The 72,089-nt window shown below is 32.2% G+C and overlaps 2 pseudogenes across 2 annotated transcripts; one reads left to right on the forward strand and one right to left on the reverse strand.

Annotated features, from left to right (window-relative positions):
- Window positions 1-30,263: 30,263 nt before the first annotated feature.
- LOC306644966 (RWD domain-containing protein 2B-like) lies at window positions 30,264-31,145 on the forward strand (annotated as a pseudogene). The gene has a single exon. The product of its transcript is annotated as an RWD domain-containing protein 2B-like (transcript).
- Window positions 31,146-48,707: 17,562 nt separating this feature from the next.
- LOC306644967 (all-trans retinoic acid-induced differentiation factor-like) lies at window positions 48,708-49,227 on the reverse strand (annotated as a pseudogene). The gene has a single exon. The product of its transcript is annotated as an all-trans retinoic acid-induced differentiation factor-like (transcript).
- Between the last annotated feature and the right edge of the window lie 22,862 nt (window positions 49,228-72,089).

The following is a 72,089-nucleotide window of genomic DNA, read 5'->3' on the forward strand; positions in this document are numbered from 1 at the left end:
AAAAAAATACATTTAACAAAATTTAATTACCATTTAGCATAGGAAGTCTTGATCCCGGAAGTATAATAAATATTCCACATCTTAAAAACTGGCTCAAGCTTAGGCACTAATAGGTTATTATGCCTTATTATTGGGACAACACTTCATGATTCTCCATTTGTGGCTCTTCTGACATTAGATGTTAAGCAGCACCTTCTTTGATTGTCCTTTTCTTTCTCCTCCTCTTCCTCTTCTTTGTGCCTCTTGGATAAACACTATTAACCATTTCTAGAACTTTGTACCACAACCCTATGTCATGCCCACCAACATGCCACTTGCCATTTTAATGGTAGTACCATGGCTTCTGAGAGGTAAGTGCTGCCACCCACTCACTGTGACTTTAAAGATCTGTCATACTTGGTACTATTAACAACCCAAGCTCTATGACCTTTTGTCCTACCATCAGCTCTGCTCTAAGAAGAAGAGCCAACACTGCAGTTCATGATGTTGGCAACCTTTAATTAATTCATTCTTGTTTATCTTTGATGGACAGTTTGTCCTTTGGGCTCTACTCAGGGTATTAAGGTTTTGCTGTAGAGTACTTTTTTAAAGGAGACGAACAGATGAACCTCTACATAGCACATAATCTTCTAACCTTACATAAATACATGCATTCCAGAATGCCCATTTCTCTGAAACTTTCTATTCCATCCTTGAACATACATATACCATAGACACTCTGGCATTTCTACTTTGTCACCATGGGTCATCAATTTTAAGCTATTAAATCTTTTACAGATGTAAGTTTTCCACATCACTTGAGGTGATAGCTAAGATATTAAGTCCATAATCTATAAAGGTGACTCCATGTCAATTAATTCTTATTTGTTATAACCAATGTACCATAATAATGCAAGTTGTTAACTATAGAGAAAAACTGGGTCATGATATGGGAATCGTATGAATGATCCTTGCAAAATTTCTATAAATATAAAAATTTTCTAAACTAAAACAGTAATACTAAAAAAATCCATAAGGTAGAGTTACAGGAGAGAAGGGTTTTATTTTAAAATTTATATATTTATATAATCTCTGAAAATATAACACATGAGATAAAAAAAATCACCCTCAGAAAGGAAAATGTATAATAGGGTTATGTGATTTTAATCAAGCATTAGTAATAGCAATAAGAAGATACTACATTTCTAAGTCAGAATCCTTTTGTCAAATGAAAAATATATGATCAAAATTCTCTTCTGTTAAATTGATGCTGATTTGTTCCTTTATTTTTGTTATCATTTTTTATTAGAAAACAGTATGTTAATTAGCTGTTGAACCTGTTGAAATTTTAAAAGCCCAGAAGTAAGGACATTCTAAGTTAAATTGTCTAATCAACAAATTAAATGTTACTGAATTTCCTATAATTTCATTTTCAGGACATTAGGGCTGGCTATAGCCTTGAAATAGCTTAGAATAATTGATCCTTTGTGGAATCATTTGCCAAAATACAATAAAATGAAATTTCTTCAGTCTCTATGATGTGGATAATTGGTAACATGTGTTTTCTGAAAATTACATTAGAAAAATTTATAATTTGGTTTTATGTTTAAAATGTTATTAAACATAGTAAGGATTTTCACAATACTTAATTATTTTGAAGAAAATATTTTGAGAAATTAGTATTGCCTAAGAAATGTTTTGCATGGTTTTTCAATACTTAGTGACCTGGTAAATCATTAAGATAATCTGAAAATTACTACCATTTCAATTCAATGTCTTATAAAGTAGTAATTCACTAATGCATTGGTAAATTTACTTTGGAAATTTTATCTAGTTCCAATTATGCTTTATGTGCTTTTTATATTAAAAATTGAGTGAAAACAAGTTTAAAACATGTGCTATAAATATAGTTTAAACATATTATTTCTATATCTCCACATATACATACATATTCACTAATTACTTAGTTGAAAACCTGTCACTGAGTACTTACTATAGAGTGTTCATAAACACATTTTGGGTTAAAATTATCTAAATAGTTTATTAATTTTGAATAACTTTGAAATAAGTGGTGAAATAAATTTAGAAAAGACCCTCAGTTTGCTCTAGTTTTCACACTTGCCTGAAAAGTGCCCCTTGAGGGATAAATCAACACATAATAAGAAATCCAGAAATACTACAGAAGAAGGATGAAGTAAGTAAAATGCATGGAAATACAATAGAACGGCAGACTGAAATAACATTTGCTGTACCTCCTTCGTCTGACCCAGAACTCATTTATAAAGAATGTAAGACTATACAACAGAATAAAATAAATTTTAAGAAGCCAACTCTGGCAGTTGTGTAATTAATGAGTGATGCAAACAGAGGCAAAAAAGTAAAGGTAATTGGAGCTTCTTGCAATAATTCAGGCAGTCTGTTTAGCAATTCTAAAGGTAGATAATCACAAAAAACAATAGCACAAAAAGGAACAAAGAAACAAACAAAAAGCCGAAGAGACTGTCACTGTGAAAAGAAGACACAGTGCCTAAAACAAACACCTTTCATGTTGATTCAACTGCATCAGTAAATGCACCCTATCAACCTGATCTCCTAGTTTTTTGGTGTTTTTTAGTCATTTCTGCAACAATATATATATGACCACTGTCAACTATGATTATATAATTTGTTTAAAGGCAGCTAATATAAAATTTACACATTTAGTTGTCTATTTTTCTTTTCTTAAAGAGTATAAACATATATATATACACATATATACTATATATGTAAACATTTAAATTTATTTATTATTGAAAATAAAAATTCTACTTATTAAAATACACCAAACTATAGCACTTGTAAGAATTTTCTGAACAAAGTTTACATGTATACATTTTAGTTTTGAAAATTAATTTACTATATGTCAAATTTGCCTAATGAATAAGAAAAACTTTCAGCTTATAATTTGAAGATAGTATCAGCAATAGTTTATTTCTTATATTTTAAAAAGTAACATGTAAAACATCAAACAATTTTTACTCATTCAATGATGGAACATACACATTTATAAGACAAGTTGAGAAGAAAGTTAGAAGTGTGTCTTCTATAAGACATGTTATTAGGATAAAGTTTCAGCTAGCACATTTATATGTCTAATTTTTATTAGATATTTTAATGAATATTGACCATGAATATTAACATATTTAAACACACCTGGAGAAGAAGTATTTTTTCAAGGTTTACAATTAGCATATAATTTTTCTTTTCTAAGAAAAATCTTATATTTAAATGAAATATCTTCTTAAAATAGTTTCTTCCTATCTCAACTCACAGATATATGTATATATAATATAAATAAAAATTTGTCCAATCACATGATGCTCTTTTTAAAAAAGTTTCAAAAGATGAAAACACGTTTTCTCCAATTCTCTTGTTTAAAGAAAAGATCAAGTCTAATATCAGCTAATCCATTTTGATCCAACATAGTTTCCTACTTTGTATTTGATATTATATTTTGATTATTTTTCTATAACTAAAGTCCACTGGAACTGATGGATTTATTCATTTAGTTTGCCTATTTCTTTTATTTCACAAATATATTAATCATAATTATTTTTAAGCAATTTTTGTCTTCCATATGAACTCTGAGTTATGTGTAATTTACTTTTCTCCCTTCTTTTCGGTAATAGATTCTTACCTCTTCCCATGTCTAGTTATATTAGATTGTGTATAATAAAAATCCTAAACATATTACCATTCTCTAAGCAGGTTTCATTTGTTCATGTTAAGGTAGGAAGAAAAAGAAAATCTCACAACAGTCAAATAGTGACTTGTATTGGGTTTTGTTTGCAATTTTATGGTCAAAATTCAAAATATGGAGTCTCTACTGAGGGTATATTGCTCTAGCACCATTAAAGTATTAAGCAGTAAATTAAAACATTTTCAGTTGTAAACCAATCTGTATTCAATACATACACACACAAGCACATGCATAAGCATGTACAATACCATTATGATCTAAATATTGTGTTTTCTTAGCTAAGCCTTAGGAGACTGTAGAAGATTTCATTCTGCCTTTTCTTTACCTTTGGTCAAGATTTGCATCCTTTCATACTGATGCACAACTCAGCAAATGATCCTGAATGAATACAGTTACTTTTAAGTTGATCTACTTTTATAATTAGCATTCCAGTTCCTTGAAACCATTAAAAGATTACTAGTTTCTTCCCCAGCAGAGGTCTTTCCAAATAAGCCCAAAGTTCAGATGATACCTAAAATTAGCAAATGTCCACGGGAAAGATTTTTTAAAATTATCAGATCATTTTAGAAAATATTTTCCTTTCTCAAATTTTAAAATGATTCAGTTCTTATTGCATCCATAGTGTTTTGTAATATGATATTCATAAATTGATCTTGCTTTTTTTAATTGTTGCAGTAGAGACATTGAAACACCATGATATTCTATGTTCTACTTAGGATCAGAAATTTGTTATATTTTTAAATTACAATAATTCTATTTTTCATACTAAGAATCTTGAATTGTTCCTTACTCTCAAATCTGATTGTTCTTTTTTAACTTTTTGATGATTAAAATTTTTACTCATAAATAAAACCATAAAAATCACACATATTAATGCTGTACTGTGATATCTTGACACAGTCATATATTGTGTAATCTTTTATTTTGTTTTACTTTTTATTTTTCAATGCTGATGATTGAGCCTGGGGTCATAAACATGAGGTAAATATTCTACCACTGAGATACCTCTACCAAACTGTTTAATGTTCAAATCAGGTTAAATATGACTATTTCATCACTTATCTTTTCCTGGTGAAAAGCATTCAAATTCTCTCTTCTTGCTTCTTTTTTTTTTTTTTTTTTTCTAATTAGTTGTACATGACAGCAGAATGTATTTTTTTCACTGTACAGAAATGAAGCACAACTTTTCATTCTTCTGGTTATACATGATGTAGAGTCTTACCACTTGTGTGATCATACATGTACCTAGGGCAATGATGTCCATCTCATTTCGCTGTCTTTCCAATCCCCATCCCCACCCCTCCCCTCACTCTCATTTGCCCAATCCAAAGTTCCTCCATTCTTCCCTTGCCCCCCCCCCCCCATTATGGATTAGGATCCACAAACCAGAGAAAACATTTGGCATTTGTTGGGATTGACTTATTTAACTTAGCATGATATTCTCCAACTCCATCCATTTATCTGCAAATGCTATGGTTTTATTATCCATTAATGCTGAGTAATATTCCATTGTGTATATAAACCACGGTTTCTTTATGCATTCATCTATTGCAGGAGATCTAGGTTGGTTCAATAGTTTAGCTATTGTGAGTTGAGCTGCTATAAACATTGATGTGGCTGCATCACTGTGATATGCTGATTTTAAGTTCTTTGGGTAGTAACTGAGGACTGGGATAACTGGGTCAAAATGGTGGATCCATTACAAGTTTCCTAAGGAATCTTCAGACCACTTTCCAGAGTGGTTGCACTGATTTCCAGTTGAACAGCAATGTATGAGTGTACTTTTTTTTCCACATCCTCGCCAATGTATGTTTTTCCTTGTATTGTTGATAATTGCCATTCTGACCAGAGTGAGATGAAATCTTAAGAGTAGTTTTGATTTGCATTTCTCTAATTACTAGAGATATTGAACATTTTCTCATATACTTGTTGATTGATTGTATATCTTCTTCTGTGAAGTGTTTTTTCAGTTCCTTAGCCCATTTATTGATTGGGTTATTTGTTTTTTTGGTGTTAAGTTTTTTGAGTTCTTTATATATCCTGGAGTTTAGTGCTCTATCTGAGATGCATGTGGTTAAGATTTTCGTCCACTCTCTAGGCTGTCTCTTCACATTGTTGATTGTTTCTTTTGTGGATAAGAAGCTTTTTAGTTTGAATCCATCCCATTTATTGATTTTTGATTTTACTTCTTGAGATTTAGGAGTTTTGTTAAGGAAGTCAGGTCCTATGCCAACATGATGAAGATATGGGCCCATTTCTTCTATTAGGTACAGGGTCTCTGGTCTAATGCCTAGGTACTTGATCTACTTTGAGTTGAATTTTGTGTAGGGTGAGAGTTAAGGGTTTAATTTCATTTTGCTGCATATGGATTTCCAGTTTTCCCAGCACGATTTGTTGAAGAGGCTATCTTTTCTCCATCTTATATTTTGACAACTTTGTCTACTATAAGATAAACATATTATATGTGTGTTTGTCTCTGTGTCCTCTATTCTGTACCATTGGTTTACCTGTCTGTTTTGGTACCAATTCCATGCCCTTTTTGTTACTATAGCTATGTAGTATAGCTTATGGTCTGGTATTGTCATGCCTCCTGCTTCACTCTTCTTACTAAGGATCACTTTGTCTATACTGGGTTTCCTGTTTCCCAGTGAATTTCATGATTGCTTTTTCTATTTCTATGAGGAAAGACATTGAGATTTTAATTGGAATTGTGTTGAATCTGTATGCTATTTTGACAATATTAATTCTGCCTATCCAGGAGCATGGGAGATCTTTCCATCTTCTTAGGTCTTCTTTATTTCTTCAGTGTTCTGTAGTTTTCATTGTAGAATTCTTTCACCTCTTTTGTTAGATTGATTCCCAAGTATTTTTTTCTTTAGGCTATTGTGAATGGGGTACTTTTTCTAATTTCTCTTTCAGATGATTCATCACTGATGTATACAAATACATTAGATTTATGAGTGTTGATTTTTTATACTGCTACTTTTCTGAATTCATTTATTAATTCTAGTAGTTTTCTGATGGAATTTTTCAGCTCCTCGAAATATAGAATCATGTCATTGACAAATAGTGATAGTTCGATTTCTTCTTTTCCTATTTGTGTCCCTTGAATTCATTTGGTCTGGCTAATTGCTGTGGCTAGAGTTTCAATCTTCTTTCTTCTTCTTACCCTACTGTACATTTTCACACCAGAGTTTCTTACTCTGATCTCACTAAAACTTAACTCTCATTGTCCAGTCTCTCTCCATTCCTTCCTCATTATCCTGCCCAACCTCTGGTCACCATCATTCTATACCTGCCGTCCATGAGATGCCTTTTTTAGATTCCATATAATATGATATGAGTGTGATCTACTTGTCTTTCTGTGCCTTTCTTATTTTATTCAATGTACTGATCTAATTCTCCCATGTTGTCACAAATGACAGGATTTTATTCTCTTTTCTGAATGAAGAGTATTGCATTGTATATATGTACCTGATTTTCTTTAAACATTCATTCATCAGTCAGTGGACGCTTTTTTCATGTTTATTATGAATAGTGCTACAGTAAACATTGTTCATTTTAAATTACTTTTTGAACTTATTATATTTTCAAGGTTCTCTGTTAATTTTTTGAAGATACAAATGGTTTTTAAAATTGTCTGACATATTTACTCTTTCAAAGTCTTTGTGAATCTCTTCTTGAGAACTCTTGCTATTGCTTGAGCTATGATTATTTAATGTTGTCAATTTTGTTTTTATTATTATTTCAACTTGTGAACTTCTATTTTTCTTTACAACTTTACCCATGGGAATTCTCTAAGACATATTTGAAAGTTAAATTCCTCCACATAGGACTCTATATTTGCTGCTACTATCCTTTGGAAACCACTACCAAATTATAATCTGTAGATTTTACTTGACATTTTAAGACAAGGTAGCATGAAACTGCACCCAAAATCCTGCATGCAGTACATTATATGGTTAGAAATTTCAGAAATAATTTTTTCCCCTACTCAGTTCTAAGGTGGAGAAATACTTTTTTGCCATCTCTTTCCGTGATTTGCATAAATTTCTCATTTACCTTGACTGTGAAGATATATCCCTTTGGAATTTTCAGCTTTCTGTGTTTTGAATGACATATTTGGGGAGAAACCTTTTACATATTCTGTTCTCAGATCTCTAAGCAACCAGCAAAGTAGATCAAGATCTCTTCAAAAACAGAAATCTATATAGATAACTTCTTCCCTATAAGGATTTCTGTGACTTTGGAATGGAGTTTCTGCATATTGTTTAATTTGAAACAGACTTCACAATGTGTTATTTTACACACACACATGAAATGTATTTATTTTAATCAGATTAGATGACAGAAGAACAACTATTACAAAATCACCATAAATTGAATAATTTACACACATAAGAATTTTATTTCTTACAGTTCGGGATGCTCAGAAGTCCAAGGTCAGGGCACAGGGACATTTCAGAATCTGACTGAGGACACACTTTCTCAGAGATGGACCCATATGGCATGAGCTTACATTGTGAAAGGGGCAAATAAACTCCCTGGGACCTCTACAATAAGGTCATTAATCCCATTTACCCAAAGGACTCATCTTTTACTATCGCCACATTAAAGATTACACATTAACAGGTGAATTTGGGCAGACACAAACATTCAGACTATTTCAATACTGTACATTTGTAAATGTGTATTTGTATGTATATGTGTACATGCATGTCTATGCATATAAACATACTTCATTCAATCCTCAATTTGCAATAGTTTGATTACTTTTTTTTCTTTAAGATGGTATGAATGCAATATGCATTCACTACAAGCTCTACTCCAAATTTTAAATTTTGATCTTATACTCCACTAGTAATATAACAGTATGATATTCTCTATGATGCTAGGTAATGGCAGCAAGCCACAGTTTCCAGTCAGAAATTAATGGCCCTGCTGCAGTAGTATCCCCATAATTCAACAATTAATTTTGATTCAACAGTTCACAATGTGCTTTCAGCTGTGTATGTTCATGACTAATAACCATAAAGCCTTTTTGTTTTTCCCTTTTAGTATAGTATTTAATAAATTACATTAAATATTCAAAATTTAAAGTAAAATGGGCTTTGTATTAGGTGATTTTTTGAACTGTGGTCCAAGATAACTATTCTGAGAATGTTCAGAGTAGGTGAAGCTATATTATGATTCTCTGTATTTAGGTGAATTAAATGCATTTTTGACTTATGACATTTTCAACTTGCAGTAGGTTTAGTGGGATATAATACCATCATAAGTTGAAGAGCGTGTGTTTCATTTGATTCTACATTGTTTTCAAATAATAGTCAAACAGAAAAAAAGACTTTCTTATTGAATTTACATAATTTATCTGACAAGTATCATTATTATAACTATAAACATTTAAATACTGAGATTGAATAAATTGAAAACTACTTTGTAGTTATTAAATACTTGAGTATATTCACTCTTCCTATATAACTAATGCTCTTAGCTACTATATTACAGTGGCAGGAATGAATAAATTCTGAATAAATATAAAAAGTGCTCTGGTGAAGGAGAAAAATGTTGTTTTATCCATCTTGTGACATGTGAGAGTAGTTTAATTTAATTTGACTCCTGCCTTTGAGTAGTAAATGCAGAAAGCTAAATGTCCCTATTAAAATATGGGAAGGTGCAGTTTACTTGTATTTTAAACAATCCATCTAAAGAAAAATAGTATTTACCTTAAAAGCTCCAACGATTTTGTATGGTATTGTAGTTCAAGTCATAGCAGAAAATGCTGAGGAAGCTGGAAATTTTAGTGAATGCTATTGCCTTGCAATTTGGCAGTACCAGAATAATATAAATATATTGCATTTATCATGCTAATCAAAATTGTGACAAAGTGATGAAACCATGCAGATAGGAATGTTTTTTACCATGTTTTAAAGTGACGTACTCACTTTTAAAGCAGAAAATTTTCCTAGAATTAGATGTTTTACACAGAAAAAATCCAGTGTGGGACCAAAGCCCCAGCTAATTTTTTAACACTTTTTACCAGTTCTGTTTTTCCTTTCTTATCTTTTTTTTAAACTGTTATTAAAGTAATTCATTCTGTATCAGCTTCCCTTCATCAGGTAAAGTTTTAAATATATGCAAGTAGTCATATCATAGTTGAGACACTAAAAAATATAAAATTTCAGGTGTTATTTGATTTGTTTATGAATAATTTCTAAAAGGTAAAATTCGGACTTCAGTACAAATATAAATAAACACATAACAGATTTATTCAGCTCCTTAAGTAATGAGGTTTCCAGTAACATGCTAAAATCATTCCTAGAAACTTTTAAGAAGCTGAATGTTTATAGCTAATATTAAGATGAGATTATTAAATTAGTTATTAGACTGGTCAATGTCCAACATGATCAGAATCTGTATTATTTGGGAGTTATCTGTTCCATGGACAGGAATTATTTATTTATAATTAATATAATAAAATTAATATTTATTTATAATATTTATTATGTATCTTTTCACTCTTTCAGAACACAAAAGTGCCCCTCAATAGTAATACAAGATCATCTTTGCAGTGAAAAAATTCCAGTAACATTTCTTGTCTGTATTCATAATATGAAATATATCTTTCCATTGTGTTTTATATGTGAAGGTTTATATTTATGCACAGTTAAATATATAAAACTTCTTAAGAGTATATCTGGATAACATTTTGACTACTGTGTTTTTTATATTATCAATATACAATACACTGAATATATTTGAAGAGTCAAGTTATAAGAAATTTGACTTAGGTATATACTAATTGATCAATTCTTATGAAGAGATAATAAAAATGTCCATCATCCCAAAACTTTGTTCTCCTTTGAATTTCTCCTCATTTCTCTCAGGTATAAAGTATTGGAATACACACATGCATGAGTATGTGCAAACACACCACAGATATCTAGTTTTTACACAATAATTTGTTCAAAATATCCTTCTGCCCATGAAATGTCTTATACATTTCTAAAAAATTAGTTAGCCATAAATGTATGTATTTGTTTTCAGTCTTTATGTGCTTTCTCCTGATCTATTGTCTGTCCTTATACTAATAATATATTGCTTCAATTATTGTAACTTTATATTATCTCAAAATCAGGTGCTGTTACTCCTCCAAATTTAATTTCTTTTAACATTATTTGCTATCCTAGGTCTACCACACTTCAAACTGAGTTTTAGAATCAGATTGCCAATTTCTTAAAGAAGAAACCCAGCTAAGATTTTGATTGGGATTGCCTCAGATTGATTTGTAAACAGCAGATGTCTTAATATTGACACTTATGAGCTCCAATTATTTTTGTCTTTAATTTCTCTCTGCAAGACTTTATAGTTTTCCATGTACAGACAAGTTCCATCTTTTTCAGATATAATTCTGCGTATTATAAACACACCGTAAATATAATTGTTTTAAATTTTTCTCTGATAATTTAGTTGGATGATACAACTTGGTCTCAAAAGCAAGTATATATATATATATTTTTTCCCCTAAATTTGACAGACTAACTCTGCTACCATGTATTAATTTATAGTTGCACTCAGTACACTCAGGCTCTTCTCAAGGACAATATATGCAAATACATGGCATATTTCATTTCATTTCCAGAGCCCTAATTTCAAATAAGGTAGTGTAGGACTTCCCAATATAGATTTAAGAAATCCTTGAATAGTCTCCATTTATAATCAGATTTGTTAGAAAGATATTACAAAATCGGTCAATTTTGTTTATCAATATTATTATAATCTTATTCCTACTAATGAAAGTGTGAAAAACACAAGTAGACTAAAAGTCCCTACAAAAATGATTTTGAAAACAGCAGATTTTATACATTTCCCATATAAGTAAAATATTTTTTAAAACTTAAAATTTTTAATACTATGCCATTTAAATAATGCTAAACTGATTTTCTTATCTTGTAGTGTTTTTTTAATAGAAATTCCGTGTTTTGAATAAATCACCTAACCTTCTGTTTACATTTAATAAGATGCTACAGAAAATATTCAACAACTCAGAATTTTACATGATCAAGAAACTGCTTCTGCACCCATTTCTTTTTAAGTTCTTTCTAAGCAGCCCAAGAGGCAGCTGGTGTTCCATAAATCATATCATCTACCTTTGCAGGATTACAAAAGGAAATGTGTTCAGCATGAATGGGTGCTATAAAATTATCTAAATAAATTAAACATGAAACAAAGTTCTGCTGTTAAAAATATCAAGCAGAGGAGCTTGGTATCTGTTTTTCTTAAGTCAAACATTCTTATAAAAATGTAATAATTTTGGAGGGAAAACTCTGGGGAAAATGGAGAAACATTAAGTATTCAGAGTCTTCCCTGAAGCTACAATCTTCCATGACCTGTGTATAGTAAAACTCCCACAATTTCTATGAAAATTAAAGGCTGAGAGTCCTGATTGTACAGCAGAGTTCCTCACTGAAACCCCTCCCCTTCTATTGCCCCTGTAGTTAGTATAAAGTATGACATACCATGTTTAACTATTTCAACCCCGAATCATAATAACAACGTATCTCATCCTAGGTTGGTTAGTTCCTCTGTGTGTTTAGTTTATTTCTAATGATTGAAGCATTTTCTAAGCTCCAAAACTATTCTGTACCTATGGGATTCTACATAGAGAAGAGAAAGAAGAGGGAGGGATAGTAAAGAAAAATTAAGAGGGAGCAGAGAAAGAAGAGGAGGAAGATACAAAAAGGATAAGGACAAGAAAGGCGAGAAAAGTTGACCCAGGACAAGAATGAGGAGAAACAACAGTTTCACCATTATCATAATCCACTTTCCTGTTTTTACAAAAACATTAGCAAATATATTTATTGACAAATTCCTGTTTGACATTATGTATTTAATGCATATTATACTATAGGAACTAAATAGTTATATTCTTAATTCTGTTATATTACTAAAACCAAGAATACCTTTTGGTTAATCAAATTGAAACGAGTGACACGATTCAACATTTGTATCTTCAACATGACTTTGCAATCATGAATAAAAAACTTAATTTTCTGGTAAACATTTGAGTTTAATTGAAATGCTAATTTTTGACCTCAAATAAAGGATGCAAGTTGAATTACATAAGGAAACTGTATCCTACATTAGCCAAAATCTCATAGTTCTATTGAACTCGAACATAAAAATGTTTTGAAGTCAAAAAGCCTTGGGACATTAGATCTGAAATTTTGTTTTAACAAAATCGATTTAACTAAGCAGTAGCATCACTGTTTCACTAATGTTAGGCAACTGTTAGCAAATGTTAGGCAAAAGTATGTGGATCGAAGCAGAATTTCAGAATTCCAATTTCCCCTGTGCTATTTTAAGCAAATTACTTAATATCTCTAAAACTCAATATTTTACTTTTAAAACAGTAATGCCTAGTTCAGTTCCTGTGATGTAATGTGCATTAAACACACTATAGTGTCAGTCATACAGGAATTTGTCAGTAAATATATTTCCTAATACTTTTAGTACAAACAGGAAAATGGATTATGATAATGATGATATTCTCATTTCTCCTCATTGTAGTCCTTGGGTGAAAAAAAACTATATGTCAAATGTTTAATTATTTCCAGAAGAACTGGTTTGCAAGTTAGGGCACTATTTTATGTTCAGGCTGAAAATACTGTGTACCTGATGGAAAGCAAACAAGTTATGCATGGATGTTGTAATACCAAAATTCATCAGTGAACTTGAGCAAGGAGAGGGAAGATAAAACAAGGCTTTGTGATATTGGAGAAATTTCTTGGAGATCTTTCAGCTCAACTAGGATTTGCAATGAATGGAAATTCTTATGAAAAATTTAAAGGGAGAACTGAACCTGATGAGTCAATTTAGTCTAACTTGGTCTGAAACAGAGTAATAGTCAACTTGGTTTTCAAGGAAATGTTTTGAAGAGAGAATATAAAGTGAAAACCATGTATGAAATTTTTATAATAATCTTAACATGAAAAGCATCAAGAGTTGTGTTTTGTTAAAGGGGGACAACTGTTACATGAGCCAATTTTGTTAAGCATAAGCGGGATGTTACATTTTGAATCAGTACCAGATGGTGCTAAAAAGGTTAATATCCCAAATTGTGCATACATCAACACTTCTGTTCTCTATCCAAACACTTTATTCACATAACGGATGACTATCTACACTTGATTTAGTGCTGAAATGCCAAATAAGGACTTATAAAAAATAACTTATTGAAGTTGTTCAAGAGACTCAAATTGAAAATAATGATCCAATTCAACTGATCAGTATTGCAATAAAGAAACTGAAAGGCAAAAAGTGCAACTAATATGAACAGTTTCTTCTGTCCTAGAATCAAATATCTCAATTTGCTGAGGCAAGGGCAGAAAGTTATCTGGTTCCACCAACACAGACAAAACTCCACTGGTTAAGAGGGATCAGGGGAAACAAAGCACATCAGCTTTTAAACTAAACTTAAGAACTTCTCACACCTCACCTTATCCAACCTAGGACCAGGCAAGGATCACTGCTTCTAGAGGAGGTGTGGAGGAAAATTATTTCTGCATAAAAAGAGGGGACAGGGGATATTGTTTGAATCCAGGATTCTGCATTAATAAATGCAGAGATGTGCTGCTGTGGTGGAGGGCAGAAAAACCTCCCTGCAGTGACCACAGACAAAGGTACATTGCTGTTATGAAAAAAAAGAGTACTGTTTGCCCCTTCTGAGGGTCAGGAAACTTGCAGTGGTCTAAAGCAGAGGCTTCTAATACTATGTGGGAAGGGAGGCAAGACACTAATTCGACATCAAACTCAGTGAAGAAAAATTATAATTTGGCTCCCACTTAGAAGTACTGAGAATGTTCCTTTTTTTTTTTTTTTTTTTTTTTTTTTTTTTGGTCCAGGTAATTGAACCCAGGAATGTTTTACCACTGAGACACATGCCAGTTCATTTTTTAATTTTTTTTTTATTTTTATAGACTGCATTTTGATTCATTGTAAACATATGGGGCACAACTTTTAATTTCTATGGTTGTACACAATGTTGATACTGGTTCTTTTATTAGTATTTTTTTTTTTAAGTTTGAGAAATGGTCTTATTAAATTGCTTCAATCTTGAGATCCTCCTGTCTCAGCCTCCTGATTGACTGGGATTACAGGCTAGGGCCACTGTCCCTGGCAGAATGCTACATTTCTGAGTGCATAATGTTGGTTTTCTCAAAAATACTGTGTGTTGTTCCCCTGCCTCAAATAATAATTGTGTGCCTAGTCATAGGAAATGGCATGCTACAACTATAGGAAGAAGAAAAGGAGAAGAGGCTCTCTCTCTGACTGTGGGATACAGGGGTGGCTGAAAGCTTTTAGTGTAACAGGAGCATTGACAAGTTATACTGTACAGAGTCTCAAGTCTTGTACTAGACACTGGATAATAGCAACCTACTGCTGGAGGAATCTGAATTATGTGGGTCACTGAATGTTGTAACAATTGCAACGAACTCATCACAGGTCAACCAGTGAATGTATTGACTTAGACCTTTCCTCTGCCCACACTAACAGCATGGCAGGTAAAGCAAAATGAATGAACAAGCAAAGAGTATGTATGGAATGATCCGGACATACAATAATTTACAACATCTAATATTTTACATCGGATGATTTGCATTCCTTCCAAAATTAGGAGATTCACATACAAACAAATCAAAACATTGTCAAGAGATAAAGAGATTAACTGAACCAGACTCAGAAATAATCCAAATGTTGGAACTCATGAAAATCTTTAAAATGATAATGATTAAAAGCGTCAAAGTTTCTAGTTAAAAAAAAAAAATGGCACCATGCATGGACAGAAAGAGAATTTCAGTAGAGTTGAGAACTATAAAAGAGTCAAAGACAAATACTACAAATAAGTGAAAACACGAGAACAGAAACAAAAATTATATCTGTAAACTGATTAGCAGACTGGTCAGAGCTAAAAAAAGATTCAACAAATTTTATAGGAGGCTAATATAAATTATTTAAGTGGAACCAAGAATGGGAAAAAAGGAAATTAAAAAAAATAAAATACTGCAGAGAACCCAAGAAATTTTGTGATAATAGACAATGGAATAAAATACAACTAATTAGAACTTCAGAAGGCAGAGACAAACAGAATGGGAACCAAGAAATATTGAAAGATGACTGAAAATTTTCAATGTTTTTGATACTATAGACTATAATCTAGTAAATTCAAAGAACTCCAAGAAATATTAATATAAAAATTAAGTTAAATACACCTAGCAAAATCATACTGGTTAAACTGCTAAAAATCAGAGATGATGAAAAAAAAAAAAAAAAAAAAAAACAATGTCAAATTCAGCCCCAGGAAATAGGAATATAACCTAGAGAGAAACAACCACAAACCACAAAGCACAAGCAAGTGAATTGTTGTTCGTGACTACAAAAGCCAGAAGGCAATTGATATAAATTCTTAAAAGAAATGAAGGAAAAAGTCAGCTTGAATTCTACACCCACGGAGTATGTAGTTTAAAAATAAAAACTAAATGAAGACATTTTCAGAGAAATAAACACTGAGAAAACCCACTGCCAACAGGTCTGCACTAAAATAAATGTTAAGGGATTTCTTAAGGCAAAAGGAATATCAAAACAGATGGAAATTGAAACTACCCAAAGAAATCAAGGCACCAGAAAGGATCAAAATAAGAATTGAAAGTCCAATTATTCTATATTGTTCTAATGATGATTGTTTATATAAAAGGAACTCTACTGTGATGATGATCATATGTGAGTTTATAATGAATTATAAAAATAGTACAGAATAAGGTGTCAGGCCTTTATACTATTTACAAATTGTATGTCATCATAATAATTAAAAAAAAAATGCATTGCTATCCCTAGAGAAAGCCAGATACTTTTAAAAACTGATAGATATGTGGCATATACATACAATGGAATATTACTCCGCCATGAAGAATGATAAAATTATGGCATTTGCAGGCAAATGGATGAAATTGGAGAATATCATGCTAAGTGAGATAAGATAATCTCAAAAAACTAAAGGACAAATGATCTCGCTGATAAGTGGATGAGGACATATAATGGGGGTAGGAGGGGTTAGCGTTAGGGTTAGGGTTAGGTTTAGGGTTAGGGATAAGGACAGTGGTAAGAATGGAGGAAGGAAGGACTGAATAGAGGGAAAAGAGGGGTGGAAGGGGTGGGGAGAAGGGAAAAAAATAACAGAATGAATCAAACAACATTGCCCTATGTAAATTTATGATTACACAAATGGTATGTCTTGACTCCATGTACAAATAGAGAAACAACATGTATCCCGTTTGTTTAAATAATAAAAAAACCTGATAGATAAATAGTAATATCTTCACAGAATTTTTTTAAGTAGTTGCTTTGCTTTTAAATACATAGCGAAATTATTTAAGTAACAATATTTTGAGAATTACTGATAATAGCAAATTAAATTTTAGAGTTAATAATTTTTAGTACAAATATCAAAATTATTATTGAATAATCCCATCTAAACATCAGGATGATTTTAGTGAAAGTGATACTTTCAAGGTATGAACTGAATTAACAGTTGCTATTATTCCCTGAAATCATTTCAAAATTGCACATAACATAGATTTGGGACTATATAAAGGATTTTCAATAAGGAAGGACACTATATGAGCCCTAAAACTGAAGAGTTCTTGAGAATATGTGCAGTTAATGTAAATCCATAATCTTCAAAAAAAGTAACACATCATTGTTTCCTATAAGATAACATGCATAAATCTTGGAGGAAAAAAAATTTACATTTGGATTTTTTTTCTTTATTTCATAGTGTTCATAAATTTTTAAAACAAAGGCAGTAATTTTAGAAGATTCAACATATAGAAAAATTTTCTGGGTCTCTGTTTTCTTCTAATTGTAGTATTTTTACTACTGTATTTTATTTTTATTTTAAATTCACCCTAATACTTTTTACTTCTAAATTCCTGCTACATTTACTTTCCTTGAATTTTCATTATGCTACATCTTTCAGTTCTCTCATCCTTTAAAATTCCTCTTGAATTTTTAGCCCTTAAAAAGCAAGTGTGGCAGATATAAACAAGTCTAAAAAACAAAGTTTGGGGTAAAATACTAGTACATTGAATAGAATAGTTTCCGTTACAGGTCATACTTACAAGAATAATAAAATCAAATAATGTGAGGCATCTGCTTCAAACCAAAACAAAATAACAGAGACCTGATTTATTCCATAAGAAAAACTAAAATTATAGAAAAATTAAACAACCATTTGTAAAACACTGGACATAGGACAACAAGATCAAGTGAGGTGAAAGGTATGAGCAACAAATTAGTTGAACTCTACAAATACCTGCCTAGTTCCTGCAGTTTCCAGACTATCCCCTGCAATATTCAACTGACAAATGATCAGCATGTGCATGTGTATTAACTACCAGTACCTGGAGAAGCAGCCACCCAAAGGATTACAGGAATCAGTTGATCAGAGAGAGCAGTATCTGGGGCTCACATAGTGTGGGGAAAAGTGCTTATTTTTACCAGTCAGAATGCAAATGTGCCTAAGCCATAATACAGTAGTATAGAACTCAAAATAATCTTTTCTTAGTAGTGGGACATTATTAGCCCTAGACAAAACACTACTTTGTTCATACCTAATAAATCTTAAAAGAAGATCTAAAAAGGTCAAACTATCTTTTTTTTCTAAACTGTTTCACAGAATAAAGTTCAAGGATATTTTTAGTGATATAAAAATAGCTAATGCTCCAAAAGGTGAACTCCACAGTATCTAAATCCAATCAAAGAGTACCAGAAATGCAAGGGAAAGGAAGGAGGATGGGAAAAGGAAAGACATCAGGATGAAGCAGACATGACTTTCCAGTGTTAATACATGAATACACAACCAGTGTAACTTTACATCATGTACAACCACAAGAATGGGAAGTCATATTCCATGTATGTATGAAATGTCAAAATACATTCTACTGTCATGTATAACTAAAAAGAACAAATGTAAAATTAAAAAAAATGTTTCTGTTAATAGTTCTAATTTAATTCTATAATATCTAATAAAGTGATATTATGTGGAAAAAATAGTACCAGACTTGCAATGAATACTGCCTATGAGAAAAGAATTCAAACCAACTCAGAAAGAATACAAGTTTTAGAAACACCAGAGGAGGTCTACTTTGTTATTAAAATGGATGTTACAATTTTATTTCATTCATTCTAAAAGCTAAACATCATACATGTTAGGTAGAAACTTGAAATTGTCTATCCATATTTGAAACACCAAAATCTAATTTCTAGAGAAAACTTACAATGCCTGGGATTGAACTTTTAATGACAAGAAATAGATTAAATATTGAAGAAGAAAATATCAAGGAACTTGAAGGAATTCGAAGAAAAACCATTCAAAATGAAAAAGTACAGAAAACCTCACCACCCTACCAATCCACTCAAAAAAATTAGGGAAGACTTTGGTATCTATAATAAAATTTCCAAGGGGAAAATACACGTTTGGAGTTTCTTATGAGAGCAGAAGAGGGAAGGAAGTAAAAGTATGTGGAATATTTCCAAATTTGTTTTAGGAACTTGTGAGAACTATCAACCCACAAGTCAAAAAGTTCAAAGAACACTAGTCATATTAGACAGAAGTGATACTTCACTAAGACTCATCAAAGTCAAATCACTCAGAACCAGTATAAATAGAAAATCACAAAGGCAGTTAAAAAGAAAAGCACAGTGGTTACAGAGAAACCAGGAAAAAAGGAGACCAGATTTTCTGTCAGGAACACTACACTGTAAAGAATGAAGCAATATCTTTAAAATATTGAATGAAAGTCTGTCAATTTAATGTTCTATACACAGTGAAAATATCTTTTTATAATGAAAGCAAAATAATGGTTTTACCCCTACAAAAACTGAAAATGTTAAATCACTAAAAATAAAGAACAGAATGATCAGCAAATTATATTCTATGCTTTTAAAATTATGTTCAAATGAATCCTAATTATAGTTTTACCTGAAAAGAAACAAAAAAAAAATTTAAAAAGTAAATCATTTACAACAAATATCATAGGACATCTTCACGCAGAAGAAAAATGATGCCAGATGGACATATGGATATAAACAGGGAAATAAAGAACATAAAAAATGATATATATCTGAATGTAATATTTTTATTATTTAAATATGTTTAAAATAGAATTGTTAAGACAGAAAAGCAATACAACATGATTATAATTCAAGCAGAGATAAAGTGCATGACTATGGCACAAACTTTGGGAGGGGAAAGAAGGAAATATGTGCTGTATTGTTCTTATGCTATTTGTGGAGTGATTTAAAGTCATTTTAGGTTAGACTGAATAAGTTTGAGTTGGATACTATAAGACCTAAAGCAAGTTCTAAAATTCAAGAAAGCAAGTAAAACAAGTATCCAGTAAGACAACATATACAATAAAACAGAATCTTAGAACAAAATACATTTTTAATCAATGCTGCTGAAAAAAATAGAGCCCTGCAAAAAAAAAAAAAAGGAGCACATCACTCCAGGCATCTTACAAAATGAGTGAAAGTGGTATATTTATATTATATATAAATATAAAATATATAAATATAAAACATAAAACTAATGAAAATAAAAACATAAAAACATATATCAATATGAGACTTGTACATGAATATTGCTAGGAACTTTATTTATATTAACCAAAACTTGGAAACAATTCAAATGTTCATTGACAGGTATATATGCTATTGATAGACACATTATAGTACATATATTTTAGTGAGATAAACTATGGAATATATATGCTGTATATGTGTATATGTATTCTCAACAGTAAGAATAGAAGTACTGATACATATGGTATGGGAAAATCCTAATGTATTTAATGCCCAAATCTTAATCTACGTAATTACCATTAGTAATTTGTTTGCAATTATTGGCAATTAGCAATTCATTGAGAGGTTAAAGATATGCTCATTCATTCTGCATACTCTTCTCTGAGTTATATAATAGTACCTTGTGCTAATGACTGTTATATAGAATGATGCCTCATTTGCATAGATCTACAATTATTCTTGATACTACACTAAGTAGACATCTTAAGTCAGTAATCACTTTGTAAAAGAAGTAGGCATTGTCAAACCAGAAAATTAGACGAATAAGCAATATAGAATTCTATTGAAAATGATGGCACTTTTTTTTTAACCTTTAACCATTTTGAAATCACTCTTTTCTAAAGTCAGCCCTGTTTCAAAATAAAATTAAAAAATACCACTATCTAAAACCAAATAAGTAGACTAATAATACAAGGGTTTGTACAAAAATACTGGGTATTGTAGCTATTCTTATAACTATTGAGACAGTATTTCTATTGATTTAAATTTGCTATGATGGATATTTAAATTGTTTTCAATTGTTATTATTTTTTATTATTAAATATACTACCACCTTCTTCAAAATAGCCTTAAATTATTGCCAACCTATTTTAAAGTCTGTATGTCAAATGCATTGGAAGAAAGTACCTATTATTAAAAAGAGATTATTCAAATATATAGTTTCTAATTTCCTCTGAAGCAGTTACTATCATCAAGTTGCATTTAGTGCAGTGAACCACCAAGAACTATGGTTTTTACATGAGCTAAACATCTATCAGTCCTTTAAAGAAGGCTTTACAAGCCACGTATACTGTAGTATACGTAGTCCTGTTTGTATCACTGACTTTAAACATTGGGTAATTGATACTCCAAGTTTTTAGCCTATTTCACTGCAGCTGAGTAATTTCAATATCTACTTGGTAGAGTAACATTTCCCTTGTGACCTGGTTTAATTCAGATCAACTGACACCTTTGTCAGTAAAAGTTGTCAAAATCATATCAAAGGTTTTGGATATAGGTGCACTCTTCCAAAAACTTACATAACTTTAAGATGTTCAGAAAATACCTCTTGTTTCCCTGCTCAGTCACCTTTCTGTGACCCTCACCATCCTTGTCAGTATTTGCATTGGGCAAATTGCCTGGGAACTCTCTTCTGCCCTTTTCAAAATATGAAGACACAAATTAATGGAGGGAGGCAAGCCAGAGAGTCTACTTTGAACTATGGCCATGATCAACAGGCATCACCACAAAATGTAGATTTTTGTATTCTGATACAAAATTCTACTTGATACTAAAAACTTTTCCATAACCTATGAAATTATACTGGGATATTAATATGTTAAATATGCATATGATTAAAACTGTAAAACTCAATGTCATCATGCAATCAGAAAACAAAACAGCCAAATATATATTAATGATTTTTTCAAATGAAATAATTGTTATTTAATATCAAAGTTGCTGTGAACTTCAATTATACATATTAATTTCTACTCAGATGTAGAAATACCATGTTATTTAGAAAAAAAAGCATATCAGTTTGTTTTTTTTTCTGTAGATTAGGAAAATTAATAGTCTATCTGTCCATGTTCATGAGAGACAAGGAATATTTAGATAAAGCTGAAATGTAAAAGCTAGATTAATGCATTTAAAATATGTTTGACAGCCACAGTTGAGGGTATGACTAAATTATACCTGAGAGGACCTATTTGTCTACATTACTTGTCCTAGTCTTTGAATATCTTGGCAATTATAAGCTTAATCAGGAAGGACCGATCACGGGTATGCACCTATTCTCTGCAGGAAGCTACAGGTTTTCTGTCCTGGTCGCACTGTATGGGCTGACAACTTTCTTTATCCTTAAAGAATGTAAAAATTTTATTCTTGATGTGGCTATGCTCTCTAGAGGTTTGGTAATTAAAAAAAAAAAAAAAGCATTTTGAATTTAAAAACAGTTCAGCAAGAGGTGTGGTTGTAGCAAGAATGTTAGAGGCAACTTGAGCCACTCAATGAAAAAGCTCTCTTTGGGGAGAAAGCTTAGCTGTTCCAATATTGGTGAACATGTTGAATATCACTTTACCGCCTCAGTTTAGTGCCCTGGAGAGAGTTCTAGGAAAACTTTGAAAATTACTGGTTTTGGGCAGTTCTTTTTATATTTAGTTTCTACTGAGTCTTTGAAAACTTATATGACAATTACACTTATTCAAGAACTACTGACACTCTATATTTCATACTGAGCACTTATCGCAGAAAACATCCAAGAGAAAGTAGGAAAATAGTTTGCTATCACCTTGTGAAATAGCATTTTAGGATGGGAAATTAGGAGGAAACTTAAGTCTTTGAACAATCTGGGAGATGTAGTGGACTGTGACAGTCACTCTCAAACTACAAAAAAGAACCCTTCTTATTTTCATATTATCCAAAGGATTTTTCCTTAAGAATCTCTCCAGTGTAGCATTTCACTTATCATGTAGGAAGCATGAGTATATATGGAGAACAGATTCAGATATTAAGCCAGAAGTGAATTCTAAGACACTTAAAAAGAAACACAACTTATGAGCACAAGCATTATAATTGAGAAAAAATGTCACTCTTCTTTGGAGAATAATGATATTCAAAATACTTATTTACCTTTATACTGACTCAGATGTAAAAAAAAAAATCTCACTATCAAACCTTTAAATTTATATGTATTAAATAGCACAAAAGGAAAATAAATAAAAATATCATTGTTGCATAACAAACATAAAATCATACATAAAAGATTAAACTACTAGTTAAAGATAAGAAATCTATTATGTTTAGGGATGTGCAATTTTCACATTGGCAAATACTGTAACAAATTCACATCTATTCTCTTTTTTCTTATTTTTATTTATTTCATTTTTCACAGAGCTAGGATTGAACCCAGGGTCTTGCACACATATGCTAAGCAAGTGCTCTACCACTAAGCTACATTCCCAACCCTTTTTACTTTTCATTTTGAAACAGGGTCTCACCAAGTTGCCCCAAACTTTCAAACTCACAAACTTTCTGCCTCACTCTCCCAGGCAGCTTGTGCCATACACTTCTGTTTTTAATATGAACTTAAAGACTCATTTTATACCCAAGCCATACTTGTAAAGAAGGAAAAGTAATACTTTACAAAGAAAATCTGGATGAAATTGATTTATTTATTGCTATTCTTTAATGAAATGGGTCTTTAACCTAGTATGAGAGATTTATAATGAATTGAAAATCAAGCCCTAAAAAATTTGAGTTTTATAAAAGAAAGCTGACTAGGATATTTTCACAGGAGGATAATAACAGAATGAAGGCCTTTAAAATACATTCGAGCCTAGTGAAAAAAGAATTAACACAGGTTTGTAATAATGGAGATAATGGGATGGTAATATGAAATAATAACGAATACACACAATTTTTTCTCTAGCTGCACTCCTTTTATGCAGTGATATTTTTCATTGTTAGGCCACTTTACATCAGACCTTCTTTGCCCTCCCCCCAAACCAAGTCAGTAATCAGAGCAGAGCCACAAAAAAAAAAAAAAAAAAAAAAAAAGTTTTAAATATAAGATTTTAGTTTAAAAAATAACTTTCCAGGTGAAGGATAGAATTAAGGAGAATAATTGTTCATTCATTTGCTTTAACCCCTTCCCTAGATGTGAGAGGTAACACATTTATCTAGGCTATTGGAGGAGAAAGAAAAAACAGAAAAATAATAAACTTCATGACATCAGAATTTTAGAGAAGGGCCCTGTAACATCACTCCTGAAGAATTAGCTTCAATTAGAACAGTAAAGAACTTTCAAAGAAATTGTAAAATCCACAAGTGGCCTATATCATGATCCCATGCGGATACCTGGGATATGGAGTCTTAAAGAATTATTTGAACCACCATGACTTGAGTTCAGTGCAGCAAAGAAGGACACAGAGATGGTGTCCAAGGCAAAGAGGGCCAAAGTCAACACCGTCATTTTTATTGCAATCCCAAATTAGAAAAAAGGTAGAGCTAATGTTAGATAGCCTCACAAGGGTGTGGCATTTATGAAGGAAAGAAAGAGAGGGTGGGAAAGAATTAGAGAATATCATGGTAGTGAAAGCAGATGCAATGAGGTATGACATAGCCTGTATACCCAAAGACCAACCAGGAATGCAAATGCTGTCTTGGAGGGATGGCCATGTATGAGAATGATATTATCCAGCCAGGTGCCCATAATGTCAAAATGCTAGCCAGCACCTGGAATTTAGAAGCTTCCGTAGGATAAAAGAGCAGTTAATAAGAATTCTAAATAGACTGAGTTCATTTTCAATTGAGTAAGAACATTCTAATGCCACTGAATTTATCATTATTTTTGCAGGTAAAGTGTTCCATTCTAGGACAAAATATGGACTTGAAAGTTTAAAAAGGACAAAGGCTCTTTTCTACATAATTAAATTTGTGACCTGGGAAATCTATCAGCACACTGTAGTGAATACTAACACTTGTTAAATAACCAATACTTAAAAAATGTGGCAGGGGTGGTGGTATTAATTTATTTCCTTTTCACAGTCAGCCATATAATAGCACTATCCATTTGACCATTTTGCATAGAATAAACCAACATACAGAAAAAGAATAATGTACAGCAGAATAACTGTCTCAGGACACAAAGTAGGTAAAGAAAGAAGGTTTTGAACTCAGGCAATCTAACTGTAGACTCTAGAATCCCAAGCACCATGTGTTGTACCATTATAAATGAACTGATGTTTTATGCACTAAAGATTAAATGAGACAAAATAACAAAAGTAATTAGGTAACAGATATATGCAATGTGACTATATTACCTATGGTGTTTATAGAAACCACAATATTTAAAAACCCAATGCAATTTTATTTTTATGTTTAATATAACTGGAGTCTTAGAAGATGTATTCTGTCTTCAACATTCAGTGTCCTTGTTTCTACCTTTTCCTGAGATAAAATCCTTGAAAGGAACTGAATGTGGATGAGTTATTGGGAGTAGAAAACTATGGCTGAATCCTTTTGTGATTTTTGTTTTACTTGGAGATCAAGTAACTATTGAACAATAATTATATTTACTGAGGTTAATAATCATGAAAAAGTGTTATCTTTTAAGACAATACTCATTTTAGGCATATAGCATTAGAAGTACCTATAATATACTGAAGAAGAATGATTCAGTCTTCAATGAATGTGAAGTTTAGACCTTAGGAGAGTGAAACATAGAGTTGAGAGTGGGTAAGGCTATTCAAAGAAAAGTACAGAGTGTATAAAGCTAAGGTTGACTGGAAGAAGTGAGTCACTGGGGACATGTCCTGGATGCTAGCATATTCTTTCTGCTTCCTGTCTGTCAAGAACTGAGCAGCTTTCTTCCATCATGATGTTCTGCCTCAACTTGGGCCAAGAACAATGGAGTCCACTGACCATGGACTGAACCTCTGAAAGTATGAGCCCAAAATAAACTTTTCTCTCTAATTCGTTCTTGTCAGATATTTTGTTGACAGCAATGAAAACTGACAAACATAACACCCACCTTGATCTTTATCCTTCATGTTATGGTTTTGAAGTTATATTCAGACATTCATATATTTGAATATGGAAGCAGCTATATGTGTGTTTTGGGTTTTAAAAAAGGTCTGAATGTTTGTGTATTATCATATGATTAAAAATTTTCCAACTATGTTTTCATTCTTAACATTTTAATTTTTATAATTAAGGACATATAATGGATATATTTTTCTTCATTCTGTGCTTCAATTTACATTTTAAATATAATTTGAAAAAATTGTATATATTGAAAATTTATACCATATTTCCCAAGTCCCAGAGTCTCATGTTATGAAATATTTTCTTTATTCTCTTTACTTTTCAAATATTTCATTTGTGAACTACTTCCCCAAGATAAATTTTTGTCAATGTATTATATTTTAACATAGTAGAGTTTGGTTACCTAGGAAAAGAATTGCTTTATAGTGATTCATGACAGAAGCTTTCAATCTAGTCACAATCCTTCTAAATAATCATCATCCTTGTAGAAAACTAATGAAATATGAAGTAAGTATTTCATTTTATCTCTACAAATCAGCGGACAAATTATAGCCTGTAACACCAATGTGTAAACATAAAATCAAAGTTGTTTCCTTAACTTATCTTTGAAAATTAATGGATATACAATCTTAAAAGCACTCGTCTTTATGAAAGTCCTCTTCAAAATGTACATTCTAATTAGAAAAACAGATTTACAATGTAGTTGAATTAAATATCCATGTTTGAAGGGAAAATGAAAAATAAATTACAAGAAACTTTAATGAGTTAAAGTCCTTCATTCTTTAGAGAAAATTGAAGCAATCTATGTAACCTTAAGTGAAAGAATATTTGTTTGCTTGTGTAACCTAAAATAATTTTGTGATGTGCTAAATCTGTTGTGTCTTAACTCATGGCCCAAATGATTTAATCAGAGCTCTATTGTTTTCTCTCCATTTCTTGTCTCTGTCAAGCTGTGATAATTTTAGGTTCAGTCTTTGTGTGTTGTTAAAATATTGGCGAATCTTATGGCCCCTCACACTTTCCTTCAACAGAAAAAGTTACAGGCCCTATCCTGGACTTATGGAAAGTTTCATTTTTTCTCTTTGTAGGTCTGTCTCTGTAGAAATTACCACTGATTGCTTGGATAATTGAGGGTGCTAGAACTTTATGCAAATACTCCAATCTTAGCAACTGGAGTAGATGTGTAATTTTACAGAAAGTGATATTATGAGAAAAGCAATTAGGGTCTTTTCTACAATGGTTATGAGAGGCTACTGACCCAATGGATAGTGAATATATTCTGTGTGACTCAAAGTACATATGACCACTACAAAAGAAAACGAGAGGCTTGTGTTGAAGACAAGGAATCTATGCTCCACTCATCTTTCTATCATAAATCCAAGAAGGATACAAGACCAGACAACTCAAGATGAGACATCTAGGATTCTTAATTTTTGATATTCCTTCATAATTTATAATGAAGAGATAATAAATGCAAATTAATTTGACCACAAACAGGAAGGCACTAAGAAGATTCAGTTTTTAGCAGATTTATAAATTTTAAGATAAGCACAGGAGTCCAAAAATCAGTTTTATAACCATCAGAAGCAAGTAGAGAAAAGGAACACTAGCTTCCACTCACTTGACATCTCAAGATAGGGGTGTTTATGTATCTGACAGTTTCAAATAACCCAGGATGGTGACATAACAGGGTCAACAAGCACACAATGCATTGTGCGCTTAAGGGGCAGAGTCTGAAGTTGTACTGTCCATGGTGAATCCTAATTTCATGAAGGAGTAACTATGTGACCTTGGGAAGTAAATTAATCCTGCTTGTTACAAAATCCATATCTGCAAATGATAAAAGTGCTAGCATCTTCCTTTTGGAGATTTTTGTTAAAATTACCTATTCAAGAGTATTATTGAACATTTATTATAAGACTGAACTCTTTTATGCATCTTAAGATATCAAATTAGACAAAAATTCTGCAAGTACTTATAATGCAATGAATTCATAGGAAAATAAAAATAATAAATTATAGATTTAGCAAAACTAGTTCTGTAGTCAATTAGGCAGTGGTAAGTGCTGTGGAAAAATAAGGAACCAGAGTTAGGCAGTACCAGAGTGGAAATGAAGTACTGTTTAAAATTGGAAGACCATGTCACCAATGATCAATCAAAGTTTTGGATAGTGCAAATGGATAACAGCTTTGGATAGAAAAAAAAAAATGGCTTGGGGTAAGAATATTCTTGTGCTCACTGTCACTTGTCAATGACAGATGTTTGAATGGGGTCCTGAAATTATAAAGATTGGAAAATAAGAGGAAGGAGATATGAGAAAGAGAAAGAGGTAGACATATAGAATTACGGGGGTAGGATCAAAGTATGGGACTCTTCTAATCATATATTAAGACCCACCAGCTTCTATTTACTGCTGTAGACTCACTAAATTATTGAGTGTAAAGTATCAGTCAGTGAACAACATCTACCTCTATGCAGGGCCTCCTCAATTTTTGAATAGCAGTTTTATGAACAGAAAATCAATAGCATACTAAGAGGCTTTGCATCCACCCCAAAGCATGCCTCAAGTATTCACTCAAATATTCACTAGGAAGACTTCTTTGCTTAGTTGCTTTTTTTAAAAAACTTGACTTGTCTTAATTCACTATGCCCATTATTTTTAGATACCTCAGTCAATAAGTCATTTATAGATAAATGTTCATCTTTCTGTTCATGGGGAAGCCTGATAAAGACTACATAAATATTTTATTGACATATACTTCATGGTGAAAAACATTATTTTTTAATTAATCCATTTTTATTTTCAAGAGAAGGACATATAAATGCTGTTTCTCCCAAATTTAACTGACACTACAAACATCTAGACATGAGGTACTATTGCAAGGGAATATTCCTTCCTTAGTCTAAAAAAATGCTTAGGAGTCTACTTGGGCCAGAAATCATAGTACTAAATTAGTTATAATACAGAAGGTTATGTGCTTAGTAAATGGTATATTGAATTACTGATTTTGGAAGAAACTGACTGGCTTTCTTTATCTTGAAAGTTGTTTCAAATATCTTACATATGCCTTTAACTTATCCTTTAAAAACAAATTTTTACATACTACATTCAAAAATATTCCAGTTTTTATTCAGAGTTCTGCCTATAATCAACCACACTTTTTAGGTGAGACCTTTGAAGTAAAAGACATTCATACTTTGAAATTTAAGGGAAAAAATGTACCAGTCAAGTAATTTCCCAAAGAGAAACAAGCAAAATATGTATTTGATCATAATAAAATCTCTCTTACCTGCTGTTAGTGCTCCACAGGTTTTATAAGGTCAGCCAAAGAGATTATTCCACAGTAAAACGTGACAGCCAAAATTATCTTCCCTACATCCGTTAGTCAGAGACCTCTTCTGAAAGTCACCACAGATACTGCCCTCGGAAATTTCTTTAAACAAAGATATAATGCGTAATGTCTGAAACCTTTGCATTTTGACCCCAAATCCATCAGTTTCTACACATTGATTGCTACTTTCAACTTATAATTGTGGACATTTGTCAGTACTATTCCTCCCTCTTAGACTACTTCTTGTCTAGAATAAAATAACCTGACAATGCAAACCAGATTAGATATGAATCTTTATGTGAAGCTCTTTGGAATACAGTTAAGATGTTTAAACAATGACCACTTTCTATACCACTAAACTTAAACTATGTCCTGTCAAAATAAATCCCATATTTTTATTAACAATAATAATTATGCTAATTTCTACACTATCACTGTTAACAAAAAGTTGGAAAAAGATGTGATTAACAGACATATACTTATTCAATATTTTCCTCTACTGGAGGTAATAGGATAAAAATTGGGAATTTAGTAAATTGTCTAAATTATGATTGAAAAAACTCTTCTTTTCTCATGAGCCATACTGTGAATCCGAAGCATGATTCCTAGGTAAGTTAACATAAAGCAAAGTAGTAAATATTATGAAATAGTATTTGAAAAATACCATCATGAGTCAAGTTAAAAACCACATTACAGTGCTTGCTTCGGCAGCACATATACTAAAATTGGAACGATACAGAGAAGATTAGCATGGCCCCTGAGCAAGGATGACACACAAATTCGTGAAGCATTCCATATTTTTACATACCAAGACTTATAGCAACATATATGGCATTCTTTTCCTTCTTCTCCTTCCCTTTTCTTTTTCCTCTTCTCAGGTGATATTTTCTCTGGCCTGCATTCTTCCCTTTAAATATCCTGAAGTTCTACCCGAAATTACTGCCAGATCAGTATTATTAAGTAGATCCCAGCAGACCCAGCTGAACACAAATCTGACTGCATACCTGCAGAATTGTTGTGGAGATGTCTGTATATTGAATGCCACAAAATGGGTTAGAGAACATGCCTCAGTCTATGTCAGCAGAGATGCCCCATCTTCCACCACCACAGAAAGTCCAGTCCAGTCAGTCGATCACATTCTTACAAGACTTTGGATCTACAGCCATCACATCTACAACAAATGCAAAAGAAAGAATGTTCTAGAGTGGGCCAAGGAGCTTTCCCTTTGTGGGTTCAGAATGCCTGGAAAACCTAGTTGTTTGTGTGGAAGGTCCACAAAATGCCTGTGAAGAATTTTGGTCAAGACTCAGAAAATTAAACTGGAAGAGAATCTTAATTCGCCATCGAGAAGGCATTCCTTTTGATGGTACAAATGATGAAATGGAAAGACAAAGGAGATTTTCCATTTTTGAAGAAAAAGTATTCAGTGTTAATGGAGCCAGAGGGAAGCAACATGGATTTTGGTCAGCTATATCAGTTCTTAAATGCCAAAGGATGTGGGGATGTTTTCCAGATGTTTTTTGGTGTAGAAGGACAGTGACTAAGGAGAAGAGTGGTTGAAAGCATTTTGTCACTGTTGACTTCTTGGTTTTGCCTACTCTTTCTTGAAAGATTAAGTAATTTTAAGCTGAGTGCAGTGGCACACACCTGTATTCAGGAGGCAACTCAGGAGGCTAAAGTAGGAGAACACAAAGTTCCAGGCTAGGCTTGGCTTCTTAGCAAGACCCTCTCTCAAAATAAAATACTTAAAAAAGTGCTGGGGATGTAACTCTGTGCTGGAACACTTGCCTATATATGTAAGCCCCTGTGTTCAATCCCCAGTACCACAGAATAATTAATTAATTTTAAGAAAAGATTAATTTTATTTTAGTTCTATTCTTGAACATTAGGGGGAAAATAAAGCAAGAAAAAGAAATGTAGTTTATAAAATTATGTCATAATTTAAAGAATGAGTTCCACATTTAATCTTTAAATTATCAACAAATTTCTTGACATAAAAACTACCCATTTTGAAAAAGAGATTACTTGTATGTGAAGATAATGTTGGTGGCCCAACTTGTCAGCCATTCCCAACACCCTTCTCCTTTACCTGCCATCAATAAAGAAGTTGGGAAAGCTAACTGCTCACCTGCCCAGCCTCTGTTGCAGTTACAGGTAGCCTTAGGACACATTTGCAGGATTTCTGGGAAAGATTTGCTTCCCAATAAAAGTAATAAAAGTGGCTAAGCCACCTTTTTCCTTAGTTTTGAAACACATAAAGAAGTTATGGCAGAAGCTGGAGTGGTCCTTTCAAACATGAGGAAGGAAGGGTAAAGAGAACCAAAGATATACCAACATTCATCATGTTGGGCTGCTGATCCAGTACCATACCCTGACTATCTGTAGACATCTTATGAAATAAAACCAGTTTTGCTTAAAAAAATTACATAAGTGAAATATGCAATCAATACTATTTATTCAATATTCAGGGTATTTTATATTTAGTAACATGAAACAAAGATATGTATCTTCATGTGTATAAAGATTTAAATGATACAAAAGACATTATTTGGGCGGTATCATTACATGGTTGCTAGTATAAGCCATGACAAAAATGAAAATCTCATTTCTTGTATTAAAATTAAATCTTATACGTTCTGATATAGAATAATTTTTTTTAGAAAAATTACCATAAATGGGTTAGATAAACAAGCAAAATATTTTCTAAATAATATTTGTGGGAAGGTTTTACATATGAAGTTGGTTTCATATAGAACAAAGACTTCAAAAGGAACCCAAACACTAACAAGAGCAAGAAACTGGCATCATTTTTAGGGCCGGAAAAATAACAGAAGTTACTAGAAAACAAATGCAGGGTCATATTATAGCAACTGGAGCCATGAAGTGACTGGTCGACTGTCATTCAATAAACACAGTAAGAAGAGACTCAGCAATGAAGACCTGGTTTTATTCTGTCCTGCTGCTCTCTTGTCTTCTACAGTGTCTGCCATTGGCCCGACCTAACAACTAGGGTGCACTGGAGACTGGAAGGAATTGTTCTCTGTGATCTCAAGCGGAACAGGAGATCACGAACATAGCAAATAAGAATGAATGACTATTTTAGGGGAATATCATGATGGGTCATTTCTAGATGTTGATAAAAAACTGGGAACTGTACAAAATCATAAAGTCCTCCTTAAGTGTTTTAAGGCACTCCAAATTTTTATTCCTTCTTGTAGTAATTCCCTACCTGATTTGCTCTATGAGGAGGCAGCTTAATGCAGATGGGGAACAGGAACTACTGCATCAAGATTTCTTTATTAGAAGCTCAGTTTTGAAACTGTCCCTATGATGAAAAAGCAAATTCACTTGTAACAAGAGTCTAACCAATTTAAAACGCTGCTTTTTTTACTTTATTCTTCAAGAAGATTGAGCATTTTAGCCTTCATTGCTATATATTACAAAACTATATAGTTATCCTATTGCACTGAATTGGCACCATTACATTTTGAAAACTTTCATAAAATAATCTATGAAAATGAAATAAATACAGGTACAGAATTGAAAGTATAAATCTTCAGGAACTATTTTGGAATAAACTAATAGACAAATTTACAATGTTTAGGTGATTATCAAAGAAAGAAGCTCAAAGGTGAGCCCTTAACTGGAAAAGTCAGTGTTAGCTGGCATAGGATTTTCTCTCTCTCTGTTTTAATCTCTCAGGTACAAAAAAAAAAAAAAAGTGATACTGAAAAATCCCTCAATATAATTTATTTAAATTGAATCTCCATGAAGTAAAAATGAATTTTACATATAATATCAGGATAAAGCAATCGAGAGAGAAAAAATATTGGAACTTAAATGTAATATTATTTTCTGGGCCATCAAAAATTATTTTCCAGGAGCTAATATAAAGAATATTTATAAAATACTTACCAGATCAAAAAGGAATATATTAAAACTTAAATACTTAATATTATTTTCCATGTAAAGTCTGCAGATAAAGTTTAATTTACCAATTGCATATTACTTCACGGACTGTAATGTCCATTCACAAAGCACTTTTGAACTTTTCTTTGTCAGATTAGTCTTCTTTATACCCTGAAGCTCTTTAATGAAGCTCATTGTCCAGACTGATATTCATATATATAATGAAACAACTTTCCAATCATATTATTTGAATAGCTTTACTCATGCACAAAAGCAGTTTCTGTGTAGATGATGACACAGGGCATAGTTTTGAAGCTAATGAAAGTACTATCTTCCTTTTGAAATACTGTTTCCTTTGATGAAACATCTGGTGAATTTTCACCTATGTATTAAATATCAATGAAAGGTAGAAAGGTCATAAACCTGGTCACTTGAGAGAGAAGAAGAAAATAAAGATAATTATAGTAATAGGAAATCAAAATATGTACTATAAGCCCTAAAATTTTGGCTTGAAATTTTTATTTTAAATTAAGAAATCAATTATGTATCAACAAAATTAATCTGTAATTAATCTAAGTCTTCACCATCTGATTACACTTTTTGTTATAATGGAAATGTTTTATATCTCTGTGCTGACTGATAAGGTAGTTTACTAGACACATTTGCTTATTGAGCATGGGATATATATTAGAGAAACGCAGAAAATATATTTTCAATTGGATTTATTATTGATTAATTTAATTATAATCTTGAATAGATACAGGCTGCTACTGGGTCTTATATGAAACAGTTCTAAGAAATAGCACAACATTAAGATGACAGAAATCAGAAGGCCCTCCCACTTCACAAATGACAACAAATATATAGCCATTCTTATTGGCACAGTTATCACTGATGGTGCCAAAGCTGCATGGCACTCTGCCCCTTGGATTCCACATGCCTCAGAAATCCTGTTCAATATGGTGTACAAGGTAGAATCAAACAATTAATACCAGAATGCTACCTCAAACATCTGCTAAGACACTTTCTGACGTGTATTGTGTATCACAGTCAACATAAGGTGGTAATGATTCTTGGAAATATTGGTGAATTGTTTAAAATGTCATGTCTCTGACTGAAAAAAGGAATCCTGTTTCTATTCCACAGAAAGCAAGTGTACGATCAAAAAATGAAAGAGAAAGTAATAACAATTATGAGTATGAAAAAATAGAATTTATGATGGGTTTTAAATATTATATTTTGAGGGGAAGGGCATGGAACAACCATCATAACAAGACGAATGTAAGGAAATAGAATTATCAGAAATGAAGACAACTGTCATTTAAGACATACAGTATAATTTTCTGCATGGACATTTAAAAATACACATAAACATATACATACATATACATATACATAAATCTATGTAGCGGGCCTTGATAAAGCTGGGAAAACAATGAGTAAAAGGTAAAGAAATATTATTGAGATTAATACCTAAACCATAGCATTTTGTCTAGAAATAGGGGCAGTCTAAGTTCTGAACAGCCAGACTGGGCAGAATTTGTCAAACACCTTGGATGAAACAAAAACCACAGAAAAGTCACCCATGTTGGAAAAAAATTAAAATTAAAATTGAATTTTAAAAAATTTTAAAACAACTCAGGAAGAAACGAAGGAAAAGCATAAGCCCATCTACTACTAGAAGAATAATGTATCACACATTAGAAAAAATTTCAACCAATGGAATTTTTAAAAATTTACATTAGCACACCAAAGTAGAGTATTTTTGTATAAATAGAAGAAGATGTACAGTTTCTCTATGCTGAAACTATAAAAATTAATAAAAGAAAACAAATAAGTAAAAGAAGTGTTATTCCTGGATTAGAAGACTAAATTTTGTTAATATATCTATTTTTTTCTCTTTAATAGATTCAGTGCAATCACAATCAATCTAGTAGCAGGGTTTTTTTGGTTTTCTTTTGCTGTATTTTTTTAGTATGTATTGATGATCTGATTGTAAAAGTTATACGGAACAGTAAGGAAACTCGAATAACAAGACAATTTTGAAAAAGAAAAATGATGTTGGAGGGCTATACTACCCAATTCCAACACCTCCTATAAAGCTATGGTAATCCAGGAAGAATAAAATGGACACAAGGAAAGATACATTGCTCAATGGAACACAACAGAAGACTCATTACTAACCTGACTTAAATATTTCAATTGATTTTTCATAAAGTTACAAAGATAATGAAATGATTTAAACAAATGGAGATATATCAATTAAACTTTCATGTGCCAACATAATTGTCTTGCACAAAAATTTGCTTAAAATAGATTATAGGCTTAAATGTAAAACATAAAATTACAAGCCATTTTGAAGAACACATGGAAGAAAACGTGTGATGTTGAATTTTGTGAAAATAAATTGAACATTATTAAAACTAAGAACCTGTATTTTTTTTTATACTCACTATTAATAAAATGAAAGTTAAGCCAGCAATTTAGGAAAATATACTTGCAAATCACATATGTGACAAAGGACTTTGATCTACAATGTATACAAATAACTTTTAAAACTGCACAATAAACATAAACAAAAAAAATCTGGGCAAAAAAAATCGAGGCAGAGAATCTGAATATACATTCACCTAAGAATATACCCAGATGCCAATAAGTATATTATAATTTGTTCAATATCATTTCTCATTGAGAAAATGTGAATTTAAACAATGAGATACCACTACACTTCTATCACAACAGCTAATAGTAAAATAACTAGCAACATTAGAATCCAGAACAAATAGAGCATTGGATTATTGCTAGTAGAAATGAAATAATGCTATAACTACTTTGGAAAACAGTTTGACAGTTTCTTATAAAATTAAATATAAACATGCCTTATGAATCAGCAATCTCATTTGTGGAAAAACTAAAGATATATAAATATATGCCCACACAAAGCTCTACATGACTCTTTTTAACAGCTTAATTTATAATCGCCAAAATACACTACATGTTTGTCAGGAGACTAGTTGAAAGACTATCAAATAGGAGAGACTCAAAGTGCATTTTGTTAAACTAAAAGCAAAAACAAGGAAAGAACCACAAAAGGGCAGGCTTTTTATGCTACTATAAATAAATGCATTGTTTTGATTTTTTTTAAATTGTGGAGATATATATAAATAGATAGATAGATAGATAGATAGATACATATCTATATCTCCATATATACAGAAACATACACACACACACACACACACTGCAGATACAGAACATAAAACCATAAGGGGCAAAGGCACATGCCTGTAATATCAGCCACTTGGGAGGCTGAGGCAGGAGGATTGCAAGTTCTAGGTCAGCCTTAGCAACTAGGGAGATCCTGTCTCAAAATAAAAATATAAAAAAAGCTGGGGTTCAGTAGTACAGTGCTTGACTATCATGACTATCATGGACAGGTCCTGAGTTCTACCTCAGTACTGCAAAAAATAAATAAATAACTGAATAAAACCTATCATGTTCAGCACTTTTCAGTGCATAATGCAGTAGCATTAGGAACATTCACATTGTTGTTTAACCCTATGACCCTTCAATTCCAGATGACTTTCATCTTCCCAAACATTTTCTGTACGCTTTGGCAAATAACTCCCAATTTTTCCTCACCTCCAAGACCCTAGTAATCTCTATTTTAGTTTTTGCCTCTATGAACTTCACTGTTCTAGGTACTTATATAAGCACAAGCATTGAGTATTTAACTTTTTTCCTTTGGCTTCCTTCACTTAGGAATGCTAAACTTTAGATACATCAAGTTTCACCCATATGGTAGCACAGGCCCAAATTTCACTTTTGTAAGGCTCCTTGTATGTATAGACCACATTTTGTTCATCCATTCATCCATTAAAGGTCATTTGAGAAGTTTCCACTTTTTGGTATTTGTGAATAATGTTCCTATAAACATTCGTATACAGATATTTGTTAATGTCTCTGTTTTCCATTATTTTCTTTTAAATATTGAAATGTTTTAATGAATTAAGGTAGATCAAGAATCTGTCCTTGAAAACTACCAATTCCTCTTTATTATAGTTATTAAAATTTCTGAAAAATGTCCATCCTTCTTCAAAGATGCTCTAGAAAAGATTTCCATCTCTAGTAGTATATTTGATCAACTGGTGATTCTCAAACCTAGATTGACATCAGAATTACCAGGACAGTACTTAAAAATCACAGATGCCTAGGAATCTGATGGACACCACATAAACCAAGCAGTTAAACTTGACACAGCAGATGACTAGGTTAATTGATAGCATGTGCCACCTCCTAATTTGATGCAAATTATCATCTGTGTAGCACTCCTACAAAAAATGCTCAACCTGAATTTAATCATTGAGAAACAAGCAGAAAAAAATTGAGGGACACTGCAAAAAAACAAAAATGTCAAAGTAATTAAGGACAAAAAAAGTGGAATTGTAAGGTTAGAACTTGTCCTAGGCTAGAGATGACAGAAGGAATCCAAAAGATATTGTATTGAAACTGTTGGGGAAGTTTGAACATGGATTGTTACTTAAATGATAGTCTTCTAACAATGTTAACTCCTTTGAGTATTAGATTATATTATGGCTACATAGGCACATATCATTGTTGATAGAATTAAACTGTGGCCATATGTAAGAATGAAGTAAAATTATATTTGCAAAATAATTCTAATTCTCAGTGTTCAAAAACATAAGGTCATGTGCATAGGTATACAAATAAAGAAAAAATATAAAGCAAATGTAAGAAAGGGTTAATAGTAGTGAATCTAGGAAGAGTTAATATAGTTGTATATTAATTTATTTATAAAATGTTTAACTTCACCTAAAAATTTAAATATAAATAGCTAGGGAAAAGTAGGTAGTCACCTGTTTGCCCTACCTGAGAACAGCAGAATCTAAAGCTTCTAGATAGGGTCTTGTATTTTTGGTGAGATTGTTTTGAGACCCTGAAGTGATCAGCAAAGTACCAATCTGCAAACTGACATGTGGGAATCAATAAACTCAATGCCACCTTTAGTACTTTTCCACTGTAAATTTTGTGACTTTCCTGAAAATGGCATTTCTAAGCATAAGGGAAAAGATGTCATTCTATTTTCATAAACTAACCTTTGGAACAAAAAAGAAACAGAATGCTTGCCTTACTCCAAGTAAGTACCAAAGGGTCAAATGTGTAAAGTGAAAATGTGAAAATATCTGAAGAAAATAGGATATAGTATTTAAATTTGATATTGGAGTGATTACTATCTAAGGAATATGAAATACAGAAACAAATTATTAATTTATTTATGAAACACATTATTGATATATTTGTCAATGTCAAAATTTTAAAAAAATTATGCCCCAGGATGCTTCAAAGAAAGACAAAAAACAAACTACAAATGGGAACTAATATTAGCAAAACAGATCGTTAATCCAGATTTACTCAAATAAATGAGTTTAACAAATCAAAAACAAATGGCTAAAACCCAATATAATATGGATAAAGATGTAAAGAATTCATAGAAAAAGACATATAAATGCTTCTTAGATGTAGGAAAAAGTGTGTCAATTGTTACCTCACATAAGACAAGTGGAAATTAATAATAAACTGATATGTCATTTTCTACTTTGTCTAGATTGTCAATGATCCGAAAATCTGACAGCACACAGTTTTGCATAGGCTGTGAGGGAACAGGTTATTTCATGCATTACAGATGGGGCTTTCAGTGGTACAAACACTTGGGAGATGATTTCAGCAATATCAATCAAAATATTAAATGCACATACGTAAGGCTGAGAATGTAGTTCAGTACTAGAGTACTGCCTCACATGCATGAGTTCAATCCTCAGTACCACCAAAAACAAAAACAAAAAAGACAAAATATAATGTAACAAAGGCACATACCATTCTGCCTGGACATTTCACTTCTAGGAATCTACTCGACAGAATATCTATAAATTCACAGGTGATTCATAATTTAATTGTCATGGAAGAATTTTACTGATTCTTATATATTCATCTCTTTTTCTAAGAGCTAAAACAGTTCTTGATACATAATGGCTGCACAATGCTTTTTTGTTTTGTTTTTATTGGTTCTTTTTAGTTATGCATGATGGTCAAATTCATTTTGACATAATTATAAAATCAAGGACTTATATCTTGTTGGAACAGTGAATTGATGATAGGAATGAAGAAGGAATAATGGGAGGGAAAGAAGGAAAGGAGGGAATGAGAGAGGTAAGAGTGGGAGAGAGAAAAGGAGAAAGGCAGGAGGACAGGAGGACATTCAGACAAAATAATCCTGTCAGAACAATTTAAAAGTGCATTTTTAAAGTATATTAAGAGAAGGAAGTTAATATAGCATTAAATGCTGTTTTGGGGTCCAGATTTAATTCAGAGAATGATATTACTTTTCTAATGTTGAATTGAATTACATTATAACATTCATTATTTTAGCATACTAGTTTGCATTCTGGTAAATCTTTGCATATGCTGTTGGAAGCTGAAAGTAATTGGCAACCAGTTTTGTATATGTCTATATCTCTCAAACCTTTTAGTTACTCATATTGTGTGTTGGGTTTTTCTAGTGCTGAATTTAAAAATGATACCCAGGAACTAAATTTAGTCAACTGTATCATTTCATATATCAAAATCATTTGTATGCACTTAGCTAGTAATTTTTGAATAACGATTGTGTGTCCCCCTCAGATGAATACAGTGAATTTTCTTTTCTACTTGCTTTACCAGTAAATAATAGTGGCATGGTGAAATTAGCTTTTATAGAAATAAAGATGGCTGATGAAATTTGAAGCTACCTAGAAATTATTTTGGTCCACTTACAAAGGTGGAAAAGTAAGTAAAGTTTGTTTTGAAATATTTATAAAATGTAAATGACAGCACTATATTTCTGTGAGCATCACTGTCCAGAAGCAGGAAAATTGCTACTCATTTCTGACAATTTGATACGACACTACACCAGTACCTTTCTGTGATTTTGTGTTCTTGTCTGTTAAACTAATTATGACAGTTTAGGAAATCTGTAAAGTATATAATCCAAGGCTATGAGTCTCAATTGTAAATCTAAAAATCCTTTAGGTACTTACGATAATCCTGAATTTTTCAGTCTTTCCAAGTATAAACAATCTATTTTATATTTAATTGTTGCTTATGATTGCACAGATAGTATTCATTTTATTTCAACCACAACATTGAGGAAAAAGTAAGATAAATATTAAATTAATCAACTAGGAAACTAATGAATTATCTTCTTATTTAATGTTTAGTAATTTCTTGAAACTTAGTCATTTTTCATCAAAACAATAGAATTCTAAGAGTTAAAAGTAACAAGCAACTGAAATCTGTAAGTTACACTCAATATTCCTACCATTAACCTGCAATATAATTTTATAAGAAATAATTTTTGTCACACTGATTTTATTAATTGTAATTCAGATGTAATTTTGTCAAATTTCTTTAAAAGTCGTATTTCTTCTAATTTTTAAGAGTGGTTGTTCTAGCACCATTGATCTTTGCAGTTTTTCCACTTATTAAAAATAATGTCAAAAGTGATAGATATTTAAATTTCAAATTTTGAACTGTTTAAAATTTTAAATAAGTAATACTATTTTATATCTGTGCACTATGTAAAATGCAAACCTATTTATTATAATATCTTAGCATGGCACCTAATCAAAAATTACTGCAAATTATTACCTTTACTGCTCTCATATATTATCATATTCTTATCAATTCTCCTTTAATATTTAAAAATTGATAAACTTCTCACACATTTACCAGATGATGAAGGAAAGATTTTTTGAATCTTTGGAAAAAATAGAGATATTTTTATATTCTAGGGAAAAGAAAACATCCAAAAGACTTTTTGATACGGACAGTAACTGTTACAAATGAATTAAGCTAATTACATAATTATTATATTATGGTAATTATATAATTAAATATTGTGTTAATTATACAATTATATTTATTATGCTGATCACATAATTGCATAATATCTTTTAATTACTCAAAAACAGGCTTTTTTCCTTGGCATTCACATTTGCTTACATACAAAATACAATGTGAACCCTAAACCATACAAAAAGTCATTTTATTTGTGTTTTTGAAACAGGTTTGGATTCTCGTTAGGTTTCTGGAGGTCCATATGCTCTCCCATGTGTGCCAACATCCTTGCAGTTAAGTAGAGACATGAGTTTTCTGGTCAGTGGTCAGTGAACAGAAGTAGCATGTGTCACTTTTAGAATAATGAATTCAAGAGCCTTCAGGTTTCACTTTCCCTATTCTAGTGACCTGGATTTACATGTTCTATATCATGCATCTGCAGACTATATTTATGAGCAACTGGAGGAATAGATTTCTAGTTTTCATTCCTGCTGATCTGTGCTAGAAGTGAGCAAAAACTATTGTTCTGGGGGATAACCTGATGATATTTTTATGTGTACAGTTTTCTTTTTTTTTTTTCAGTTTAACCTAACTTAACCTGAATAATATAAGCCAAAATTAAAAATCAATGAATTTCTCCTCACATTTTCTCTTTAGTTCTGTTAGCCTAACAAAAATCTTGAACAATATTTACATGGTTCTAACAAAAAAAAGATTTAATAGCTTATATTATAAGTTCTTCTGGTATTTTATTCCACATTTTTTATTTCCTAAATTGTTGGGATTTGGGATAAAGGATATAATATTCTTATGTCCATTATTTAATCCCCATCATTTGAATAGATGAGACACTTCAGTTTCTATCAAATATACTTTCAAGTTAATAATTTTTTAGAGGTTCTTGGAAAATGATAATAATTCAGCATTAAGTAGCTTAGAAAAGTGTACTGTATTGCTTTAACAAAAGGGAAGAAGTTAGATTTAGGAACTCATGGATATTTTCCCACTGTCACTTTTCAAGACTGCCTTCCTATCTTTGTTATTTCTTCCATTTCTCTATTAATGGACTCTTTCATTGAGAGGAAATGGATGGGGCCAGAATAGCTGCAGATTTCTATAAATTGTGGTTATAAGTAACTGGAGATGTGTAATTGGAAGTGCTATATAACACATGTAGCAAAACTGTTATGAGAAAATCATAGGCAAAAACACCAGCTATCAACTGTATTATTTAACTGTAGGTTAAACTAACTATACCCAATTTTATTGAAAGATTGCCAGAGATGTTCCTATTAAGATCTAATCTACAGGGTGTAATATTCTAGATATGTCTGTTTAAAAGCATTTAGTATGGTTCAATTCCAATATTTCTTTGTTAATTTTTGTTTGGATGATCTAATATTGAAGATGAAATACTAAACTCTCCTACTCTCATTGTCTTACAATCTCTCTCCCACTTTAAATCCAATAGGGCAGAAATGTTAGAGAAGATGTTGGAGCAATATTCACAGTCATAAAAATATTTCAGTGGCTGTGGAAGTCCATTCTGTATATGTCCCATGGTCCAGTTAATCACCCATTGATCACATAATATTTTTTTCTTTTACTATTAATGGGAGGAGTGTGGCAACATGATCAACATCTTTGTGCCCAGAGTTTTTTCAATAAAAATATCTTAAGGGAAAATTTGTATTAATTAATTATTTAACCATTTTTGTAGATATTTTTCTTTTTAATGTATTTACCTTTTATTTTTAGACATTTATATCATATGCCTATCCCTTGATCTCTACTTTTTCAAAAGCAATAAAGTGTACCCTCTTTCACTTTTTATTGATATAAGTAGAATTTCTCAAGTATTAAGCAATACTGCCAGTAGCAAGCAAAATGTTATTTCTTAAAAATTAAAATGCCATTAAAGCATTATTAAATATATTTGATAGAGATGCATTGTTTACTTTTTTAAAAATGTCATTTGAAATGTATGTGTTTGTTTTAGGGTCTGCTTTAGAGCATAGAGCAGAATACAAGAGGGTTGACTTTGGGGACCACAATTTTATTTTATTTTTTATATCATATATTTTTTTGGAAGTACTGGAGATTGAATTCAGGGTTGCTTTATGACTGAGTTACATCCCTAGCCATTTAATTTTTTTTGTTTTAAGATGGACGTCCACCAAAGACACCTCAAACTTGTGATCATCCTGTGCACCGCCAGGTCCTGCTGTATGTCATAAATTTAATAAATATTTTCCTTACAAATATTGGACATTTAAAAATATAACTTTGAAAACACTTTATAATTCAATTTCCTCATAAAGGAAATAAAAATATTGAGACCCCAAAAATAAAATTAGATCATATTTATTTAATATTACACAGGGCAAGTATGACTTAATGTAGAATAGACCTCAATAATTTTAGGTTCTACTTAATTTTAAGTTTCCAGACCGGGAAGAAAATACTTTATTAGAGCTGATCATCCATAATGTCACTGAAGATAGGGCAGTAACTTACTCATAATAAATTGGAACTATTACTTGATATTTTCCCCAACTTGCACATAAGCTAATTCAATACAGAGATAGTAGCATATACAGGGCTGAAAATTTGAGAAATAGAAGATAACTAAATAAATTACTCTTACATTTTACTTCCCCTGCCTTTTTACTCAGTGCTGTGTAAGATAGACTATCGGAGCCACTGAATTAAATTATCAGGATTACATCAAATGAAATGTTTGACAAAGCAGCTCTCAGAATTTGAGACCTATGTTAAGTTAGTTCCATTAAGAGGACCCTATCTTATGATATGATTAATACTAATATTGATATTGTTTTTCACCTTGTTACTACCATTTTATTTTAAAATGTAGCTCAATTAGTTTTGACTTTAAACAGTGTTTGAAGATGCCAGGCACTAGCCATTCTAATTTCTAACCACATCATTAGATTAGGAAACTGATTTGAAGAGCAATTGATCCTTATGGTTTTAATAACAAAGACTGTAGAGATGGATTAGGCATTCAGAGTCCTTCAGGACTGCATAGTCTGTGGCTATAATGCCTTTAATATGAAATTGATATGTCTACAGGACAGAAGCCTTTAAAAAAGGTAGAAATACAAAAAAAGGAGCTTGTTGCTTTATTATTTTTGAAAGATGTTTGGGGTATTTCACCAGCCACATATTTTCTTTCTTATTGGATCAAAATGTATTTCTGAAATGATTCACTTCATCCTCAACCTCACAACAAATATCTCCTCCAAAGTCTCTGACACTGAAAATGTAAGCCTATAACTTTGCTTTTAATTTGTCTTCTTTTGACTATTAGTTACCCAGAATTTGACAGGATATATGGGACACAAGTATATTATCATCTAGAAGAAACTACTTTTATTCTTCAACAACTTCTAGTTTCACAATAAAAGTTTATAGCACTTTAAAATACTTTTGGTACACATGGCAGGAAAAATTAAAATCCCTTTGGAAAACTTGCATTTTTGCTTTCTGTGTCTAGCTGTAAAGAAATGTTTTTGAGAGAGAAGGAATCCAATTGGCCTTTTAAATCAGCAGATAAACTTCCAGAGCTTAGCAAATTTATCCTATTTTATAAGCCAGTCCAATCAGCTCTTGAGGCAGCTTTAATTTTAATGACAACAAATTGTGATGTGATTCTAATCCCACTATCTGGTACATGCAGACACTACAGAAAATATTCACAATGCCATCAGAAAATAAAACTCTGAAGATACTTTGGAAAGAAATGAAGATTTAACTTTATATAAGCATTCAATAAGTAAATACACATCATACCATGCCAAGTATACAATTAAGACCTACCTGCCTCCACTTTCTTTTTAATGAGAACCTGGAACTGTGTCCAAGAGTTAGCACTGCATGACTTTATATGCTTTTTGAACATAAAGTTCTGTGAATCCCAGCTCTACCTTGACTTGGGGCGTTCATAACAGAACAGCTCAGCAAGGACATTGCAGCTAATTGAAGGAAGGCATTTACTCTAAACTAAATTGTCAGTACCTTGTTAGATTATTTTGTAAAGCCTATATTATTAGTGATTTTTGTTATAATCTTAGTCTATACCTGGCTTTATTTATGATAAATGAATCTATTTAAAAACTCATTTGCTTACTTCCCTTATCTACTTTTTGAATGAGGAGTTTAGACGTTTTCACAGGTGGAGGTTCACATAGAACATAAACTTTTCAAGGACTTAGTACATTAAAAAAAACACACAAAAAATTATACTAGCTAAGAATGGACTACCAACATCGATAACCTAAGTTAGTATCCAATTTCTTCATGGAGTAACTCTGGGAATAGAAACATTTGCTCTCCAATTCTGTTGTTCGTCTCCTTTGTATAAATTTTGAGCAAAATTTGTATATGTCTAGTAACATTATTGTATTGCTTAAACACGATATTGCTTATAAAATTATTACCACAATGTTTGTAACATTGTTATCTCTCAATCCATACTATGTATTATTAGGATTAATCTGGTGATGCCAATTCCTTACAAAGATATCATTCAATATTTTTTAAGCTTAAGAATATAAACAAAAAAAGAAATTCAGGGGCTGGGGTTGAGACTCAGTGGTAGAGCCTTGGATTTGATTCTCAGGATTGCATATAAGTAAATAAATAAAGGTCTATCAACAACTAAAAAATATGTTTCTTTTAGAAAAAGAAAATTGAATGTATATTTTATACTACTTTCCTGCTTTCTATCAATATTGTACAAAATGATAGTAACTGTAGTTTTACCTAAAACATTTTTTATAGATTAAGTTCAATAATTAAACATTGTTGTTTTCTGAAAAATACAGAAAGTTGTTTGACAAATATTTCCCTTCTTTAAAGCTCATGTCCTCTAGAGTTTCCTTCCCACTTGAAGGAAAAACATTTTAAATATTGCATACCTGCAAAGGACTTTTTCATTTTACTAGTTTGGAAGTCAGAATGATATTCGTTATAATATTGATTTTGTTGATTTTACTTATTTGTTAGGAATTCTTCCTTATAAAGATGAAAGAAATCCTCAAAATGTTTGCTGTTTTTTAATCACTTTGTAAATGCTCATAACAAATTAGCCTAGTATCGTATAGGTTTTTTTCTTGCATTACTATTTTTGCAAAGATAAGCATAGGCCATGTGACACAATTTCTCATAAGCTGTAGAAAAGAAGTTTCAGAACTGGGGGAGTGACTCAGCAGTGAGGTGTGTGCCTAGCATGTGCAAGGTCCTGGGTTCCATCTCCAGCACCATCAACCATTTTAAAAACAGCAATTTAGTAGTAGTTGTGTAGCACTCTACAGCTCACTGTCTGTTTCTCTTGATTTTTCTGTGAATCTTCCAAACTACAGTTCTTTCCCCTGTTCTTAGACCCTGTCAATAGTGGAATTGCTTTCCCCATGGCCTGATTCTAATTCACTCTGGATTCATCAATTTGTCATGTGTTTCACCTTTACCTTTAATGGCTACTCTTATGTTTTCTTAAGAGTACTTTCCACACAGGTAACATTTATTGATAGTTTATTTTAAGCTACCTCTATACTAGCACAAAATTCAATTAAATTTGTGGTCATTTTCTTCTCCAAGTCCTTTTTCTGTATCAGTTCATGATAAATTGTATACCTTCTCTTTTTCAAAAGGAGTCATTTCTTCTCTGCCTGCAGGAATTCTAATACAACCGTTAACCTTAAAGTAAGGAATTTCTACTGTTTGTTACACTTTTCTATAGTAAACCAAATCTGGATGTCCTAAATACTACCATAATGTGATTTGGAAGCAGTTTTTAAAAAAACTAGTTTGTGAAGAACTGTCCTACTTTCCTAGACAATTTTAATTATTTGAGGTTGCATTACCATGAAACTACAAAAGAAACAACATTGACTCAAAATGTTGATTTCAGTTGTCATAGAAATAAAAATTGTAACTAAAAGGAGCATTATTTTCCTTTATGATTGGAAAATTTTAAAGGAATTTATCTTGTGGTTACATTTGGAAATTTTTAAAGGAATTTATCTTGTGGTTACATTTGCAACAGAACCAAAAACATGCCAAGAAATCTCTGGGACTATTATTGAAAGCTGAGGTATATGGCTGAGGTAAGATAAATCAAGAACTAACTCATGATTTAATTCTACATTCCTTTCTTGGCATTTCATCATCACAAGATTAAAAACTGTAAATATTGGTAAGCCAGCAGTGTTATTTATTAAAGCTATATACCTGCAGGACACTAAAAAATGTACTTACATATTGACCAATTGTTCTTCTAATCATTTTTTTTAGCTTAAAAAATATATAATCATAAATTAGTCAAACATGTATAAATATATGTATTAGAAAAGAGAAAATTTTGACACATGCCAGAGCCACCAAGAGTGTGCATACACAGAAAAATGGCCACATGAAGAGACAGCTATGAGGTGGCTATTTGCAGTTCATGGAGAAAAACCTCAGCAGACAGCAAATCTGCTAATACCTTAGCCTTAGGCATCCAATTCCCAGACCTGTGACAAAATCAATTTCTGTTGTTTCAGCCACCTACTTGGTGCTATTCTGTTGATGGCAGATCTAGAAAACTTACACAAATGTATAAAAAAATATGTTAAAGGTGTGAGGTATTTATTGAGATTGATAGTTTTTGTATATGGACAGTCAATTTTTACAACAAAACTTATTGAAAATAAGGAAAATAAAAAACTGGTTTTGTACTTTACTTGCAATCAGTTAACTATATTCCAGTATCTATTTTTGAGCTCTCCTTTCTTTCCATTAATGTTTTTGTCCATTTGCCGACATCATATTGTCTTGATTACTGTAACATTGTAGTAATCTTGAAACTGATTTCTCTGAGTCCTCTCTTGTTCTTCATACATAGACTCCTCTTAATTATTCTAGTAACCTTCCCTTTTTATGTAAATTTTAGAAGCAACTTGTCAATATCAACAAAAATTATTGTTAGGATTTGAATAGGGAATGTCCTATATCACAAATCAAACTTGTTAAATTGACATTTTTAGCAAATTTGAATCCTGCAGTCAACATGGACATAAGACATTTAAAACTAAATAGTAGCTTATCTTAGATTTCCTTTTTTTTTTTTTTTTTTTTTTTTTTTTTTTTTTTTTTAAGAAAAAAGTGTTTATTCTAGTCAGCAGCACAAGTGGGAACTTGTATCAGTCTATTCCTGACCCAGAGTGTCCCACTCTGACGTGGTGTAATTTTCCACCTTCCTTCCAATGGCAGCCTCAACCTTGAGGAGGTTCTGCTGGTCAATGATGTTTATCAAAGAAACAAATCGTCCTTACTGTACTATACATATTAATGATCTTAGGTCAGTAGGAAGCCATACGTGGTAATGAATTCTTGGCTTTTCAGAGTTAGGTCCCCCAAAGCAAAATAGAGATGGATAGTGTGATGGATCTCAGAATCCCAAAGAACATAAATAGTGAGAAGACGCCCTGATGCATATGCTTGTGACCATGGAAGCCATTAGCACAAATACACTGCAGGAGACCAGACCCATCAGGCTCACAACATCCATTCTCAGGACACTTTTCTGCATCCCCAGGGCTATTTCAAAGGTTCTTTTGCCCTTAACAGACCTGGTTTTCTATATAAAAGATAACTTATTTCTAGGCATTAATACCTTCAGGAAAGCTTACACCTTGTGGTATTATCAGAGTATGGGGCTGGGTAAAATCAAGTCATCCTTGGTGGGGTTTGTTTGCAGGTCTATGATAACAGCTGTATATGCCTGAGGAAAGTTTCACCTGGATCCTTCAGAGAACAGTTCTGGAGATCGAACACCAAGATGGAACCCCTTCTGATTTAGGCAGCAGCAGACATGCAGCATTAACTATAGTGTCTGCTTACAATAAAGAGTCACTTCTGAAAATTTTGCACACCCCCAGAATACTGGATGCATATCTGGTAGCACCAGAGTCCTTTCTATGTCCAGAGTGAGGAGCAGAACTACTGTCCAGGGAACCAGGCTGGCAGGACTCATATTTCCATATTTTTAATCATCCCTCAAAGTACAAGGATTCAGTCTTTCTGAGTAGCTAAGTGCTACTCATTTGGGGATTCCTTTATAAAAGTTTAGTACATAGTGTATTAGCAGATTATATTTGCATTTCTACCTTATTACTTAGGTTATGTATATATGAACAATTTCAATTTTTCACTTCCAACAGTTATAAATATTGTTTCAAAGAAAATTGGTGAATAATATACAATTTTCCCAAAAAGTATATGAAGATTTATCATCAGCCATTGGTGTAATATATCTTGTCCTATGGAAAGCATCAATCTACTGATGAACGGTTAGCATTTTTAAAAAAGTGATTAGTCTATTTTACAAAGTGATCACAAACACCCTTTTACTTTTCCTTGCACAAACTTTGGTCAGGTTTCTCTTGTGCCCATATGTTCCTGAAATTTAGGTTGCTCCCAAGTCTGAGCAAGCAGGAAAACATGATATGTGACCTCTTAGCTCATCCTTAACATCAGCTAAGCAGATTGAAACACCTTCCTATCAAATAATGCTGATCATGAAGGCTGCTTTATCCTTATCATTTGCCCAACTTCTCCAGACATACTATTTCCCCACTTTGAGAAGGAAAAACTTGTATTAGTTCAGTTTGAAGATGTTAGTTATTTCTGAGTTGGGAGTCTTATTTCTATTGAAATATACTTTCCATATGACATCTCATCCAGGTCTGGATTAGCTTCTATTTGACATATATAGAACTGTACCTTTGACAAACATGTATGCATTCGGTGGTATACTAATATATCACTGTCTGACATAGACTTTTTAAACCGTGAGATTTTTAAATCTATTATGCTCATTTTTTGTTTCATGAATAATCATGCTCATAAAATGAATTACTGCCCATGTTTTTTCATTTATATTATAGCACAGCTTCAGAAATAAGTTAATGACTTTACTTTTATACTCACAAAATTTCAATAAATTTTATTTTTTTATTCAAAGTAAGATTTAAGTATAATGTCAAGACGTTTAGATTTTTTTCTTCAAAAGTACGCATGACATTTTTGTGCCTATTTCAAAGTCAGTTCAAATTTTAATTTCAAAAAGCAAGTCATTTGTTTTCCAGTGATATTATACACAATTTGGCAGAGATTTGTGCTGTGGTAAATAAAGATCATTCTCAATTAAGGAATGTGATTACTTAAAATCAAGGTGAAATAGTTTACCATCTGAAATAGAAAACATAGTTTTCAAAATCTGTATTCACACACATACACACCATATATATGCATGTGTGCACACATGCACACACACAAATGTCTCAAATGTTGCACAGGTCATACATACAGTGAGAAAAAGATCTTCATATTGAATTCAAACTTAACAAGTTGTCTTATTTTGTCCTCTAAATATAGAAACATTACTGCAACAGGATTTACATTTTAATGTAATTTTGTTATTTTTGTTTTGGTTAGACCAAGGGCAAAATCAGTAGGAATTCTCTTTAGAATAGAGTTTGCCACCATTTTTATAGAGTTTTGTACTTTTTAGTCTCTCTAGCCAGTACTCAGCTGCTGTTGTGGAGTACATACAGTCATAGAAAATGCATAAATGAGGAGGGATGCAGAAGACATGTTTGGGTAACCCTAAGATGGCGGCTGGCGTTGAGCCAAGAGGTGGCACATAGTTAGTGTTAACACGGCATGATCTACTTTTGCCTGATTAGTTAATGTCTCCTCTGTGCTAGTGGTCAACAGATATTCCTCATTCTTTCTTGATTGGTATTGAGGGGCATGCCTCAATTGTGCTAATCCTAAGCTGATTGGCTGCCTTAGGTATATAAGACATGCACTTATGGGAAGCACCTCAGATAAGCAGCTAGCCAAAAGGATAAGCAGCACCTCAGGTTGTAGATCGCAGAACGCAGGACTAAGCCACACCTCTAGATCGCTAGGCCGAGGTTAAGCAGCACCTCTGAATGATGGCAGAACGCAGAAGGCAGATGGCAGATCACAGAAGAAGCACCTCTGATAGCACGCACCTTTAGTTTGCAGGATGCAGGACTCTAAGAAGATATAGATCTCCGAAAGTGTAGCAAGTCTCTTTTCCTGATAAGCAAAGTCTCTCTTCCTCTAAAACTTCCTCTAAAATCAAGTAAGCCTCTCTCTATATATAAACTAATGAACAAGCAAGAAAGCAGCACACTAAAGAGAAAAATAATAGAAGTAGCTCAGTTTCCAGTCCACCTCCAATAAATACGTGCAATTGTTGCTGCAGGCGGTAACAAATGTCCCCGGGATTGTTGCTGTGGGCGGCGACAGAGGGATGTCTTTCAGTAAGAATGTATTGGTGTTCACTGAAATTCACACTTCTTGCAATTGTAAATGTATCATAAAATAGTATTCTTTTACTTTTTCAAACCATTTAAAAATATAAAAACCATTCTTAGACCATGGGCCAATAAAACAGGTTCAGATCAGATTTGTAATCCAGGCATACTTCTCTGCCTGTTCTGGAGGAATAAAAATACAAAATATCCATGATGAAGCTGATGCTAGATATATTTTAAGAAATTATTCATCATGGCAGCTGCATCATCCTTCTTTTCCTCCCATGCTCAAATGGATTTTTAAAGCATCCTAACTTTTAAAGGATTACTATATAAATCAAACAAAATGTCCTGCTATCGGATATACCAGATATGATGCATGACTAAATTAGAATTTCAGATAAAAGACAAATTTTAGCATATGTAAGACACAGATGTGGCACTGGTCGACTTATAGTGAGCAAAGTTAATCTTCATATAAAATTCAGATTTAACTTAGTGTCTTATTTCCCCAAAATCTAGCAACCTTTATGCAACAGTTTTTAAATTTTAAAGTAATTTTGTTATTTATGTGTTGGTTAGTTACATATTATTCAAAACCAATGGAAAATTTCTCAAATTATTGAATGCACAGACTACAAACAATTTTCAGTCTGGAACTTCTGATGAATTTCCAGACTTGGTAGCTTTCAACATATGTGGTCATAAAAATTTATACCTATAGTAGCAAACTGGAAACTGCAAGCAATTAAAACACAGGAGTTCAAAGACATTAAATACTGAATTTGAAAAGCTGCAGTTGCACTTAGGAAGAATCTTTCAATGAAGTTTCTATTTTTAATTATAAATTTATACCTGTATGGCAATCAAATTAAATTGAGAGGACCTATGATTGTGCAAGTTAATTTTGGTAAACATTCAAAATAATTATAAATAGAGACAACTTATGTGATGAGTTTTGACTTACAAATATATTTCATCAAGAAAGATGTTCAGCATAAAGGGAAAAATCAGCAGCAGCTTAAATATTTTGGTCAAAATATTTACACACTCAATACAAAAATTAAAATTAAGAATATCTTCCATGGAGCAGAATTTATTATGAACTTATCAGAAACTGAACACTTGAGAAAAAAGAATATGTTTTCTCAAACGTATAATGCTCCACAAATAAATTGAAATTGAAAATGAAAATGTTATTATGTATTAATGATAGAAAATGACTTAGAAGGAGTTTGTGGGTAAGTAAAATTGAAAGACCATATTGAAAATCATTTTTGAAAAGGGCTACTTTGCTTAATTGAATCAATTTAGTAGTATATAAATATCTTTGTGAACTACTCCGAAAGAAACTCCTGGTTTTAACAGTAAATTACATGATACCATTTTTTTCATTCTTTCAAACCCCATTTTGTGATGGCATCCTTGATCAGGATGAACCAGTTCCATTTTGGAACCACTCTTTCCAGTAAATATTTGTATAATTTTGTGTTTAAACATGTAGTTTATTTATTTGTTTGAATATCATCCTCTTCCTTGAGATTCTTTTTTTTTTCTCCTTTGACTTTTTAAAAATATTATTTTTTTTATTTTTACAGACTGAATTTTGATTCATTGTACACAAATGGGGTACATCTTTTCATTTCTATGGTTGTGCATGATGTAGATTCATACCATTTGTGTAATCATACAAGTATATAGGGTAATGATGTCTGTCTCATTCCACCATTTTTAATACCTCCCTGCCTCTCATTTCCCTCTACATAATCTAAATTTCCTCCATTCTTCTCACACCCCCACCCCCACCCCCATTATATATCATCATCCACTTATCAGGGAAAATATATGGCCTTTGGTTTTTTGGGATTGGCTTATTTCACTTAGCATGGTATTCTCCAATTCTATCCATTTATCTGCAAACGCCATATTATTCTTCTTTATGACTGAATAATATTCCATTCTGTATATATAGCACAGTTTCTTTATCCATTCATTTGTGGAAGGACATCTAGGTGGTTTCCACAATCCAGCTATTGTGAATTGAAATGCTATAAACATTAATGTGACTGTGTTACTGTAGTATGCGAATTTTAAGTCCTTTGGGTATAAACCAAGGAGTAGGATAACTGGGTCAAATGGTGGGTCCTTTCCAAGTTTTCTGAGGATTCTCCATACTGCTTTCCAGAGTGTATGCACCAATTTGCAACTCCACCAGCAATGTGAAAATGTATGGTTTTCCCCACATTCATGCCAACACCGATTATTGATTGTGTTCTTGATAATAGTCATTCTAATTGGGGTGAGATGAAATCTTAGGTTAGTTCTGATTTGCATTTCTCTAATTACTAGAGATGTTGAACACATTTTCAAATATTTATTAATTGACTGTATATCTTCTTCTGTAAAGTGTCTGTCCAGTTCCTTGGCCCATTTATTGATTGGGTTCTTTGTATTTTTATTGTAAGTTCTTTATAAATTTTGGAGATTAGTACCCTTTCTGATGTGTGTGGAAAAGATTTTTCTCCCACTCTGTAGGCTCTCTTTTCACCTTATTGATTGTATCCATTTCTAAGAAAAATCTTTTTAGTTTGAGCCCATCCCATTTATTGATTCTTGCTTTTTTTAAATTTATTTTTATTGTAAACAAATGTGATACATGTTGTTTCTGTTTGTACATGGAGTAAAGGTATACCATTTGTGTAAGCATACATCTACATACGGAAATGGCGTTTGATTCATTCTGTTATTTTTTCCTTCCCCCCACAACTCCCACCCCTCTTTTCCCTCTATACAGTCCCTCCTTCCTCCATTCTTGCCCCCCCAACAACCATTATGTGTCATCATCCACTTATCAGCGAGATCATTCGTTCTTTGGTTTTTTGAGATTGGCTTATCTCACTTAGCATGATATTCTCCAATTTCATCTATTTGCCTTCAAATGCCATAATTTTATTATTCTTTATGGCTGAGTAATATTCCATTGTGTGTGTGTGTATATATATATATAAACGGATAAAGAAACTGTGATATATATATATATATATATATATATATATATCACAGTTTCTTTATCCGTTCATCAATTGAAGGACATCTAGGTTGGTTCCACAGTCTGGCTATTGTGAATTGAGCAGCTATGAATATTGATGTGGCTGTATCTCTGTAGTATGCTGATTTTAAGTATTTTGGGTAGAGGCCGAGGAGTGACATAGCTGGGTCAAATGGTGGCTCCATTCCAAGCTTTCTAAGGAATCTCCACACTGCTTTCCAGAGTGGCTGCACTAATTTGCAGCCCCACCAGAAATGTATGAGTGAACCTTTTTCCCCACATCCTCTCCTATTGTTGCTTGTATTCTTGATAATCACCATTCTAATTGGGGTGAGATGGAATCTTAGGGTAGTTTTGATTTGCATTTCTCTTATTACTAAAGATGGTGAACATTTTTTCATATGTTTGTTGATTTCTTGTGGATCTTCTGTGAAGCATCTGTTCACATCCTTAGCCCATTTTTCATTGGGTTATTTGTATTCTTGGTGTAGAGTTTTTCAGTTCTTTATATATTCTGGAAATTAGTGCTCTATCTGAAGTATGAGTGGCAAAGATTTTCTCCCACTCTGTAGGCTCTCTCTTCGCATTGCTGATAGTTTCCTTTGCTGAGAGAAAGCTATTTAGTTTAAATCTGTCCCAGTTATTGATTCCTGCTTTTATTTCTTGTGCTATGGGAGTCCTGTTAAGGAAGTCTGATCCTAAGCCAACGAGTTGAAGATTTGGACCTACTTTTTCTTCTATAAGATGCAGGGTCTCTGGTCTGATTTCAAGGTCCTTGATCCATTGTGAGTTGATTTTTGTACAGGGTGAGAGATAGGGGATTAGTTTCATTCTTCTGCATATGGATTTCCAGTTTTCCCAGCACCATATGTTGAAGAGGCTATCTTTCTCCATTGCATATTTTTGGCACCTTTGTCTAGTATTAGAAAATTGTATTTATTTTGGTTTGTGTCCGTGTCCTCTATTCTGTACCATTGATCTACCTGTCTGTTTTGCTGCCAATACCATGCCATTTTTGTTACTATTGCTTTGCAGTATAGTTGAAGTTTTGGTATTCTGATACCCCCTTGTTTCATTCTTCCTGCTAAGGATTGCTTTAGCTATTCTGGGTTTCTTATTCTTCCAGATGAATTTCATGATTGCTTGCTCTATTTCTGTAAGGTAAGTCATTGGGATTTTAATTGGAATTGCATTGAATCTGTATAGCACTTTTGGTAGTATGGCCATTTTGACAATATTAATTCTGCCTATCCAAGAACATGGAAGATCTTTCCATCTTCTAAGGCCTTCCTCAATTTCTTTCTTCAATGTTTTGTAGTTTTCATTGTAGAGATCTTTTACTTCTTTGGTTAGATTTATTACCAAGTATTTTATTTTTTTGAGGCTATTGCAAATGGAGTTGTTTTCCTCATTTCCCTTTCATCTATTTCATTGCTTGCATATAAAAATGCTTTACATTTATGCATGTTGATTTTATAGCCTACTATTTTGCTGAATTCATTGATGAGGTCTAGAAGTTTTCTGGAGGAGATTTTGGATCCTCTAAATGTAGAATCATGTCATCTGCAAATAGTGACAGCTTAAGTTCCTCTTTTCCTATTCGTATCCCTTTAATTTCTTTAGTCTGCCTAATTACTCTGGCTAGAGTTTCGAAGACAATGTTGAATAGAAGTGGTGAAAGAGGACATCCCTGTCTCGTTCCCATTTTTAAAGGGAATGGTTTCAGTTTTTCTCCACTAAGAACAATGTTGGCAAGGGCTTAGCATAAATAGCCTTAAAATGTTCAGGTATGTTCCTACTATCCCTATTTTTTCTAGTGTTTTGAGCATGAAGAGGTGCTGTATTTTGTTGATCACTTTTTCTGCATCAATTGAAATAACCATATGATTCTTATCCTTAAGTCTATTGACATGATGGATTACGTTTATTGATTTATGGATGTTAAAACATCCTTGCATTCCAGGGGTGAACCCCACTTGATCGTGGTGCACTATTTTCTTAATATATTTTTGGATATGGTTTGCCAATATTTTGTTAAGAATCTTTGCATCTATATTCATCAAGGATATTGGTCTAAAATTTTCTTTCCTTGATGTGTCTTTTCCTGGTTTGGTTATGAGGGTGATATTAGCATCATAGAATGAGTTTGGTAGGGTACCCTCCTTTTCTATTTCCTGGAATACTTTGAGAAGTATTGGAATGAGTTCTTCTTTGAAGGTCTTGTAGAACTCAGCTGAGAATCCGTCTGGTCCTGGGCTTTTCTTGGATGAAAGATTTTTAATGGCTTCTTCTATTTCATTGCTTGATATTGATCTGTTTAAATCATGTATGTCCTCCTGGTTCAGTTTGGGAGGAGCATATGTCTCTAGAAATTTGTCAATGTCTTCAGTAGTTTCTATTTTGTTGGAATACAGATTTTCAAAGTAGCTTCTCATTATGTTCTGTATCTCAGTAGTATCTGTCATGATATTTCCTTTTTCATCATGAATTTTAGTAATTTGAGTTTTCTCTCTCCTTCTCTTTGTTAGTGTGGCTTGGGTTTGTCTATTTTGTTTACTTTTTCAAAGAACCAACATTTTGTTTTGTCAATTTTTTGAATAGTTTCTTTTGTTTCAATTTCATTGATTTCAGCTCTGATTTTAGTTATTTCCTGTCTTCTACTACTTTTGCTGTTATTCTGTTCTTCTTTTTCTAGGATTTTGAGCTGTAATATTAGGACATTTAGTTGTTGACCTTTTATTCTTTTCTGGAATGTGCTCCATGCAATGAATTTTCCTCTTAGTACCACTTTCATAGTGTCCCAGAGATTTTGATATGTTGTATCATCATTCTCATTGACCTCTAAGAATTTTTTATCTCCTCCCTGATGTTTTTTGTTACCCATGTTTCATTCAATAGTATATTATTTAGTCTCCAGGTGTTGGAGTTATTTCTGTTTTTTTATTTTGTCATTGATTCCTACTCTCAGTCCATTATGATCTGATAGAAAACAAGGTAGTATCTCTATTTTTTTTTGCATTTGCTAAGGGCTACTTTGTGGCATAACATATGGTCTATTTTCAAGAAGGTTCCATATGCTGCTGAGAAGAAAGTGAATCCACTTGTTGATGGATGGAATATTCTATATATGTGTATTAAGTCTAGGTTATTGATTGTGTTATTGAGTTTTATGGTTTCTTTGGTTGGTTTTTGTTTGGAAGATCTATCTAGTGGTGACAGCAGTGCATTAAAGTCACCCAGAATTATTGTGTTGTGTTCCATGTGCTTCCTGAAATTGAGAGGGATTTGTTTGATGTGCAGGGATACACCATTGTTTGGGGCAAAAATATTTGCTATTGTTATGTCTTCCTGATTTATGGTTCCCTTAAGCAGTATGAAAAGTAATTCTTTATCCCTTCTGACTAACTTTGGCTTGAAGTCCACTTTATCTGATATAAGGATGGAAACCCCTGCTTTTTTACTGAGTCCATGTGCATGGTAGGTTTTTTCCCATCCTTTCACCTTTAGTGTGTGGATGTCTTTTTCTATGAGATGAGTCTCTTGCAGGCAGCATATTGTTGGGTCTTTCTTTTTAATCCATTCTGCCAGTCTATGCCTTTTGATTGATTAGTTTAGGCCATTAACTTTCAGGGTTATTATTGAGATATGATTCATATTCCCAGTCATTTGGGCTTATTTTTGGTTTTTGACTTGGCTTGCTTTCTCCTTTGAGTGGTTTTTCTCTAAGGTAGTAACTTCCTTTGCTGACCTACATTGTTGTTTTTCATTTCCTCCTCATGGAATATTTTGTTGAGAACATTCTGTAGTGCAGGCTTTCTATTTGTAAATTCTTTTAACTTTTGTTTATCATGGAAGGATTTTATTTCATCTTCAAGTCTGAAGGTAAGTTTTGCTGGGTATAGGATTCTTGGTTGGCAACCATGTTCTTTCAGAGCTTGAAATACGTTGTTCCAGGCCCTTCTAGCTTGTAGAGTCTGGGTTGAGAAGTTGACTGCTATCTGTATTGGTCTCCCCCTGTAGGTAATCGGATGCTTTTCTCTTGCGGCCTTCAAAATCCCATCTTTATTTTGAATGTTAGGCATTTTCATTGTAATGTGCCTTGGTGTGGATCTGTTGTGATTTTGTGCATTTGGTGTTCTGTAAGCTTCTTGTATTTGATTTTCCATTTCATTCTTCAGGTTTGGGAAATTTTCTGCTATTATTTCATTGAATAGGTTGTTCATTCCTTTGGCTTGTATCTCTGTGCCTTCCTCAATCTCAATAAGTCTTAAATTTGGTCTTTTCATGATGTCCCATAGTTCTTGGAGATTCTGTTCATGATTTCTTACCATCTTCTCTGTTTGTACAACTTTATTTTCAGGATTAAATATTTTGTCTTCATTGTCTGAGGTTCTGTCATCCAAGTGGTCTAGTCTTTTGGTGATGCTTTCCATTGTTTTTATTTGGTTTATTTTTTCCTTCATCAAGGATTTCCATTTTTTGATTTTTTTTTAATCTCTATCTCTTTGTTGAAATGATCTCTTGCTTCCTGCAGTTGCTCTTTCAGCTTATTGGTGTTATCATTCATTGCCTGCATTTGCTCTCTTATCTCATGCTTTGCTTTGCGAATCATCTTAATCATGTATAATCTGAAGTCCTTTTCTGACATTTCTTCTAACATACTGTCACTTGATTCTATTAATATAGAATCTAGATTTGTTTGGATCATTTTCTTCCCTTGTTTTTTCATGTTGTTCATGTATCTTCCCCTCTAGCAGTGCAGATCTGGGGTATTGCAGATTTCCCCCTATAGGCTTATAGTGGCCCTATAGGTTTCCAAAACCTTTTGTTTAAGGGGAGATCAATATTAGCAGTGCCCCATTTAGATACTATGCAATCCTAGACCAATTATCCCCTATGAGGACAATAACAAAATTATCATAATAAACAGAATGAGTTCAAATATTATCTTCAGTAAAACAAACAGATTTGCAATAAGGTCTGCAGTTTCTAATGGAGGACTAAGAGGATGCAGAGGGATGTAGAGTGTGGCTGGTAATGGGATAAGAAAAGGATATACAGAAGTTCTAGGTAATAGAAAGGGTGAGAGTGTAATCAAAAGAAATTGCATGTTAGCATGCAAAAAAGGGAGAAAGAGACTCTGAGGGAACAGGTAAACAAAAGGAAAAGAGAGCAAGAAAAGTAAAGAAATAAAAACTTAAAATTTTTCAATAAGGAGGAAAACAGAAAATCTACAGCATAACAGTCATATAGTAATGAAACCTCCCAGTGTTCAGTAGCCTGATGCATGAGAGGTACCTGACATTGAGCTTCAAGTCTCCAGCAGGCGTCTCAGGATGGGATTTTCCCACCTAAAGATCGGAGCTATGGCTTCCAGGATTATCCAAGATGGTCACTCTGGCTTCCAAATGTGTTGGCAAATGGGGAGTTGCAGCTCAGGGTGTGGACATGGTCAGCTGGAGGTCCTGGAGGCGGGGTGCGGTTGGTCAGGCAGAGGCAGAGGTCCTCGATGTCAGGTGTGTTTGGTGTGGTTCAGGATCCTGGAGGCCGGGTGCAATCAGTCGGTCTGGGGTCCCGGTGATAGGGCGCAGTCAGTTGGTCTGAGGGTCATGACGGCAGGGAGCAGTCAGTCAATGTGAGGGCGCCAGAGGCAGGGAGTGATCAGTCGAGCTGAGGGATCCTGGAGATAGGGCTCAGTCAGTCTGGTCAGGGGTCCTATGGGGCCTGGCTGTTGTCTCAAAGTGGCAGCAGCCACGTGTAATCAAATCTGCAGGTAGTGTCACAGTGAACTTCCAGGCAACAGCAGGCAGCTGGTGCTCCACTGGCGGTCGGCGATCAGTTTGCTGACTCTGATTCTTGCTTTGATTTCTTGTGCTCTGGGAGTCTTGTTAAGGAAGTCTGATCCTAAGCCAACATGATGAAGATTTGGACCTACTTTGTCTTCTATTAGGTGCAGGGTCTCTGGTCTAATTCCTGTGTCCTTGATCCACTTTGAGTTGAATTTTGTGCAGGTGAGAGATAGTGGTTTAATTTCATTTTACTGCATATTGATTTCCAGTATTTCCAGCACCATTTGTTGAACAGGCTATCTTTTCTCCATAGTATGTTTTTGGCTCCTTTGTCTAGTATGAGAATCAAATAGATCAAAACACAATAATGGATGACTTTAACATACGGCTCTCACCACTGGATAGATCCTCCAAACAAAAATTGAACAAAGAAACTATAGAACTAAATAATACAATCAATGATATGGACTTAACAGACATGTATAGAGTATTTCATCCTTCATTGAGTGAATATACTTTCTTCTCAGCCATTCATGTATCCTTCTCCACAATAGACCATATGCTATGCCACAAAGAAGCCATTAGTAAATAAAAAAAATAGAGATAACTACCTTGTATTCTATCAGTTCATAATGGAATGTAATTAGAAATCAATGATAAAATAAATAACAAAAACTACTCCTACCCCTGACTAAATAATATGATACTGAATGATGCAATGATAACAGCAGACATCAGGGAGGACATAAAAAACTTTTTAGAGGTAAACGAGAACAATGACACAACATATCAAAATCTTTGGGACACTCTGAAAGCAGTACTAAGAGGAAAGTCCATTGCATTGAGCTCACACATTAAAAAAATAAAAAGCCAACAACTAAATGACCTAACATTACATCTCAAAGCTCTAGAAAAAGAATCTTGACAACAACATTTTTCCTTATTTTTAATTGCTAGTTCCTAAAATACCACACTCAGAGTCTCTTAGACTTTTTTTTAACTGATTTAGAATCATAGTTCTCAAAATGTGACTAAGGCTTGTATTTTAATTGTAAATTTATTTTCCATTTAAGTTTCAGGTTTAGGATTCCAGATATTTGTTTTGGTGTCATAGGAAGTAGAAATGTTGGAGGTATAGTGTGTATCATTTTGCTTTCATTTTACCACCAAGAAAAAAATCGAAAGTTGGAGTTGTGAGAAAGGCTTATATTCCTTGAAATGCACTATGCAGGTCTACTTGACTCCAGGAAACAGAAAATACCAGGTGATTTGTTCTTCAATTTATCAAGGACTGCAGAAGTCCTTGTTGCCAGTATAGGATATTACATTTATTTATCTGTGGATACTCTACTTCCAAAAATTATTTGTATCAAATTGGTAGATATGTATTCTTTGCAGTAATCCTAGTTAATCTTACAAATTTATGGGTATAATGCAATGATAAAATATGTGTGCAGTGTTTAATGATCAAATAACAGGAGTCAACGTTTCAATTCCCTTAAACATTTTTTATTCTTTCTTTAATAGTAAACATTGTGTTAGTAATGGATACAATAAAAAAGTGTTGGTAACATTTTTTGCTAATTTGCTTTCTGCTAGTGCCTTTCTTCTGTGGTTTCAAATTTTCTTCTGAAGTTCATGCACACTCAGAATTTAAGAATTTTTGGGAGATCAAAATGAAGCAAAGTAAGTTATATGCATTTATAAAATGAGACTATTATATATGACTATAATGCACTAATCAAGAAAACAAGTTATTGTTCATATTGTGTGAAATTAATCTTTGTCCCTAATATTGATTTTTATATCTGGATGATGATGCAGAAGTTCATTTAGTCTAATAAGGTATTAAAATATTCATATATATATATTCATATATATATATATAGTTTGTTGAAGCATTGGAAAAATTTTGAAGTACATGGAAAAATAAAATTAATTATCTAAGAAAAAAAGTCAAAAAATATAAATATTAAGGATTTAATAAAACTATAGTTCTAGGAACATGCAATTATTATACACATATGCATTTTATCAATTATTTCTTTTCTATAAATTTTCCTGGAGATATATTTCTAATATATGCCCATTTAAATGGAAAAGAAAATAGAAGAATGATATCAGCAGGGAAAGCTATTTGTATTTGTGTAAAAAGTGTTTCATGTGATTTGCTGAAATACACAAGTTAAATTTCACAAGATTTTATCTGTATATAACAATATATTGAATATTTATGTACAAAGAATTACAACATATTCTGTTATAGTATATGGTGTTCAGTAATATATTTAATTTTAAAACATGCATGTAAATAACGTTTTCAACCTTATATTTTAGTTGGGAAAAGTGAGTCATAAACTTGTTCCCCCAATTACACAAATTTTAACTGGAAACACTAGATCTTGACTCTATCCTTTCTCTCAAATGCATGCTATCATTACTGTTTCAATATAAGAAGCAGTTTTCACACACATAACCCAATTCCATATTAATTTTTTCATGGATTTGAATGTCTACTTATTCTCAATAATTTTTATGAAAACAATATTATATGAATAAATTTTAACTCAAAGTGAAAAAAAAAATCAAAGTTATCAGTGAGGCTTAAGAAAATTGGCAGCTAACCAAATGTCATTAAATTAAAGGCAAAGACATAGTTCTAAGCATGTGCAGTTTGCTTGATGCTAAAAATTAATATGATAGATTAACAATGTACATAAGGAAAACAAATAGCATACAATTATATCAATATCAATAGAAGCATAAGATAGCTTTGAAAAATGTCTGACACATTTTCATGATAAAAATTCTTAGCTACCAAAGAGAGAGGGAACTTTTTCAACCTAACAAAATGCCATTACAAAGCCTTTGGTAAATACCATAGGAAAATGCTGAAAGAACTTCATTAAAATTAAAAATAATAAAGCAGATATCAGCAACATTATAGTCAGGGGTATTATGCTGCACATAACTGACCATTAATAATGGGCATAAAGGTTTTTTTTTTTTTTTTATTTAACAGAAAAGCCAAAAGTATGAATATAGGTAGGTTATATAGTTTCCTATATAGAAAAATCAAAATATCAACATCAAAAATAAATAAAATACAAAATACATTGAATTTCCACAAATCAGTAGTAGTCATTTAGAAAATACACTTTGATAAAGATGACAGTTTTACTTTAAATGAAAATATAAAGTCTACAGAAATAAATCCAACAAAATGTAAGAAATTTACACACAAAAATATAAACATGTTGAAAGAAGATAAATACCACTTGCATGTGGTATTTAAAATATATTAAATATATTAAAATATATTTAAAATATATTAAAATTTAAAATTTATTAAAAGTATATGGTAAGAAGACTTAATATGATATAGTTGTTTATCTATTCCCCTATTAGTATTTATATCCCAACCTCTCCTATTTTTTTTTTTTCTTTTTTTGTGGGGAGGGGTACAGAGGATTGAACTCAGGGACACTTGAGCACTGAGTCACATCCCCAGCCCTATTTCATATTTCATTTAGAGACAGTTCTCACTGAATTGCTTAGTGCCTCACTGTTGCTGAGGCTGGCTTTGAACTCCAGATCCTCCTGCCTCAGCCTCCCAAAGCAGCGGGGATTACAGGCATGCACCACTGCACCCAGCCCAGCCACTCCTGATGAGTGCCATAATAGTTTTTATTTGGTAAATATTTGGTTGATTTGTTGGTTGGCAGTGAGTTCTTAAGTTCTGTGAAACTTCAAAAACTAATTCTAAATATTAAGTGAAGACGACATTCCAAGAATAGCTGAAGCTACTGAAGAGAATCACGGTTGAGGGACATTCAACCAGACATCATATATTATAGCATTTAAGACATTGTGCATTTGGCACAAGAATGACTAGTGTCCTGGGTTTCTACCTTGGTCTACTTCTTGAATTACTTTGTCATTTAATAATACAGGAAAAATGTGAGCAGATTAGCAGGTTTGTAAGAAAAGATGAAGAATTCATTCAGGATCTGCTGAGTTGGAGGAACCCATGGAACAAGTAAGAATACATTCATTAATCAATCTTATGTGTGAATCATTGAAGATGTCTTTGAGTAGAGATTAAGATTTGAGCAGTGTTAGTACCAATGAAATTATAATTGAATTAATAATCTTTTGATTTAATCATTTGAAAAAAAGTTAACCTAAGAAGAATGCAGTCTCACACAAGGGAGAGCCAGGGCAGAAGGGGACCTACTGTAGTTATAACCTTTAAATGCAAAAACATCAAAAATGTTGTATTAGTTTGCTAGGTCTGTTATAAATAAATACTGCAGTCTGGTGGCTTAAACAACAGACATTTATTTTCTCACAAATCTGGAGACCTGCAAGTTCAATATCAATATGTTGGCAAGTCTGTTTCTTCTAAGGTCTCTTTCATTGGTTTGTAGTGGTTGCCTTCTTTAGTCCTCAGATAGTCCACCCTCTGTATTGTCTGTGTCCTTATTGCCATTTTTATAGATCAAATTGGATGAGGTCCCTTCTGAAAACTTTATTTTAACTTAAATGTCTCTCTGACAACCCTAATTCCAAATACAATAAAATTTGAGGTACTGGAATGTAGTTCGATATATGAATTCCAGGAGGAACATAGTTCAATCTATAATAGTAGTGAATAGAGAAAGATTAGCCTGCAATAAACTAATTAAAAATAATATTCACAGCATTGGACTATCATGCATAGGCACATGATTTGAGGAGGCAAAATATTACTTAGGCTATTCACTGAGATTTTAATATAGACTATCCACAAAAAGAAGGAAGGAAGGAGGGAGATAGGGAAGAAAGGGAAAGAAGGGAAGCAAGAGACACAGAGATAGCTATAGTCCCTGTTACAACAAGAAAATATTGTCTTATTGTTAAAAGCTCTATATAGTTGTTTATGTATTTGTTTCTCCTATCACTCCTAAGAATACTTCAGACCATTACAATGAAAATATTTTAAATATTCAACAGTTACAAAAAAGCAAAAATGCTACAATCAATAAACGTATAGTCAATAATATAAAAGGGACAAAATCAAATGGGAAAAATAGGAAGTGCTTAAAATAATATAAATAGACATTTGTTATTTGTGAAAAGAACTATATGTTATGAATAAATAACACAGGACAGATCAGAAATGAAGAAAAATTAAACAGTTAAAGTCATTAAGCACATTAGAATCATCAGAGAGGTTCAATAACAAGGCTCTCCCTGAATTTTCATAGCTATAGTAAAGAGACATATAGTCATACCTATGGTATCACATTACACATAAATTCAGTCCCTTCCCAAAGAGCAATGTGTGTTTCTACATTTAATGTCAGATCCTTTATTTTTATGCATAATCTCTTTGAACTATATAGGAAGTAAAGTATTACAACTTCTCTTAAAATGAAGCAGCTAAAAATTGTCAGGGGATATCTGGAGTTTAATTGGCCGTATACTGAAGGAATCCAAATTCTTTGGCTTATCCTATGAGATCTAAACGAAATTGGCTCCTTCTTGAAAGGATAATATGTTTTCTTGTCCATTACAAATGATATAGATGGTTTCATGTCCTATCCTCATATAATCAAGTTTTCTTTCTGCTAATATATAGAAATCTTTTGCATATTATCAGATTTGTACTATTTTGTCAGGTAAAAATTGGCTTTAAAATGAAATGTTTTTAACTTCCTTCTAATTTGCATTGTGTTTCATATCCAAAGCACAATAATTCACTCGAATTCTTCAGTCAAAGTGGTTCCTACTGAACCTTTTCAGCTGCACAATTTCTAAAAGAAATCACATGCTCTAGTACTGCATCATATTCAGAGGTAGGAAAGGTTCTTTTACGTAATTAGTTCTCTCCTGCCCTGTGTATATTTGACCCTAAGTATATAATAAATATTATTAACAATTTCTTCTATGAATCCTGAGGGTTCACTCCTTGAAATATTACTTGGAAATAAATATGCAATTGAAGAAAGAAATATATTTTCTCTGCTCCATGCATGTGAAAAAGCAAATCAATGTAGTAACTATCAGCAGAATGGTAATCATGACAAAAAGAATGCTTTTAATTTTCATTATGAAGTTAATTTAAAAAAATTTTTAGACAAGGAAGACAAGTGTCTGAAACACTTGGTGTTTATGGGCTCTGAACACAAACAAAGCATGTAAATTATAGGTTGTATCAATCAGGAACGCCTAATAGTTACTAAATAGAACTGTAGTTCGATCTAGTCCATTCACTTACGTGCCAGTGTTAATTCCTTGCTTCCATCAGAGATAAGCTTTTGTATAATGTGCAATTACTTTTGTAGGAGGAACTCTGAGAAAGGGAGAATAGATTTAAATAGGATTGAAATGACCAAAAGGAGTGTATAGAATAACAATCAAGTTAATATTTTAACAGTTCAACATGACATTTCAGTAAGTTCAGTATTTTTGGAGTCATATTTCAACAGGCCAAAGACTGTTCATGTCCTATTTTGAAGAATAATGGGAACAGGTAATAGCAAGCACTTGTCTGTCATTAATTAGTACTTTGTGATGTGTTAATTAAAATATGTGCCTTATTTGAAGACTTATTACATATTTTTAAGGAAAAGTTTACTTGGCATGCTATAATGTCCTACCTTCATCATGTGGACTATAGTAATAGTAAAACTATTTTTAAGTTTCAAGTTAAATTTCTGTTTGGTGACAGAATATGACTCAATGAGTAATACTGTAAGTGATTTTTTTTTTTGTTCATCTCATTTTAAAATCACAACATATTAGGTAAATAAAATATTTCCAATAGAAAGGCGGGGTAGGAAAAGGATATAAAATCCTTAATGCTTAATTTTTTTTCTTCAAAAAATTCTGGTCCGAAGTTTTAAGAAGTGATTGATTTTAAAACCTCCTCCTAATTATTTGGAAATAAAGTAAAATATTTACATTTCATTATAAGTAGACTTTGTTTCTACCTATGTATTTCATAGGGGCACCAATCAACACAACTTAAGAAGATGGACAGCGGGGATGGGTAAAATTTTAGGGTAGTAATAGTACTAAATTATCATATAAAAGTCAATAGCTTTCCTAAAATACATCTAGTCTGTTGGAAGAAAATACATTGCTCACAAATCAAATAAATCACATTATATTGATCATGACCATTCATATCACTAACCAAAAAAAAAAAAAAGAGAGAGAAAAGAAAAGCCAAAAGATTTTAAACCTCAATAAAATTTACATATTTATTAATCAGTCCAATTGGTATGCTTCAGGTGTCCAGATATTTGATGTGCAAAATAATGAATTAAATGAGACATCCTTATTTTGTCCTTGACAGAACTTTGCTTGAACTGCACTACAAATTAGGCTTCAGACAATAGCAATTAGATCATGATTACCCTGCAGCTATTCCTTATGGGGAAAATGCATCTCATCATTCAATAGAATAAATGAGTCACCAAAGAAGGGTAACTCTGGAAGATTCAAGATGAAGGTCAAGACTCAAAAATGCATTGTGTGGAAGCTTCACAGCATGTCATAGACTAAGAAAAGGACTTTGCATACATTGTCTCTATTATGTCATCCTATTTAACTGTGAGGAATGAATTATAACTATGAATATTTTTAGGGTAAACATAAATACTTTTGTAGTTTAATATGATTTGAGGGTCCTCCAAGTGTCCACGTGTGGGAGGCTTTGTTCCTATGATGGTGTTATTGGGTGGTTGTGGAACCTTTAAGAGATGGGGCTTAATGGGAGGACACTGAGGTTGTGCCCTCAAGAGGAATTAAGGTATTTCTCATGGAACTGAGTCAGTTCTCCAGAGAAGATTGCTACAAAAGGAACAAGCCTGGGTCCCACCTGGCTGGCTATCTATTCCTGGTTGTAATAAGATTCCTTGTTCCAAATGTACTCAAATCACGATGCATCATCCACTGCTGCCCTCACCAAAGACTGAAATTGTGGAACCATCTGATCTTGAACTTTGAGCTCCAAAATTGTGAGATAAATAAATATCTTTTCTTCATACTACTCAAGTATTTCATTATAGTAATAAAAATCTAACTGATGCACATACTTAGATTAAGAGTCCTTTGTGTGAATGGTATATAAAAGGAATATAAACAATTCAAGTTCTGTATCTAATCCAAGATTCTAGAGTGATAACATTAAACAATTAATTAAGCAGAGATAGAAACTCAACATAGTTCATTGAAGGAAAATTGGAAAATGTGATTATTCAAATGGAAACAAATTTCATTTCATTTTCTTTCACCACATAATTAGGTAAAATCTTTAAATCTTTAGTTGACACAACTATTCTATTATGAGTAATGAAGTAATTTCAGACAAAGGATTCAAAATCAATGATCATAGCAGCACCATATCTTTTGGATACTACAGAAAGCTTTGCTTCTCCTGAAACAAATAAATGAAACCAAAGAAATAAATCGACTAGAAGTCTGCTATGTGTTACTTATCTATCACTCTTATCTCCTTGCCTAACAATTTTAGTTAATAAGGAAAATATTATACAAGGATACTTAAATGATTTTAAAGCACTTAAAATGTACTCTAAGTTATCAACAAAGAATATATAGTACAATTAGTTTACAAATTTTTACACCAACATAATCTCTCAGAATTTTATTTTTTCTAACCTGAATTGTTATGGTTTAGGCCTAAAATTTCTCACCCTCCCAAATTTGGTGTGTTGAAAATTGAGTATTGCCAGGAAGAAAATAATAAGATGAATTTATTTCTGTAACTGTAATGAAATCTCATAGCAGTAGTACTCTAATAGTAATAATACTGCAACTCTCTGCATTTTAGGTTTGTGCTTTAGAGAATATCCAAATGATAGCAATTGGTTGTCCCCATCCCAGAAGAAATCTTGACTAATATTTAGGATCCACTTAGTATATGCTATGTACCTACTAGTTACTACTGAGGATTTAACAGTAAATGGAACATCTCACTTCTTTCTGTTGTTTACAGTTCATTGAGTTTGGATGTGAAATGAGCATGTGTACAAAATAAAATATAAATTCAAGTATTGATAAGTCTACTGAAGAAAATTAGTGAAGTAGAAAATAGATCCTTGCCTGAGTGAAGAGGTGCAGAAGACAAGTCCTATCTCAGAGAGATTTCCTTATCTGAATCAGACAAGGAATGATGTTTGCAACTTTTTCAAGTACTCTCAAGAGGGTTCATCACTTGCCATAGTCTGTATCATTGGAGGGAAGTGAATTTAATGGGCTCTAGATGTTTCTGTGCAAGAGGACATCATTCTCTAGAAGAAATCAGATTGAGAAGGAATCATTAAAAGAAAAATCACCTTGGGTCACTGAATTTGAATTTAGACCTGAATATAGAGAAATCACTTATATTAAGATACAAGGGTCTTGTGCTCTAGAAAGAAGGAATAATAATTTGCAATAAGTTTGAGGCTAGAATAAAATCATCCCATGGGTCAATACTAAGCTGGCCTTTTTGGTGAATTAATTGACCTACCAGAAAGCATAATAATTGGTCCCAAGAAAAACATATGTAATAGGAATTCCAACATATAAGATGCTTCTAGATTTCAAGAGGAGAACACTAAAATCTGGATAAGAGAGAGAAATGGATATGACGTACCATTCATTCTGATTCTCTGAAGTTTTGTCAGAAGACAACATTTATTCTGCTCCCCTTGGGGTTCACATCATCCATCAAATCACTAAACTTAATGATTTTTTAATTTAATTTTTTCTTTAATTTTATAGTAAATGTGAGCAAATCAATTCTCTAATTATTTATGATAGAATTATAGAAATTAGATCCTTTAAGTAGGCATTTGGCAGTCATTTTTAATGTTTTTTCATATTATTTTCTTAATAGTATCATAGTTCCAGTCTTGCTTTTTCTCTCAGTGACTGTATTGCCCATTTCCCAGTAGTTGAAAGCCTTTGTACTTTTTAACATATTGGAAAAGATAGCCCCTGAGAAATTCAAAATAAATATACAGGAAGAACAAATGAGATAATACAAAATTACCATAGAAAATATATTATCTAATTCCCTGAGCAACTTTCAGTAAATTTGTCCTAATCACCTGTGCATATTTACTTAACTTTTAATAGTTTCATTGGTTGTACCTACTCATCTCTTTAATACATAGCTCTTTATTCTCAGTTTAGCTGTTTCTTCTCCTGCTTTACCCAGAAATGCAAAGCTGGTTTTTATAAAATTACACTTGCAACCAGCTTTGTATAACTATTCTTTTAAGTGATGATGAATCCAAATTTGCATGTAATAATAGAAAGTTCATAATCTATCCTTAATTATTAAGACATAGGTTTCAGTGCTACAACTTACTTCTACTTGATAGTAAGTTCATTTTTTCTAAGTGAAATGAATTTATATAAATTCCTTACACATAAATTATATATTTACATATAACATATATAAATAAATTATATAAATTATTGTCATATAAATAATGCTACAGAAATTTAACCACTAAATGCATGGATTTTTCCCCCTTAATTGCTTTCATTTCTCATGTGGACAACATTAAAAAAACTCTTGCTTTAGACTTTCTTAAATTATGTCCAATAACACTATCAGTATTCAAAATTCCAATTTTTACACTATTCACTAAAATAACTAAAATCATTTTATATATTCAACTACAAGCCAAATCTAATTTCATGCCTCATCTCAAATAACCTGATTGCTCAATGTAAACAATTACTTTTGTGTATGTATATGGGCACACATACTCTATGTCAGGAGATCAAAGACAATTGAAGCATAGTAATCCAGAAATCCCTAAAAGGTTGATTTTCCTCTTCCTTACACTCTAATTAATCTTCATTTATAACTATTTTATTTCCCAATTTAATTCAAATTCTTTCCTTTCCATCATAAGGGCTGGCTGAAACTCAAGATCTTATTTTCTCTCACATGAGCTCTTCTAACTACTCTTCTTTAAAAAAAAAAAAAAAAAAAAAAAAAAAAAAAGTCATGTAAATAAGACATACATATGGCAATAAATTACTGCTAGAAAAGAACTCAAAGCAAATCATGTGAGACCTGTAAATGTACAAATATTTTGAGATTAAAATAAGCTTTATGCCTACAAACACACATAAATTTAATAGTTTTTTATTTGATTTTTTTTTTTTTTTTTTTTTTTACAATGATGTGGATTAAACCAGGCCCTCAAGTTTGCTAAAAAAAATACTATTTCACTGAGTCATGTACACCCACAGTCCTCAATTTATTTTTTCGGATTTTAAATATTTTTATTTTAGGAACTTAAAAGATCTTTATTTTTTTTTTCTTTTCGTATATTATCTAGTCTTACCCAGAGAGCCTACTATCCTCTGAAACTACATTAGAGATGTTATTTTTAAATTTTGCTCATTTCTCTTTTTCTTTCTCTTATCAAATTTCTTTTCTTTCTTGTTTTTAAATTTGTTGCATTGTTCTTTAACTTTCTTGTTGGTGAATCTATCCAGGTGTTTACTTTGCTTTGATTATCTACTCAAATGTAAGAAAGAATGATAATGTAATGTCTCTCACAGCTCTCCCTTCAAAAT

The sequence above is a fragment of the Sciurus vulgaris genome, assembly GCF_902686455.1.
Source record: "Sciurus vulgaris genome assembly, chromosome: 15".
NCBI classification, from domain to species: Eukaryota; Metazoa; Chordata; class Mammalia; order Rodentia; family Sciuridae; genus Sciurus; species Sciurus vulgaris.